The sequence below is a fragment of the Aythya ferina genome (genome assembly GCF_964211825.1).
Source record: "Aythya ferina genome assembly, contig: HAP1_SCAFFOLD_251, whole genome shotgun sequence".
In the NCBI taxonomy this organism is placed as follows: Eukaryota; Metazoa; Chordata; class Aves; order Anseriformes; family Anatidae; genus Aythya; species Aythya ferina.
In genome coordinates, this window is record NW_028181289.1 from 27,224 (window position 1) to 97,877 (window position 70,654).

The 70,654-nt window shown below is 44.6% G+C and overlaps 1 protein-coding gene, 2 long non-coding RNA genes and 2 pseudogenes across 5 annotated transcripts; 3 read left to right on the forward strand and 2 right to left on the reverse strand.

Moving 5' to 3' along the window:
• Window positions 1–6,532: 6,532 nt before the first annotated feature.
• On the reverse strand, window positions 6,533–7,750 carry LOC311429030. The gene is made up of 3 exons (XR_014688018.1): window positions 7,613–7,750; window positions 7,137–7,198; window positions 6,533–6,592 (listed from the first exon to the last, which is right to left on the reverse strand). It is a non-coding gene; the product is annotated as an uncharacterized lncRNA (long non-coding RNA).
• A 661-nt stretch (window positions 7,751–8,411) lies between these two features.
• Window positions 8,412–15,736, reverse strand: LOC311429029 (zinc finger CCCH domain-containing protein 11A-like; annotated as a pseudogene). Its single transcript has 10 exons — window positions 15,683–15,736; window positions 15,361–15,480; window positions 14,460–14,583; window positions 13,827–14,029; window positions 13,066–13,185; window positions 12,188–12,528; window positions 10,616–10,676; window positions 9,605–10,096; window positions 9,303–9,379; window positions 8,412–8,615 (listed from the first exon to the last, which is right to left on the reverse strand). The product of its transcript is annotated as a zinc finger CCCH domain-containing protein 11A-like (transcript).
• Window positions 15,737–24,810: 9,074 nt separating this feature from the next.
• Window positions 24,811–28,217, forward strand: LOC311429032 (ATPase family AAA domain-containing protein 2-like; annotated as a pseudogene). Its single transcript has 5 exons — window positions 24,811–25,196; window positions 25,532–25,892; window positions 26,335–26,494; window positions 27,359–27,449; window positions 27,877–28,217. The product of its transcript is annotated as an ATPase family AAA domain-containing protein 2-like (transcript).
• A 3,264-nt stretch (window positions 28,218–31,481) lies between these two features.
• LOC311429034 lies at window positions 31,482–34,636 on the forward strand. The gene is made up of 3 exons (XR_014688019.1): window positions 31,482–31,645; window positions 33,151–33,355; window positions 34,502–34,636. It is a non-coding gene; the product is annotated as an uncharacterized lncRNA (long non-coding RNA).
• Window positions 34,637–36,335: 1,699 nt separating this feature from the next.
• Window positions 36,336–55,465, forward strand: LOC311429033 (ubiquitin carboxyl-terminal hydrolase 42-like; the record flags this gene model as incomplete). The annotated part of the gene is made up of 19 exons (XM_084540185.1): window positions 36,336–36,444; window positions 37,496–37,542; window positions 38,541–38,694; window positions 44,991–45,082; window positions 46,685–46,922; window positions 47,661–47,861; window positions 48,454–48,564; window positions 48,721–48,823; window positions 49,028–49,095; window positions 49,252–49,322; window positions 49,854–49,936; window positions 50,855–50,966; window positions 51,344–51,484; window positions 51,679–51,779; window positions 52,243–52,384; window positions 53,065–53,346; window positions 54,145–54,233; window positions 54,768–54,825; window positions 55,409–55,465. Exons 5-19 carry the CDS (start codon window positions 46,694–46,696, stop codon window positions 55,463–55,465), a joined length of 1,848 nt encoding a protein of 615 aa, XP_084396311.1. The 5' UTR covers window positions 36,336–36,444; window positions 37,496–37,542; window positions 38,541–38,694; window positions 44,991–45,082; window positions 46,685–46,693.
• Window positions 55,466–70,654: the final 15,189 nt, after the last annotated feature.

Sequence of the window (70,654 nt, forward strand, 5' to 3'; positions counted from 1 at the left end):
TAAGGGTACTTCCTTGTTTGTTTATAAAGCACGAAGCATTTCTCTTGGACAGTCTCTGTTGCTGGCCTCTTTTGTGCCTTCCATTTATAATAAAGATATTAAGATGCTTACCCCTTGCTTGTTTTGTTTGTTTGTTTGTTTGTTTGTTTGTTTGTTTAAAGAACAGTGGAAGTGGAGAGTCGGATGACAAGCAAGAACAAACACTAGAAACTCCTTGTTCTGCCCCTGCTTTTTAATCACCCAGCATCACCCCGGCTGCAAAACAGCCTCTGCTGATTTACCTGCTTGTTAAAGCACCCCACAGGCTGCAAGTGCTGTGTGCTAGGTGTCAAGTTATATTTAACGGTGCACACGTAACCATTCATCTTCCCACAGTCGAAGCACAGAACAGCCTCTTGCTAACAGAACTCATCCCTGCTGCTGCAAGAAACCTCAAGGCCTGCAGGAAAACCTCAAGCTAAGAGTTCCAAAGCAAAAGCAGAAAACGCATCATTTGTACTCTTTCTATTTGAGGGAATTCTAGCTGCTAAACGCTGCCTACATCTGAGGGCACGTTCTGAGGCTGCCGGGAAGGACACTCAACACCCACTGACAGCAGGAGTGCAAAGATGCCAGCCAAGAAGGCAAAGGTTAGAGCTGAACGCTGCCTCAGCTTCCTCCAGCAGCCAGCTTTCACCACGCTCTCTGAGACTCGGAGCCCCGAGTTACCGCAGCCGCCACGTACAGCTGCTCCTTGCTGGCCCAAACTATTTGAAGTCTTCAAACTTCAGGGACCTGTTTTACGACAGCCTCAAGATCAAATTCATCTGTTCCTGAAGGCGCTGATCGTCCTGCTGTTTCTGTAGCTGTCAAAGAACAATCCTGAACCGAGGCACTCGTCTGATCAAACAGTGCTTCGGCACAGATTTGTCTTTAGCTTGACACATCAAGGTGAAGAGGAATCGATTCTTGCAAGCAACCTCTCAAGCAGGGATCTAATAAGGTGACCAAAACGACAGATCTGTTGTGCAGATCTGAGCACGTCACTCTGCAGGGAATCACTTTCAAGCCTAAGATGTTTCACCCATCTCCCTGCCCCAGAGCGACACAAGGAAAGCTCTTAAGCAATTGCTAGCCTCTCCTCAGTGCTCACGAGTCCCAAATCACTAATTTTACAATATATAAACCATGGCAGCTGGCACCTAGTTGGCACACGGTGACACTGCACACGTTGGCAGTGTCGTCAGGAGCTGGAAAGTCAGGGGTGAGGGGGTTAAGGGAAAACCACACATCAGTTTAGCAACTTGGCTCCCGTAGGATACTTCCTACGGCAGGACTTTTAGCAAAGTCCCTCCCTCAGAGGGACCTGCTGGCTAATTAAAACGGGACTTCTGCTGGAGCAGTCAGAAGGCAGCAGGGTATCAGGAGATATCCAGTGGGCATCACCGTCAGTCTGTGGCAGTTTGGGGTCCAGGTATCAGTGGTTACGCGTGGTTTTCTCTGCTTCACTTTCTCCAAAGCTGTGAAAAAATATTTCTTTTACAGCACTGTACAGTCACACTTTACGGATGGAACCAGCTGCATCAACTTCCAGTACGACGGTGTTGGAAAAAGGTGCCTTTGGTGGTCAGGAGCACAACAGCTCTGGTGAGGTGTTATTTAAGTGTGTTCTTACATCTGAGTTTCCTCATAGCAGTATGGAGCTGAGGGGGTCCGGGTTTCCCAGGTAAGATTGATGGTTTTTCTCCTACCAAGCACCAGCTCAGTATACAAAGCTCTGTTAATAACACCCAAGCGTGTAGATGTTAAACTGAAACTGCTTTTAAACCTATTTGTTGTTACGAAAATAGCTTCATACACCATCTTCACAGGGTAAAAATTCACATGGAAGGACAGAAAAACCCAGAAGCGCTTCCTGAGCTTCAGTTTACCAACAGCACCATCGGATTTAGATCCTGGCTGCCAGGCCAGGATGCAGGGTCTGTAAGCATTGCTGAGATGTGCAAGTGCCAAGGCAGGTTTCTGGCCTGCCCTGAATAAAATACCTTTTTTTTTTTTTTAATACAAACAGCGTGCCAGGTACGCTGTAATGCCAATGTGCCAGCTCAATAGAGGATGTCAAACAACAGAGGCGTTTATCCTAATTTCTGGCATGAAAACACTTTTAACAGCATTCTTTTCACGAAGAAACCCCTCTCTATCTTCTCCAATGCTCCAGGACCTGCTGCAGCTGCAGCAGCCGCGCTGGTACAACCCACATCTTTGCCAAATCTTTTCAATAATTGTGCTTTACCTCGGCAATGTTGAGGTCACTCCTCTTCCTCCTCCAGCTGAGCAAGCAGCTCGCTGGCTCTGCCACACCGCAGGTGCGGAAGCGAAAGCTGGGAACACAGGAGTCAAACTCTCAGTGCTCACGAAGCCACCAGGGCAGAGGGCTGACACAGAGGCACCCCGGATCCGCTCTCCCTCCCCGCTGCGAGGCTCGCAGCAGCCCCAACCCGAAGCGCACACAATGCTTCGCATGGTGATGTCACCGCTGATTCTGAGTCCCCAGGTGAGGATCTGCCTCACCACTCTCAACGTTGGTGTTTTTTTGTTTGTTTGTTTGTTTGTTTGTTTGTTTTTCTTTTAAACATTCTCAGCTTATGGGAAACCATCAGGTAAACCACAGATCGCTAGGGAAGAAGGCCCACACGAGGGAAGTCCGTGCTTTTCTTCCAGGCAGTGGCACGTGCTTTAACACGCCGCGTTCGACAAAGCAGCTCTCCCCGTTTTGCTCAGTGGCAACAGGCACGACTGCAACGCACACAGCTGTAGGCAGCACCTGCAGGTCCCAAACCCTTAACCCGTTTTTAGAGAGCACCAATTTTTTAAGTAGTGCTTTTCCCTTAATCCATGACCCCTTCTTTCCTTTATTTCTATCGGGTGGCTCTCCTCCATTTTCCTCCTCAGTGTCTGAGCAGACACTGGGAATCGTTTCCGGAGGAAGGGCACTGCTGAAGCTCCTCCATCTACTCTCCGAGAAAAGAGAGTATGTTAAAGAATACATCTTTCCTTTCTTTTCCCTTTTTAAAATACAATTTCTGAAATCAACGCTGCGGCCTGGCAGCAAATACCTACGGGACTAAAGATGATTCCTCATCCTCACTGTAACGTTGTAGTTTACCTCCCAACGAACCCATCTCCCCAGGAAGCGGCCATTTGAGATGGGAAGGGGCAGAGCAAGAGGAAGCTCTCCTTAGCCTAGCTCTTCCCCCAACACCACCTCGCCACCCAGCACCAAATTCAACTCACCTGCTCCGCCCGATCACTCGAACGGGCGTCCGACGCTGGCACACGCCGCAGCGGTGGTTCTGACGTGCCTTAAATCACCTCTCCGCAGAATATCTCGGGTCTGTACGCTCAAATAACGCAGTATTTGAGAAATAACGCCCAGAGCTCACACTCTGAGTGCAGCCCAACAGCACCGAAGCACCGGTAGGCTAAACATTCCGAACCTGGCAACAAGGCTGACCCAAGCAACAGCACGGAACCCTTCTGCACCTTCAGCGTGGACATCAGCGTAAGGAAACACAGACCTCCTCGATCCAAATTTTAAGCGAGAAACGCAAAAGGTCACCCAACCGGCTTGTTTTCGGCAAGCTAAAGGAGAAATTAAGGCGACAACCGGGTGCATCCAGAGTTAGTCAGATCCTGAAGGCAGTTCCTTGGGGGAACGGAGGAGCAACGCGCCAGATGAAGGCTGCCTTACAGCGCACCCCTTAGAGGCACTGCTACGGAAGGAAGGCAGAAGGTTGGAACTCGAAAGAACTCGCAAGGTGCCCGTTAAGGGGGAAATCTTTCATTTTTTTCTCAGCAGAACCTCCCCACTTCCCCCCCTCCCCCCAAGAAGGCAGCCCGGGGACTCTTTCCTTCCTTAGGGAGAGGGCAGGGACGGGGCAGGGTGGTGGGACAGATGGCCAGAGGGTCGGATGGACGGACAGACAGCCGGACAGAGGGCCCAGCAAGGCCTGACGAAGGGCTCAGGAGCAGGAGGGAAGGGCAGGGCGAGGGGAAGGGCAGAGAAGTACAAATCTTTTTTTCCTTGTGATAACTTTTCTTGACCAAAAAACACGATTGTGAATGAGGCAAAATGAAAGATGAAACATGGGGACGTGCGGATACTCACGATGATGCAGCCTTCTATCCGCATGTTCACCTGCTCATAGAGCCACACCTGGATCCTCGACCTCTGCAGAACGAAGGAGGAGAGTAAGTCGGGCCACAAACACTGAGCACTTTTGTTCTCTCATGTGTTCAGAAATACCTGCTAGCCACAGCCACGACAGCTCCCAAACGCTCCGAGGAGCAACTCTCAGGGGCAGTTTCAATGAGCAATCTGACATTTGAGCGTTATACCATCGGGTGAATACTACACGTTTGGTGAAGAACACGTTTCCAGTCACAAGGGAACACCCCTGCACGCCCGGCTACACGAGGGGGAAACGCCGGGCTCCTTGTGCCCACCAGCACGCTGCACAGCTCTCCATCCCCCACAAACCCGTCCTGGGACACGGCCAGGAGCTGAAAACTCACTGAGGGGAATCCCCAGACCCTCCCCACTCCCCCCACATCCCCCAAATCCCCATCCCTGCCCCCTCCCCGCGGTACTCACGTTCTGCAGGTAGCGGAAGATGAGGTTCTGGGGCGCTGCGTTAAGGGCTCAGCACGGGGACGACAGTTCCGGGCTCGGGACAAGGCCCCAAACCCCACAGCGAGGCCTCAGGGCCCCGCGACAAGGCCTCAAGGCCCGGGCCGAGCCCCCTGAGGTCCGAGCCGCCCCCCACCCACCTCCCCGGCACCCCCCAGCCGCAGGAAGGATACGATGGGCTGCACCATCACCTTCTGCACCTTCTGGTCCTGCTCGCGGTACGCCGTGGCTGCCGCCACCTCGCCGCTCCTGCTCCCAGCACCGCAGGCAGAAGAGGCGAAGGCTGATGGTAGAACAGGGCTTGGGGTGAAGGGAAAGCGAGGGCAGGTGGGTGCAGTCTCTGAGCTCTCCTCCTCCTGATTTTGCTTTTTCTCCCCCATTACTGAGCTGGCAGAAGTCCCCGTGAAGTCCTTTGGCACGATGAAGGCCTGCGTGAGCTCCAGCAGCAGTTTCGTCCGCGGAGGTTTTCCCTGGTGGGGCCGGGGCGTCACAGCACACACACACACACACACACACACACAGACAGAGACGCGTGGTTTTGTCCAAACATTAAGTATTTACAACAAATTCGACAAGCGCTTTTCCTCTGCCAGCAGCAAATGCCTGAGGGCCCCCACAGCTTCACAAATCATAGCGGGAAGAGCCTACCGTGCCGCGAAAAGTTCGGAAAATAATTCAAAATTGATCTGCTAGGGGAAAAAAAACGATGGCTGGTGGCAGGGTACACAATACACCCAAATCTCAGCTTTGTCCTCCGCAGAGTCAGTGCCCACGCCCAAGCAAGATGCTGATGGCACCCGAACATTTGCTGTAGCAGGCAGCAGAGCCAGCAGCTCAGGGGAGCTAGTTTTAAAACCAAGAGGCACTTAAACAACCTTTCATCGACCCCGTAACTGCGGCAGAGTCCCGACTGCTCGCCCCGGAGTCCTCACACCAGCAAAATGCACCAACCAAAGCCTGGGGGAACTTTGGTACAGCACAAGAGAAGGGAGTGGGGGTAGCGGAGCCGCATGGCAGAGCTGCTGCTTTTCACCATTTGATCCTCCCTGATAATTGAAAGGAAGGCTGGGTGGGCTGACCCCCACCCCCACTCCTGGCAGCAAGTTTGGTCCACAACACACTGCAATAACGATTCTGCTCCCTCCCACCCCTACAGCTTCATCATCTGACACGGGTACAGTCAAAACAATGGCATACACGAGTAAAAGTCAAGAGTTGACATAGTAACTCCAGGATTTGGCTATCAACTGTCCGAGAAATCAGAACACCAAAGCTTCACAATGTGCCCAACATCGAGTTGTGCCAAGGGCGGAGGAAGGAAGAAGCTTTACGTTTCAGCCTTCAGAGCATCGCTCCATCAGAAGATCGATTTGTAGCCACCATGGCGTGCCAATGGAGATCTTTCTGTGCCAAAAGAAGTGCTTTGTCCTCTCAATATCGAAGGTAAGAGAACGGATGCACAAGACCTTAACTCTGACCAGCAGGGAAATTTAGGACAACTGAGTGCAGATCCTGCCAATTTCTACCACTTTGGACTGTGCTTTAAGTCTCATTGCAAAGCCTCAGTTAGAAAAAGGATCACCTCAGGGTATCTAACAAGAAGAACAGTTTTAATTTTTTTTTTTTTTTTTAATTCTACCATAGGACTACGCAGTTCAACTGTCAATCATCTCGGAGAGTTCAAGGAGGAGGTCATCCTCATCCTTCCCTGGGTCTAAGTCGATTTCGGCTTCCAGTCTGCCTCCTGAGATTTCCCAAAGTAGCTTCTCAAAATCTTCATCCGCAGATAAGGGCGCGTTCCCTGTGGAACTCAGCCAGCGTGTCCGTGCCTCTTCTAGCTGGGAAGAAGCTGAGGTCGAGGTCTCGAGATCCATCTCCATCTGCTCCTCAAATCTTTCCGGGCTTCCAAGATGCACTTCAGGTCTTGGGAGAGCAAGAAAGAACAATCAGGATATGCCATTTCTTAACGGGAAATCCCTTTCCTGCAAACCGGCTCTTAAAACTGTAGGCAAGCCCTCCTACGCTTCAATCTTACACAGGGATTGTTATCAATCAACCCAGGGCTACATTTAGAGCCCGATGCGTTACCAGGTACATTTTTCAGTCTGGGGGTTTATCTGTGAAGCCAGGGCACCTGGAGTTGAGGTGGCATTCTTGAGGACCAAAAGGCAGAGGACACTACTCATCATCTATCACCTCACGAGGAAGTAGAACTTCACCTCATCCTCGTTCAGGTGTTCAGACAACCCAAGAAGTCACCGGAAAGCTGTGCTGACTTGCAGCATTTCAAGAAAGCCTAATTAAGCAATCCTGCTAGCTGCTAGAAAGTGGTTTCAGGTGACTTATTCCTTTGATGGATTTGGGCTTTAATTATCTCAGAACCCTCATTTTTTCCCACATGTGACAGAACTTATGTTTCCCTGGGGATATACACTGATTAAGAAAAAGAGCAAGTTGGGGTTGTCACCTGTTTGGGGGATTTTCTTCAAGTCTGATGGCTGGGACGTGCTCCGGCACGTCTGAAACACCCTAGAAAGCAGCAAAACAGTATTTATGACACATGGGTAAAAGATTCCTTAATAGCTTTTTCCTCCACACTGCTTCTCCTCTGGCATTGCGGAGCCGTGGCCAAAATACAAAACCAAGGTGCTCCTGAAGAAAGTTCACATTCACCTGGAGGTTATTCATGATCTGGTGTCTTTTAAGAACATGGCATTAATGGACAAAATCCCCCACACCAGAGAAATCACAGCATCAGAGTACCGGTTAAAGAGTGCCATTCATCTCATAAATACAGAAGGGTTCTACAAGCATCCTGGAGACAGCTACTGGATTTCAAAGGAAACAGAAGGCCTGCAGAACGTTTGAGTTTTCCACCTTTTCAAATAGAGGAGGGTAGAAATTTAACAAGGGATCCATCTCTGCATTAGCCCCTGGCCTTACCATGGCTGCTTTTCTGGCTGGAGGTCCCATCATGTCAGCATCAAAGGCAGTCTGTAGTTCCACAGCTGCTATGGCAGAGGGATAACTCCCAGGTGCCTTACGTTTCAGTGCCTTCTTCTTGGGGAAAGTGACTTTCCCACGCGAAAGCTTCGCAGGTGTCATAAAGTTGGCTAGAGTAAAAGCAAGAGAGAACTGATACAGTCTTGCTCTGCCTCAGGAAAAATCCAGGTTCTCTTAATCATTTCCACAGTCCTTCTACACACTTAAATGCATTTGGCCAGCACAATTACACCGCCATTGCCTGGATTCTCAGGAATCTTTTCCACATAGGAAACTCCGTCTACCAACAATCCATACAAAGGAACAAAGAAACCGAAGAGCTACAGTAAATAATAATCCAGGACAAGGGACACTTCAGACACATAGCAATCCTAAGTGCAAGCTAGGTTCACAAATATAGACGGCTTTTATATTTAAAGTCCTGCTCCCGCTAGGAAAGGAAAAAGCAGCAGTTATAGTAGGACAAGAGTGTATGCAACTGTTGTACCAGCTTCCTCTCCCTTGCAGTGATGTCCCACAGTTAAGTTGTTCTACAAAGTCCACATTTGTAGTGTCATTTTCTAGTCTCCCGTTCCTTACCTAACATCTGGCTGGCAGGAAAAGAAACAAACTAAGAAAAAGAAAGTACACCCTTCGCTTCGTAGCACTGCGTGGCAAAATGCACCCAGCCAGAGTTACAGCATGAGAATTGTCATCTTCTGTCTGTATTTCAGAAGACAACCTAAGTAACTCTTAACCTTCAACACTTACTTTTAGCTTCCTGGCCCTGAAATTGAGCTGCCACTTTCCCTGCTGGTTCAGTATTAAAGAAGCCAGCAGTAGATTTGACAGCAGCTTCCTCCTGCCGAAGCTTCTCTTGTTGTTTTCTCTGTTGCCACTTCTCCCACCGTCTCTCTTCAAAGCTCTTCTCTGGACATTTACGAGTTCCACTCTGCTGAGTGGGCTAGAAGGAAAGAAAAGGAGTGCATGAATAGGACAAAAAAAAAAAAAAAATCCGTGGAGATTTCGTTAAGAAAATCTGATCAGCAATCCCTCCAAAATGGTCTTGATGTGGAACAGCATATTAATATTGTTCAGGTTACTGTTGTGTTTTTTTTTCTCCATAAAATTCTGCCTGTAACAAGAGCCATGCTTTACTACGGACACAGTCTCACATATCTGCAATATCCACTATGGCAAGCTTCTTTAAACAGCTAGGGTGTTCTGCTGTACATCTATTTATCACATTCTTTTTAAGCAGCAGAAAGTCATACAAGTTCCCCTATACAGTATCCACTGACAGATTGATTTCCTTGAACACAGAACTCTGGCCTTCTGTATTAAATCCTTCATGTCTGACAGATCAAGTCAGTAAGAACAAAAAGAATTCCCTCCACGTTAACTGTGTAGATTTCAGCTGGTGCTAACAGGGTTTCTTTGTTGCTGTGGTATAAACAGACTGATTCCAAGTTTGAGGATTACAGAGTTGTCTGGAAATGCTGCTGGCGATAGGATTTAGACTGCACTGCAGCTCCTACCAGCTGCTGAAGGGTAAGAACACACTCAAGAGGGTGGCACACGGTGAGTAACAAAACTTGTCAGAATTATCAGAAATTGTACGAATGGATGTGTGTCTTCACAGAGGACTCACCTGTACATCAGGTCCAGAGGAAAGTTTAGGAAAAGGCCGGTTCAATTCCACTGCCTTCTTTTCTTCTTTTTCAGGTGCTTTAAAAAAAGACAAAAAAAAGTGTTGTCAACGGCAGAAATAAAGAAAGCTGGGTACTTGTTTCCTTTGTGCATTTATTTCCTTGTGTCCCATGAGAGAGAGAGAGAGAAAGGCTACAATGTGCAAGCCATTCAGCATTTATCCATGAAGCAGATCCTGAGCAAACTGAACTTGCTCAATATGGGAAGCACCTCACTGGGGCAGGCATTAAAGCATCTTATTACCTGTTAGTTTTGTGCTCCATAAAGATTTCTGCTCTGCTGGGGCAGGTCTGGGTTGTGCTGAGGGAGCTGGCACATCTCCTTCACTCTGCTGCATCCGCAGAGCTTTCTCACGCTTTATTTCTTCCAAGGTTTTAACACGCACTTCTCCTTCCGGCTTGACTTTTCCTGCCGGCTCCTTCGCCTGCCCTTTGCTGGGCCCGGACAGAGCGAGCTGCTTCTTGGACTCACCCTGAATTTTGCTCTTGCTATGGCATTCTCCTGCTTTTTTCTTCTCTTCTACCAAGCGATTATTCTTTTTTTCGGACAAGGCTTCAGAGAAAGTTTGGATGCGACCTGCACGAGCAGCTCTTGCCCCTGCGCTGGAATCTTCAGTTTTACCATGCCCTTCAGCCTCGGCTTTGGCTTGAGTTTCGCGTCTCTGAAGAGCTTTCTCACGACGGATTTCCTCCAGTGTTTTCACATGGATCTCTCCCATCGGCTTGGCAGCCTTCCCTGTCATCATCAAGAAATGAGGAGAAGCACCAACATTTAAAGAGAGTCCAGCAATATTTTAAGTCTCCAAAATTTGTCAGAGCACTAAGGAAAACTCATCTTGAGCGTTCCCAATAATGCATCTTAGAACAATATCCTTAGAACAACATTCTCCTCCTCCTCTGAGCCACTTGTATTTTGAAGACCAGCCCTATCCAGAGAGAACTGCTACACAGAAATGCTGCTTTACTTTATTACTTTTTCAGACTGCATTTCAAATTCCTGCTCCTGGCAGTGGTTCTATTCTAATTGTACGTAACGGTTCACAGAAGCAGCTAAAAACCTCGACAAGGCACAAGTAGAAAATAAACACACACCTAGAGCCAGAGTTCTGATAGTGGCTGTCAGAAGAGCTTCAGCACTCAAGCAAGAGGCGTCAGTTCTTTGTTTTCGTTTAAATTAGTTTGTAGGGATGTATGAAAGCAGTCCAAGTTCGTGGAAAGGAAGGAGGAGAAAGCATATTTAATATCTAGTTGTTACCTCTCTCAGTACTGGTCTGCTTAGGAGGTAATCCCAGCCTGTCCTTCAGAGACTTGGGAACTCGAACTGCAAAACAGAAAAAGAACGAATTAGGGAGGCTGCATAATGTCAACTTCAGGTTCACATTTCAAAACAAGACAGGAAAGGTAACTTTGAATCCCAGTGATTACGACCTCAGCCAACATGCAAAAAGAAACATCACTGGAAAAGGACAAACAGAAAGACTAAATACGAAACCCAGGAATCCAATCCAGATGCCCGTTTAGTACCTGTCTCTCTCTTGGGTGCTTTGTCAGCATTTCCCGGAGCCTCAACCTTCTTCCCCAGCCTTTCAGCAAGGCTGCGCTTCACTGGAAGGCTGCTTACATCATCTTCAGAGAAAACAAGGAATATTGTAAGAACTTTTCTTTGCAGGAAGGTTTGAGAACAGTCAACAATAAGCTTCTCTTTTTCAAGCATATTTTCATAGAATTGCCTTTCAGCTGCTAAATGATTTTTTTTTTTTTTGCCATTTCTGCAGTCAACACAGATCTCCACTGCAATGTATTTTCCTTTCATACATCCCAAATACTCTTTAATGCAGTCATATATAGAAGGCAGCACCTACGTAACAGCTCGTAAAAAGTTCTTACCCGCAGAGGCTTTCCGTTTTCCTTGTCTATCAGCAAGATCTACTCGAACCACAGGTTCCTCCCCTAAAACAAAAGGGAATTTTTTTTTCTATTTCACAGAAACCAGTAGCCAACAGAAATAGTATCCTGTTAGCCCATGTCCAAAAAACCCCAGTCAGACACTGTTTTGACAGCTAAACCACATAAACTCATATTTTAACTATAATTAACATGGAAAAAAAATATTAATAGTCTCAGTGCTTGCTTCAAATTCCAGCTGAGATAGTGGAGAGTGAATCTGAGTCTGCTTGACACCTATACTTTGTGCAGAACAAAGCTGCATAAGCAAGCAGAATATTCTTAGGTGCAAATGCTGAGAAATATTCCTTTCTAAGGTGAATGTCTACGAGTAAAAGTACTTCCACACTTTTTTCCCTTTAAAAGGCATTTGCACAGCTCTAAACAATTTATACACAAACTCCTGTCATACTGTGTCCACACCTGCCACTGTACGCCTCTTTAATGCTTCAGAAATTGCTTCTTATATAGCACTGGCTTCTACAGCTCGCTCTTCTCGTTACTCTTCTGGTTTTCAGTTACCCCCCTATTGGCATACTGACACTTTTTTTTTTCTCTCCTGCCACTGCACTTAACCTGAGCACCAAATCTTTCCAGTACAACCAGGGACTTTAAGCATAAAAGCACGTTTTGAACAGAAGGCAGCACCAGAAGGCTAACATGGGTGAATTGTTTTAAGTATTGCTTAACCCTCCAGTTTAGGAGTAATGAAATCAAAACAAAAGCATTCATTATTACCTTTCTTGGAAGACACTGTCACAGTTCTCACCACTGTCCGGACATTTTCCTCTTCTGGAGCAGGAAAAATCATAGAATCAACGGGACGAAGAGAAGATCTTGAAGAATCTTCTGTTCAGAGCAACCAAAACGTAAGGAAGTTTACCCAACATAAAAAACTATCACAAAGAACAAAAAACTTTAAATGATTTGTTACTGTCAAAAATACAGCAAGCAGAGCATGTAAAGAAGAGAGGTGACTAATTTGCCTCTGGTTGCCCTTTGAACTCCCATTTAGAATACCAGCTGGCTGAGAATCAGGTTGCTTTATGCCCCCAGCTAAAAATGGAAGTCTGTCCCTCAAGCAGCTCCCAGTCACCATCACCTGCCGTGAACAGGATAAGAAAGTAGGGAATATTAACTCACCACCGTGTCTCTTATTTTTTTCCTTCATCTTCTGCCATTTGATTTCCTCAAGTGTTTTTATTCCAAAATTCAGATTGCCCTCTGAAAACAGGAAACAGTTCATGAGACAGGCTTAGAGGCACTCACTGAGGACCACAGGTCCTCAGGCTTCTTAGCGCTCAGGAACTTTCTGAAGTATTTCGAATAAAGCCTGTCAACACTCCTCACAAGTGAAAGAGCCATAGAACCAATGGCATTTTGCCCCTCCTTTCATCCTTCAGGGTTCAAAATGTAGTTTTAATTTTAATCCATTTACACGATATTAGATCCACATTTTAATCCATTTACACGATATTAGATCCCTCTATCGTTAGATATGGCTTATCAACAGTGGTTGCAAGGCTGCACGTGCAGCCATTTAAACTCCATGCTGTGGCCCTGTTTTGTTCTCCAAAAGTAAAGAAAAGGAGTTCACCTTTCTGACCCAATGGGCACATGATGGTATTAATGGCAGAAATGAGATCATGGAAATAACCGACTCCATTCAGCACCCCTACATTTTGTTGTGTTTTTACACCACGCTGCTTTTGACTTAACTGTCAAGTTCTTCTGATTTATCCTACTAAGGTGCTGGCATACCTTGTTTAGTAGTAGTAGAACTGCCTTTCCGAGTGGAAATCACCCGTAATCCATTTTTGCCTTCCGCAGCTGGATGCTGGACGGGAGTTTTAGTTTCTTCTCCTTCCTCAGAAAGTTGGTCTGAAGGGGAAAAATCGATTCAGTTATGCATAGACCAGGTTGGTCATGATTACGTAGCTCATGCAGTGACACTTCAGCCCATGGTTCATATAAAAAACTTTGTTGCTGTTTTGTTTTTTTTGTTTGTTTGTTTGTTTGTTTGTTTGTTTGTTTTTAAACAGCTACACTGACCTGATGAACTCCTAAGTAGAATACACTAGGACAAAACCTCTAGGACTCTAGATTCTCTCTGCAGCTTTAACTACTACACAACACATTGCTCTTCAGACAGAAAAAAGAAATTTCCTTCCTAGTTTCACATAGAACTTTACACAAAAGACCAGCTAAAGCCAGGAGTGGTTCTAAGCTTTCCTCCAACGTTTCAGCTTCTGTCCACTGACTGCCAGACAAAGCCACCAGTGACCTGGCCAGACTGCCTGCCCTATCGCTAGTCAGACCTCAGGTCATCTGTGATTTATACATCCATTTACAGCACAGATTCCTTCCAAGAACCAAAGATTTAACACATTCATTTACAGCACAGATTCCTTCAAGAACCAAAGATTTAACACATTCATTTACAGCACAAATTCCTTCAAGAACCAAAGATTTACACAATCATTTACAGCACAAATTCCTTCCAAGAACCAAAACATGCTCACCATCATCATCTTCATCATCATCTGCAGCATTGATTACAACTGGAGGGTGTGTAGGGCTTGGGACATTTTCAGAGTTTTCCACTTTCGTCACCCCCTTAGCTGTGGAGAGGGATTTGACTGGACAGAAAGTTTGTTTTGCTGCAGTGACATCTGAGCCACTTTCAGATCATCGTCCGCGCACTCAGGCGGACTTGGCAGTGTAGCTAGAGGAAGACGAGGATCATCGGTAATATGGCAGTTTAAAACTTTGACCACAATGCAAAGAGATGGTAGCAAAGGCAGATAACCCGCACAGACAACGAGTTCAGCATCTCCTTTTGCCCATCCCATCACTGCTTACACCGTGAACAATGATTTCCCTTCCAACAACACCACATCTCCCTACCACCCAGCAAAAGAGGAAACAACAGGAAGCAAACTGCAAGGCAAACATCACACTAAGCAAAGAGAAGCTGAGCACGAAAGCAGAAAACAAACACCAGCAGTACACTCGGTGCAGTACACCTATGACTGCAGACCTTTTCCTGCCCTCACAAATGAACAGTTACCTGACGCCCCCTACAGGATTGGCACCCACTAAGTACTACTCAAAATTAATTCTTCAGCGCTTAAAGAAAAAGGACCTAAACTCACTCTTGCTTGGTGGTAAGAATTGTCCATCGATGTAACGTCCCTTTGCATGATGAAAAGCACAGTTGGCTGTCTGACAGCCTCCCGGCTGGTTCTCCCAGTAGCAAGGAATCTCACTGCGCTTTTTCTGAAGACAGAAAGAAAGAAAAGCTCGTGATAACATGCACCTGAGGCTTGCAAAGAGATGCACAGCTCCAGATCGTGACAGCTGTCACAACACAGTGCTGAAACATCATTCCAAAGGTCAGTTTCTCAGTTAAGTGTAGTATTTCTGGGCATATTCACAAAGTTTGCATAAGCTGTAACCACTATGCACATTTAGTTTGGTCATCACTCAGTTTGAGAAGACAGGCACTCTCAGACATCAGTTGAGGGTGGCTTAAACTAATACACCTAGGATTATACTAGGATTATTCAGAGGGAAAAAGAACATCTGAAATTGCCTAGGCTAACCCTGTCTAGAACTACTTCTTGGACACTTAGTTCTGCTGCACCTTTAACTTTCCCCACTTCCTACCCCAGGCAGCTACAACAGCGTTATCTGAAGGACTGTGGGTCAGAAGACACCTGATAGTTCATTATCAAGCCTGCTCCCATGAGGATAGAACAGCCTGTTTATTACCCCCCTGCTCCAGCAGGTTTTAGCAGTCTATTTAACAGCTATTCTGCATCTCTTGAGAAAACTGTCAGCATCTAATAAAAAAAAATAAAAATATCTTGCTAAGACATACCTAAGGCATTGATTTTATTTCCCTCTGCTTCCTCCCACCCCCCCTCTTGGTAACAGAAACCAGTATGATTTTGAAGCAAACGAATCTATCCTGCAAAAGCACAATCAGTACACCTACGGCACTGAAAAATGCTTTTGTTGATTTATTTTGAGAACACATCGTTAGGCACTCACGTCAATTTCCATGTGTCTGAATCGGCAGACATTCCTGAAACAACGACCCTCCTGCCACAGCTTGCAGACCGTCTCATTGCCCAGAGCAGCTTCGCAGTGGCGGTACGCACATTTGTCTCCCTGGAACCAAAAGGAAACCAACAAGGAAAATAGAGTACAGCCTCAAAAATGGCCATGCTGCTGCCTCATGTTGCTACAACTGAATTCACAATCTATCTGGTTCTCAAGTTAACCAAAGACCAGTGTGCTTCCTCCTCCTAATCTACTCCTTCCTGAAAAAAAAAGGGGAAAAAAAAGCAAGGCAAAGGAAAACCAGCCATACCTTGGTACAGGTAGAATAGAAATAGAAGTAGCAGTCGTCTCCTTGTTTAGACATGCCGACGAGTTCTGCTAACAAGCTCGGGTTCTCTCCACTGGGACTTCCTCTGCTCTTGGAGAGAGCTGTCTTCACCCTTGCTTGGGCTGAAAGTCTTCTACTGGCTTGTGATCGGTGAAATCTTCTTTTTAAAAGTAACCCGAAAGAAAGTAACAAGTGAAAAATAATGAGGAACGAACATTTTTCCAGCTTTCTTCAGTTAATCAAATCAAGTTATCAGTCTCTCGAAGAGAGCAAAGCCTTGAAATCAGCTGTTACATGAACTAACTAAATATTAAAGTTCTGTAAAGCTGCCAGGAGCTTTGTCAGCAAGCGTTCTCTTCCACATCCTCAATAATATGACTTGGAGCACATCTGGAAGCCTGAAAACGGAGTCACTCCTTAAAAAAACACCTGATGATACATGCGAGTCAATAATCAACTATGGCTACAAATAACTTCTCTAGAACACAGTTAGGACGCATTAAACAGCACGTTCCAGGCCCTGTGGGTCTTCGATTTCACCTACCTGGACAACCTCAGCAAAGTTATCGATCTTCAAAGGCTTCCAGTTAACTGCTCCTGTAGGCCGAACCAAGACTGAATCCGTGAATTAATAATAAAGGGGTAGGAAGAATTTTCCTCCTCACTTTGCCAAGGGAACCTCTCATCCACAATTCAAACATAGGATGTGCTTTTAAACAGCTTATAACTAAGAGAGGAAGCAAGTCCATTTGAATGCTCTCTCAGACTGGATGCAGCCAGGGTTAGTTAGCTCTTCAAAAAAATAAAAACCAAAAAGCAAAACAAAACAAAAACAAAAAAAAAACAGCGCATTTAGAGATGAACTCGTGATTCAAAGTGGCTGCAAAAATGAGGCTCCATCTTCCACAGCCGGGCAATTTAACTTTTTTTTTTTTTTTTTTTTTTAATTTAAAATTCAGCATGTTTCCAATCTCTGGTCTTCAAGATTTCTTCACCTATTAAGAAAACACAAAAACCTTTCCCCGTCTTTATTACCTGTACAGCAAAAAACATACCAGTGCATCTAAATCCACAGATGTGCATACGCATACACACATCTGTGTTTATACACACACGAGGAGGGAGTGAGAGAAAGTTAGCGAGAGCGACAGTGAAAATCAGAATTTTTGCCTTTTCGACACAGAGAGCGCGTAAAAATTCTCTCATTTTGAGGGAACTAGAAAAAAATGGAGGCTCTACAAAAGATTTTGATGAGTATGCCTTCGAGGCCGATGCTTTGTAACATGAGGGATCTGGGGGCCAGCACACAAATATGCATACGGATGTACATGCATACAGGATAAACATATCTATACACACAAGCGTGCACAGTAGATGTTGTATGATCTCCATATCGAGAACAACTCGTAGCCCTGATCAGACACGTAGAGTTGCAATCAATTAACAGCAGCAAGACAGCAGATCAAGGGTACAGCAAGCTTTGAGAGGCAGGGGAATGCTCACTTTGCCAGTGGCACGGCTGCATGATACCAAGGATTTTGAATTACTTTGATTTTTTGGAAGCAATTTGGTTTTTCTTTCTGCGCTGTAGCTGTGGTGGTTTTACCGTGCTGGGCAGCTAAACCCCACAACCGCTCTCTCACTCCCCCTCCTTTAGATGAGGAGGGGGAGAAGTAAAGCAAAGAACAACTCACGGGTTGAGATAAGGATAATTTAATTAAAGGGAAAAAATTATAATAATTAAATAAAGACTACCATGAACTAAACAATTTAACTAAGGGGAAATAAAAAGGGAAAGGGGAAAAGGGAGGGGAAAAGGAAAAATGAAAAGAAGGGAGGAAAACAAACAAACAAAATAAATGAAGGCTATATGGAAGTGCAGAGGAAATTACTCTCTACTTCCCACAAATGAGCCATCATTGACCACGTCCTTGAAGCAAGGCCTCAACGCACGCAGCCGGTGTTCGAGAGGAGGACCGACGTTTTCCCAACGAGAGCCCACCCCTCCCCTCTTCTTCCTGTTTCCACCTTTTATTGCTGAGTGGGACATCACATGGTATGGAATATCCCTTTGATTGGTTTAGGTCAGCTGCCCTAGTGATGTTTCTCTCCTCACCTTTTTGCCCACCCCCTAGGAGGGTTAGAGAAAGGCCCAATGCTGTGCCACTGCTGCTCAGCAGTAGACACAACACTGGTGTGATAACACTGCTGTTCCAGCTACAAGAACAGAGTACGGCACTGTATGGGCTGCTGCAGGGAAAGTTAACATTCCAGCCAGACCCAGTACAGTAGCAAATACCACAAGTTTGCCATCACGTGCTGTTCCCTAATCCATATATCCATCATCATCCATTGCTGCAGGATCATGAAAGGTTAGAGAAGACGACTTAGGTCCAATTTAACAGCCAATGAGTTTTCGATGAGCAGAGCTGCAACAGATTTTATTTCGCCACAAGCATTTTTTTTTCTTTTTTTCTGATATGAAGTCAGAAATTTTGATTTATTTTTTTTTAAAGACACTAAATGTCACAAAACCTGCAACCAGACCAGATAAAGTTCAATTCAGAGTGATTCTGAATCCTTTCATTAAAACGCTGCACATTTCTGTGCAAATTATTTCTGACTCTTCTGGACAAAAGTGGATGAAATAGTTCTTACAAATTAATAATAAAAGGTTGGAAGCTTTTACTCACACAAACACTAGTGAATTTTCCAGGAAATATTGTTTTGGCAGGGAATTTTCCCAAATCTAAAATAAAGAGAGGAAAAGTTGGGTTCTCATATTAGTTACTGCTTTTGACTGCTGGACAAAGGGAATAAAAACAGTAGTTAAGTGCAAGGTTTCCTTCTCTTCTTTAGTATGGATAGGAATCGTCACTTCGGACCTTTAGCACCTTCAGAAACACACCCAGTGCCATGCAGGTTCCTCTGCAGCTACTTCTAACAATTACTGGTGCTCCTTAGCATGGAAGTTTGACTCAAAACACTCTCCAGATTTAGCTCTTTTGACTGCCCAAGGAGCTCATCATTTTGCTTGTTGCCTTCCATTTTCCTGAACAGACCGGGAACGCTGTTCAGAATCTGAATGGATCTGGTCTAAGGAATGGGAAGAAAGCAAAACCAGCGATACCTTGCAGTATTCCAAATTCCAAAAAAGCAGTCTCATTTTAAAAAGGACCTCAAAAGCTTTTTTTTTTTTTTAAACTGACATCTGCTAACAGAGCAATCCAAGCACTAAACCAACTGAAGTTGCCCCTGAAAGCCTGAATAAAAATGAGTAACTCTGGTGCACTCAGCAGGTCTGTAATAGAAGTTGGTAAGGGTTTTAGATTTCTTTTTTTTGCTCCAGGGTGCTGGTAAAATTTTTGCATTAAGAGATTTTGAACCTTTTGTACCAAAGAATTAGAGATGCGCTACAGTGCCAGTAGCTGGGGGTCTGGAAATACACACCAACAAGTGTCATAAGCTTTGCCTTTGCTGAAGGAAGATGAATAGTACAAAGAAAATCTGTCTAGTTTGTTTTACAGGCTTGTCTTTCTCAGTACGGAACAAACTGACCTCCCTGGTCGAACTTTGCAGTGCCTATTCTGCCTTTGTCCTGCAGAGAAGAGCAAGAAAGGAACAAATCTATTTTTGCACCCCAAAAACGCATTAGAGGAGGATTATCACACCCACCTAAGGGTACTTCCTTGTTTGTTTATAAAGCACAAAGCATTTCTCTTGGACAGTCTCTCTTGCTGGCCTCTTTTGTGCCTTCCATTTATAATAAAGATATTAAGATGCTTACCCCTTGCTTGTTTTGTTTGTTTGTTTGTTTGTTTGTTTGTTTAAAGAACAGTGGAAGTGGAGAGTCGGATGACAAGCAAGAACAAACACTAGAAACTCCTTGTTCTGCCCCTGCTTTTTAATCACCCAGCATCACCCCGGCTGCAAAACAGCCTCTGCTGATTTACCTGCTTGTTAAAGCACCCCACAGGCTGCAAGTGCGGTGTGCTAGGTGTCAAGTTATATTTAACGGTGCACACGTAACCATTCATCTTCCCACAGTCGAAGCACAGAACAGCCTCTTGCTAACAGAACTCATCCCTGCTGCTGCAAGAAACCTCAAGGCCTGCAGGAAAACCTCAAGCTAAGAGTTCCAAAGCAAAAGCAGAAAACGCATCATTTGTACTCTTTCTATTTGAGGGAATTCTAGCTGCTAAACGCTGCCTACATCTGAGGGCACGTTCTGAGGCTGCCGGGAAGGACACTCAACACCCACTGACAGCAGGAGTGCAAAGATGCCAGCCAAGAAGGCAAAGGTTAGAGCTGAACGCTGCCTCAGCTTCCTCCAGCAGCCAGCTTTCACCACGCTCTCTGAGACTCGGAGCCCCGAGTTACCGCAGCCGCCACGTACAGCTGCTCCTTGCTGGCCCAAACTATTTGAAGAGTCTTCAAACTTCAGGGACCTGTTTTACGACAGCCTCAAGATCAAATTCATCTGTTCCTGAAGGCGCTGATCGTCCTGCTGTTTCTGTAGCTGTCAAAGAACAATCCTGAACCAAGGCACTCGTCTGATCAAACAGTGCTTCGGCACAGATTTGTCTTTAGCTTGACACATCAAGGTGAAGAGGAATCGATTCTTGCAAGCAACCTCTCAAGCAGGGATCTAATAAGGTGACCAAAACGACAGATCTGTTGTGCAGATCTGAGCACGTCACTCTGCAGGGAATCACTTTCAAGCCTAAGATGTTTCACCCATCTCCCTGCCCCAGAGCGACACAAGGAAAGCTCTTAAGCAATTGCTAGCCTCTCCTCAGTGCTCACGAGTCCCAAATCACTAATTTTACAATATATAAACCATGGCAGCTGGCACCTAGTTGGCACACGGTGACACTGCACACGTTGGCAGTGTTGTCAGGAGCTGGAAAGTCAGGGGTGAGGGGGTTAAGGGAAAACCACACATCAGTTTAGCAACTTGGCTCCCGTAGGATACTTCCTACGGCAGGAGTTTTAGCAAAGTCCCTCCCTCAGAGGGACCTGCTGGCTAATTAAAACGGGACTTCTGCTGGAGCAGTCAGAAGGCAGCAGGGTATCAGGAGATATCCAGTGGGCATCACCGTCAGTCTGTGGCAGTTTGGGGTCCAGGTATCAGTGGTTACGCGTGGTTTTCTCTGCTTCACTTTCTCCAAAGCTGTGAAAAAATAGTTCTTTTACAGCACTGTACAGTCACACGTTACGGATGGAACCAGCTGCATCAACTTCCAGTACGACGGTGTTGGAAAAAGGTGCCTTTGGTGGTCAGGAGCACAGCAGCTCTGGTGAGGTGTTATTTAAGTGTGTTCTTACATCTGAGTTTCCTCATAGCAGTATGGAGCTGAGGGGGTCCAGGTTTCCCAGGTAAGATTGATGGTTTTTCTCCTACCAAGCACCAGCTCAGTATACAAAGCTCTGTTGATAACACCCAAGCGTGTAGATGTTAAACTGAAACTGCTTTTAAACCTATTTGTTGTTACGAAAATAGCTTCATACACCATCTTCACAGGGTAAAAATTCACATGGAAGGACAAAAAAACCCAGAAGCGCTTCCTGAGCTTCAGTTTACCAACAGCACCATCGGATTTAGATCCTGGCCTGGCAGCCAGGATGCAGGGTCTGTAAGCATTGCTGAGATGTGCAAGTGCCAAGGCAGGTTTCTGGCCTGCCCTGAATAAAATACCTTTTTTTTTTAATACAAACAGCGTGCCAGGTACGCTGTAATGCCAATGTGCCAGCTCAATAGAGGATGTCAAACAACAGAGGCGTTTATCCTAATTTCTGGCATGAAAACACTTTTAACAGCATTCTTTTCATGAAGAAACCCCTCTCTATCTTCTCCAATGCTCCAGGATCTGCTGCAGCTGCAGCAGCCGCGCTGGTACAACCCACATCTTTGCCAAATCTTTTCAGTAACTGTGCTTTACCTCGGCAATGTTGAGGTCACTCCTCTTCCTCCTCCAGCTGAGCAAGCAGCTCGCTGGCTCTGCCACACCGCAGGTGCGGAAGCGAAAGCTGGGAACACAGGAGTCAAACTCTCAGTGCTCACGAAGCCACCAGGGCAGAGGGATGACACAGAGGCACCCCGGATCCGCTCTCCCTCCCCGCTGCGAGGCTCGCAGCAGCCCCAACCCGAAGCGCACACAATGCTTCGCATGGTGATGTCACCGCTGATTCTGAGTCCACACGTGAGGATCTGCTTCACCACTCTCAACGTTGGTGTTGGTTTTTGATTTATTTTTTTTTTTTTCTTTTAAACATTCTCAGCTTATGGGAAACCATCAGGTAAACCACAGATCGCTAGGGAAGAAGGCCCACATGAGGGAAGTCCGTGCTTTTCTTCCAGGCAGTGGCACGTGCTTTAACACGCCGCGTTCGACAAAGCAGCTCTCCCCGTTTTGCTCAGTGGCAACAGGCACGACTGCAACGCACACAGCTGTAGGCAGCACCTGCAGGTCCCAAACCCTTAACCCGTTTTTAGAGAGCACCAATTTTTTAAGTAGTGCTTTTCCCTTAATCCATGACCCCTTCTTTCCTTTATTTCTATCGGGTGGCTCTCCTCCATTTTCCTCCTCAGTGTCTGAGCAGACACTGGGAATCGTTTCCGGAGGAAGGGCACTGCTGAAGCTCCTCCATCTACTCTCCGAGAAAAGAGAGTATGTTAAAGAATACATCTTTCCTTTCTTTTCCCTTTTTTAAATACAATTTCTGAAATCAACGCTGCGGCCTGGCAGCAAATACCTACGGGACTAAAGATGATTCCTCATCCTCACTGTAACGTTGTAGTTAACCTCCCAACGAACCCATCTCCCCAGGAAGCGGCCATTTGAGATGGGAAGGGGCAGAGCAAGAGGAAGCTCTCCTTAGCCTAGCTCTTCCCCCAACACCACCTCGCCACCCAGCACCAAATTCAACTCACCTGCTCCGCCCGATCACTCGAACGGGCGTCCGACGCTGGCACACGCCGCAGCGGTGGTTCTGACGTGCCTTAAATCACCTCTCCGCAGAATATCTCGGGTCTGTACGCTCAAATAACGCAGTATTTGAGAAATAACGCCCAGAGCTCACACTCTGAGTGCAGCCCAACAGCACCGAAGCACCGGTAGGCTAAACATTCCGAACCTGGCAACAAGGCTGACCCAAGCAACAGCACGGAACCCTTCTGCACCTTCAGCGTGGACATCAGCGTAAGGAAACACAGACCTCCTCGATCCAAATTTTAAGCGAGAAACGCAAAAGGTCACCCAACCGGCTTGTTTTCAGCAAGCTAAAGGAGAAATTAAGGCGACAACCGGGTGCATCCAGAGTTAGTCAGATCCTGAAGGCAGTTCCTTGGGGGAACAGAGGAGCAACGCGCCAGATGAGGGCTGCCTTACAGCGCACCCCTTAGAGGCACTGCTACGGAAGGAAGGCAGAAGGTTGGAACTCGAAAGAACTCGCAAGGTGCCCGTTAAGGGGGAAATCTTTCATTTTTTTCTCAGCAGAACCTCCCCTCTGCCCCCCACCCCCCCCATGAAGGCAGCCCGGGGACTCTTTGCTTCCTTAGGGAGAGGGCAGGGACGGGGCAGGGTGGTGGGACAGATGGCCAGAGGGTCAGATGGACGGACAGACAGACAGCCGGACAGAGGGCCCAGCAAGGCCTGACGAAGGGCTCAGGAGCGGGAGGGAAGGGCAGGGCGAGGGGAAGGGCGGCCCCGGGCCTGACAGGAGACCTTGGGCCTAACCCCGGGCAGCAGCTCCGCGTCTCACAGGGCCCAGAAGGGGCTGATACAGGGGGAGGGAACACCCCAGCCCCCAGCCCTGCCTCCAGGCCCTGCGGCCTTCACCTCCCCCCCTCCCCTAAGGGCACCCCGACCCACAGGGCCTGCGACACGGCCTGCTCCCCCTCAGGGCAGCAGAGGGGAGCCCGGCCGGGCAGGAGGCCTTTCCCCTGCCCCCCGCTGGTCTATGAAGGGCTCTAGTTACCGGCGAGCAGGGATTTTTACTGATCCTGGCCGGACAACAAAGACTACTTATTAGAGAAGTACAATTCTTTTTTTCCTTGTGATAACTTTTCTTGACCAAAAAACACGATTGTGAATGAGGGAAATGAAAGATGTAACATGGGGACGTGCGGATACTCACGATGATGCAGCCTTCTATCCGCATGTTCGCTGCGCTGCTGGGATAGCAGCTGCGGGAGCCTGGCAGCAGAGGGCAGTGAAGCCAAGCAGCTGGGATCCGTCTCTGGGGAAGGGGGCACTGAGAAAGCGCTTGCAAACGGGGCACAAGCCCTCAGCCTCTGGAGGCGGCGCCTGTCAGGCGTGAAGGAACGGGATCCCTTCACGGAAGATGCTGTGGGCTTGCTGAGGCTCGAAGAACAGACGGTGCTGGCTGCTACCAGCGTGCTGCAGCAGCGGCAAGACAGAGCCGTGGTGGTTTTCCTCAGCTGGGCAGCTGAGCTCCAGCACAAGCGCTCTCTCCCTGCCCCTCCTCCAACGCCAAGGGGAGAAAAGAGGCTGGCAAGGGCTCAAGGGCTGCCAGAAGGACAGGGAGATCACTCCACAAGGAGCGTCACGGGCAAAGCAGGCTCAGCACAGCCTGTTCCAGTCCAGCCCGGGGCCTGCTCCTGAGGGGGCTCTCCACAGGCCGCGGCCTCCTCCAGGCCACAGCCACCTGCTCCACCGGGGGCTCCTCCAGCCACAGGGGGGCTGCAGCGTGGAGATCTGCTCCACGGGGGACCCATGGGCTGCAGGGGGACAGCCTGCTCCACCAGGGGCCTCTCCCTGCACAGGCCGCAGGGGAACTGCTGCTGTGAGCCTGGAGCACCTCCTGCCTCCTGCTGCACGGACCTTGGGGGCTGCACAGAGCTTTCTCACTCCTCCCTGAGCCAGACGCTGCTGGGCAGCAGCTTTTGTTCCCTTTCTTAGATGCAAGATCTTCTTAAATTCAGTCCAGCCAAGTAGGAAAAGTAAATGTGGACAGCTGTATCTTGGCAAAGAAGATAGTAGGGAGCAAGGAGGTTCAGCAGTCAAGATGGAAGGTGATGCCATGAGGCTTACAGGCTAGTAATGTTCTAGTGAAACCCAGCCTTCCTAAAGAAACCTGCCTGACTACTTGATGTGAATAACAGACTCTGTTCAGCTCTTTCCTAACATAGAAACGGTGCTGACTGCTTCTTCAGAGTAACAGAAGTTCGTGATACTACTGAAATAGTTGTGGTTCAGATGTAGATCTGATTTCTCCTAAGCACACTGAATTCACAACTGTTGATCCTCCAGAGGAGGCTTTGCAATTGAACACCTGGAGAATAGGTAAATTTCCCGCTGTTGTTCTCCTCTCCTCTTGTTTTGTTTTGTTTTGTTTTGTTCCTAGTAGCATAGGCTTAAGACTCTGAAGAAACAAGCTGCTTTTTTTCATTTCCAGCACTGGCTGTTTCTCCTGAGCCCCGCCTTCTATTTTTGCAGTCATAGGATATGTGGATGTAAATTCGTGGAGAGAGGTAGAAAACTCTTTCAACTGGTGTTTTTTCGGCTATGTGGGGAGAACAAATAGAGTGGCTTTGAATATTCTGGCTCTTATTCAGAGCAGCATGTGGAGGGAGACAGATGCGTTTGCTTTTTTAGTGCAATGGCTTCAGAAGCAAGAGGGGAAAAAGCACTTTCTCTGGGAGCTGAAGAAGGTGTCCTAATCACAGGAGAGGTTTCTAAATGGCATATCTTTGCGAGGGTTCCTGTAGTTCAGAGGTTTTTGTTTGTTTGTTCGACGTTGGAAGGTTTTACTCTTAATATTCATGTCCTTCAGCAGAAGTGAGAAATGTGATTTTATTTTGTGCAGTGTCGTGGACCCTCCGAAATCTCCTGGGAATGTTGAATACCTCGCCCAGTACCAATGTGATGACCGTGGAGACAAGGAGAAAGCAAGAAGATCAAAAGAACGTGACCTCATTTCAAAAGAAACCGTTTTGTCCGGCAAAGAGTCTTGTGAGCCTGGTGAGAAATTGCGGCATACTTCCTGTCTCGAGTCTGACACTGAATGTAGCTCTAAAAACCTTTCCTCCTCAGCTGTTACAGAGAGATGCCAAGATACAAAGGACAAGACTAAAACCACTGAGAAAGAGCATTACGAATGCAAGAGGGAACATGCTCCTAGTGAAGAGAAGGAGAGTCAAAAAGCAGGTCCTTCCAGCAAGAGAAGGGTAAAGTTGAATACAAAGAATACAAACTTGAGCTCCTGATTGGCTTCATGCTGAACTCTGTGCTGTTCTTGTCCTAATCTTGGTCTCTCCATAGATAATATGGTTTAAATCCAAATAGAATCGTGCGATGAGGAAGATCTCACTGCAACAAATTCAACATCTAAAATCAAAGTTGACATTTTCCGTGATTTTCTTCCTGAGCAGAAGTGTGCAGTACTCCTTTTATATTAACGTAGAGATTATTTCAAACAGTCTTGAAGTGCTTGATGACTTAACAGTCTGCAGATTGATTATCAAATCAAAAAAACCCCGACTTGGTAGACTATTTTTTTCCCAGTTTTGAATGACCACTAGGAAGAAGGTTATTCCGGCATCAAGAAAGTCATGTGGAATGTAACAAAATTTACTGAACCAGTAAGTAAAAATTATATTTTTCTATTAGTTCCATTGTTGCAACTCTTCAGACGCTTATGGATGGCATAGATAACAGAGGGGAGATCGTGGTAATCGGAGCTACCAACAGACTGGATTCTATAGATCCTGCTTTACGAAGACCAGGACGCTTTGGCAGACACTTCCTCTTCAACTTGCCAAATTAAGAGGTGAGAACTTAAATTCAACGTTAGTGCTACCATGGCAAAGTCCAACTTTATAGGAAAAAAAAAATAATTGACAACTTGAACAAAAGAGTGACACGTGGAGACACTGCGTTGTTCCATGGAGGGCAAATCTAGTACTGGATATATATGGTCAGGATGATACCACCAAGTAGTTAGTTCTATAATCAAACCTTTCATTCCCAAAGTTGTACCTGTTTGCTTAATTATTTAGTCCACTTGGGCGCTTTCATCATGAAGTTGTGTTTTTGGTCTCAATCCTTCACTTATGAGTGAACAGGGGACGTGTTTGCATTTGATTGTGCCCCGGATCAGTGGTAGTAGTTTGAGTCATAATTCTTTTCTTCTTTATAGTAATTGTAGCAATTGGAAGCATTGTGCCAGAAGTGCTTTCTGTGAATTTACTGACTGGAAAGCAAATGTGATGAAGTAATGAGACTGTCCCAATGAAAGCTTGCTAAGTTTTAGAGAAGTTTTTTGGACAGCAAAGAAATGTTTCTGGATAAATTTTTCATTACAGTATTTTCCTCTGGGTCCTTAGGTCTCGTAGTTTGGAAACTTGTTATTGAAGCTATAAATGCCTTTTCTTTCATTGTAGGTTCCTATAAAAAGTTCAGTATAACAAATAAGAAATATTCAATTTCCTGGTTGAAAATGCAGAGTGTATATTAAATAACTGTAAAATACTTGAAAGTTGAGCAAGTAAGAAAAGTGTATTAATAGATGAGGGGTTTTGAGGGAGGACTGTTTTTTTTTTGTCTGTTTGTTTGCCTTTTGGTTTGTTTGTTTCTTGTTGGTATTTTTAAGGAAAACTTGGGACAAGCTAAAATGCAATGATTTTGCTTCCAGGCTAGAAAAGAAATTTTCAAGATTCATACTTGTGACTGGACCCCTCAGCCACCGGACATGTTGCATGATGAACTAGCTGAGAAATGCATTGGTAAGACTGAAACAGAAACGGATTCTTGCTTGTGACCAAGTTGTAAAGAACCTTAGCTTGTACCAGGCAGTACCCATGCTCTTGTGCCTTGCTGCACAACTAGTCAACGAGGCAGCTGGCACACCTTCATAGCAATCTGAGTGAGATGCTTTCATCTATTTACTCTTTGTTATCGTTCCTCTTGTTGTCTGAGAACATTAAATGGTTCTGGGGCATCTTCCTCGAGAGTATAGTTTTTGATGAGGAGTCTGCTTCAGCTGCATAAGCGCAGGATATCAGGCAGTGAGCAACATGAAACTTCCCTGCAGAGCGGTAGCACTTTGAATTCCCTGTTAAGCTGTTTGGTTTTGGCATTACAAATTCTTTAAATGTTGCATGTTGTAAACCTGGGCCTTGACCGATGTAACGTTTGATTTTTGTTTGTTAGGATACTGTGGTGCAGATATCAAATCTTTATGTACTGAAGCTGCGCTGTGCTCTCTACGCCGATGCTATCCTCAGATTTATGCAAGTAGGGAGAAGTTGCTACTAGACGTTAATTCTATTAAAATAAAAGCAAAGGACTTTTTCATGGCTATGAAGAAGGTTGTTCCAGCTTCAAACCGGATCAAGGCTTCACCCGTATAAGCACTATCACCCATTTTCAAGCCACTTTTTAAAAGATCAGTAGAGAATATTTTACAAGTTGTGCAGATCTTCCCGCATGCACAGCTTGCGCTAAAGAAGGACCAACAGCAAGGTATAACCACAGCATCCACTTCTTTATAATTCTGCTAAAGCAAAAACTTGCGGTTTGTGCAATCAACTTAAACCTTTCAGACATAATGGTGGTAGAATTTTATTATTTCCATGTGCATGTCTTTTTTTTGGGCAAGTCTGGAATACAACGCATAGGTTTTATTGTGGATTTGAAACTGAAATGCCAAATGGAAGCTCTGAATGACTCAATACACAGTAAAGGATGATGCGTTCTCTACTGAAGCATCCTGCTTCTGACGGCAGCTAAGATAATTAGCATTTGTAGAGGTTGACTTGAGGTTTGAAGTATAAGGCACCTATTTTTCTTTAAAAAATCAAAACTCAGATCTTTGGAGGGGAAGCATTTCTAGGTCAATGTTTCTAATTCCTTTCTGAAGAATGTCAGGACCAGGATACAAGTATAACTGGTCTAAGCTAAATATTGTTTTAGCTATCATCATTTTTAACCAGTCTCCTAATTTAAATGTTTGTGGATCGTACTATACACGTGAGATCAATTAGCATTGATATTTACTAGATGAATGGAATTCTGTGGCCATCACATCCTTTATCCCCGTGCTTTCATTGTGGGAACCTCCTCCAGAAAGAAATGGTCTTGTTTGTTTTTGTTTTATTTTAGCTATTTAGCAACTGCAGAAATTGTTCGTAATCTTCTTTATTCTAAGGGGGAGAAAAAAATCACCAAGAGTAGTGTACCTTACACGTACACATCAGTGGGACTTAGTACAGCTTTGTAGGGCCTTGTGCCATCTCCTTAGATCTGTGGTGGGCTGAACTCTAGGAAATAGCTTTCAGTGTGTGCTCTCAAATGAAGAAAGGGTTTTGGCACTGATTTAGAAGCTGTATTAATGGAAGAGAAAGAGACCAAGGCTATTCAGGAAAGTTAACAAACCTCTTTTGCCTTTCAGAGCATTTCAATCCTATTTTACAAGATGATATGTTTGACAGTGATGACGTTGCATCCTTGGTTTCTGGAGATGAATTAAAAGATGGAATGCCTAACGGACCAGAGAAAAAATGCCTCTGTTTCAGCAGGTAAAGAAAGATAGATCCCTGTTACGTTTAAATTCTCAGGTCTGCTGAGTCTTTGTAAACAGTTCCAGCTGTTAAAAGTGCGAGGGGTGGTAGACGAAGGGGCAACATCAAGTTTGTGTGTTGAAGGGGTGCTTGGTATTCACAAGAAGAAAGGGTGGAGGGACTAAAGTTGTAATGAAGTTGCTCTGAATGACCAAATTGAAAAGCCCAGGCTTCTCTTCGTAAGCCAAAGTGATCCGTAGACTACCAGAACACGTTGACTTAATCCATGGCATTCTTTGAAAGACTCAAGACCACATAAATGTGCTGTCTGTCCTTTTAGCTAAAAATACCCCAGCTTTATGGGTTTGTGTTGCCACCTTTTGCCCTTCTGTTTTCCAGGATTGTTAAACCAGTAGTGAATTATGTAGCAGAAAGAAAACCGAGAAAGGGCTTGTTAAAACACCTTGAGAAAAAATTGAATGGTGTCTTTATTTGTTAAGCCACCAAGTTGTGTTAATCTTGTGATATTTTAGTATGGAAGTCATGCAAGCCCACAGTTGGAAAGTTAGATCATGTTGTCACAGCTGGATCAGTTATTTTTCTCAGTTTCTATTGCTGTGCTGTCCAGAAGATTTTCTGTGCTTTAGAGCAAGGCTAAGTCTCTAGCATCTTTGATTTAAGCCAGCAAAGGTACAGCCTGATTGTAGTGGGGAAACAAATGCTCCTCACCAATTTATTTTTAAATAAAAATAAATTTATAATAAAGTAAATAATAAATATATAATAAATAATAAATTTATAATAAAGTAAAGCAAGATTGCAGGGATATTAATTTGCAGTCTTGGTTTAGTAAAGAATAGGAAACACAAGGGAAGAAGGTGAAACAATTGGAATGACTGAATAACTTAACTGGAAATCTTACATGTATTTAATGTACCGCTGCCATTTGGATTATTTGGGGAGGGAAGAGAAAGTCTATAGGAAAATTACTTGGAACATCTGTGTGTCTATTCAGCACCTCATTTATAAACTTGTTTTCTTAACTCCTGTTCTAGGAGTGCTTTCTGTGAACCAACATCATGCCAGCCCCGTCTGCTAATAGTAGGAAAAGAAGGGTACAGCCAGGTTTCTTACGTGGCACCCGCGGTGTTGCATGCTTTGGAGAAGTTTCCCGTTCACACCCTGGACCTTTCTGTTCTGCTTACAAACGTTGCATCGCCAGAAGAAATCTGCGGACAGGTACCTTTTTTCTTTTTCTTCTCATCGGATTCACTGACTGTATGTAAAGGATCAATGGAGTTGCAAGTAAGGTGAACAAAATTCATTGGTAATGGAGGTGGCCTTGTTTTAATGTGCTGGGATGTTTGCTTCTGTCTGAAAATCCCCTTTTGTTTTAGACAGCACCACAAACAATCTGGATGTTGTACATGTCGACATTTTCCATACCCAGTTTTACAGTGAGGCTGTTGCTAGCAGCTCAGGAAGCTGGGCGGTGTTGCTAATGAACATCTCTTTGTGGAAAGAAATGCTGCTCATGTCACTGGGATCCAGAAAGTAGTTCTCATTGCCTCCTAAGACTGTGTGCTCCCAGTAGATGGCTCTGTATCAGACTGCATGTCGGCTACTTTTTGTAGCCTTCTTCTAAATTATATTAGTAAGGCAACCAAGGTTTGGGGCTTCTGTTTATTTTGTTTTCGCACGGACGTACACAACTTGTGCTGTTGCAGTATGTGCAATAAAAGCATTAACATTCAGAAAACACTTCATTTGCACGGTGATGTGGTTTTAACTAGAAAAAATGAACAGATTTGGTGTTTTTACTTTTAGGCAGGAAATCCATTTTCTTGTTTGGCATCACTACCTTAAAATATTTTTACTTTTCGTGGAAACATTTGAGAGCCATACAAGTAAGGACAGACATGTTACACGACTGAATACTGATGTGTCCCTTAAGAGGGACATTTCCTTTCTTTGTTATGCGATGATTGTGGCTGTGGCCATATAGCTACGGTGTCTAGCCACTGCCTGAATATATCCTTCCCATCTTCTGACTAGAGTTCTCCGAGTACTGATAATCTGAAAGGGTGCACAGAGAAATTCCTTATGTGAAAGGATGCTTGCCACTCTGTTCACGCAGTTTCATTTCATGGGGCAGTCAGATGGCTATGTAGCTATGTATTAAGAGGTTCTTGTACGTGTTTTAGTTTTCTTACGCAAGCTTTCCTTTTCACTAGCTGATCCGAAATGCTCAGAAGACAGCACCAAGCACAATTTATGTCCCAGATATCCATTTATGGTGGGACAACGCTGGACCTGCCTTGAAACTTACTTTTCTAACTCTACTACGTAACATTCCAGCATTTTCGCCAGTTTTGCTGCTTGCTACGTCTGATGTACGTCACTCAGATCTCCCAGAAGAGGTATTTGTCAATACTTTTCTTACTATTTCTTCAGTGTCTTGTAATTTATATATGCTTTCAGCATCAAAATGCTGTGCTTTCTTAAATGCATGCTGTTATTACTCAGGCACCCTAACAAATCACTTAAAATTTGCTTAGAGAAAAAGAATACTGTGAAAGCATCTGCTTCAGGTTTTTTCTGAGTCAAGCAAGTGACTTTCACCCCCTTCTCACACATGCAAATAATAAATTAATACAATAATTCTGGTGGCTACAAAGTGGTTCAGTCAAGAATATGAAGTGCTTGAAATGACAAGAGGATGTTCTTACTGAAGAGATTTCTTCTGACAGTCTGCCATTCCATGCTATGTTGGGTAAACTGCTAATAATGCGATTTAGTAGAGAATTGAAACACTTTGATTAAAAAAAATAAATAAATAAATCAGTTTCTTTCTTCATATAGGCCAAAGCTTTCCAAGCTGGAAAGCTGAGTTCCAATTTCTGCTAAAGTAACTTTGGAATCGAATTCTAGTTGTATTCCTAAATAAACTGTAGTAAAAGTACGTGCAGAACTTCATTGACTTCTGAGAGTTTACATTAAGGGAAGGTGCCCAAAACAGGACCACGCTGTTGTCATTCTGATGATTTGGTCTCAGTCATTGGGGGAAGAGAACGGGTCTTACCTAGACGTGTTTATTATCAACTGCTTTGAAAGTGCTTGAGTTCCCACAGAAGTTTTTGTACAGGCTGTAAATTCCTTCTAAAATAAGTAGTGAAATTCCTTACCTACCTTTTAATACTAGAACTTGAAAATGGAGGAAGACGTAGAGGTACTAGCTACTTCAGACACCTTTTGGGAGAGAAATAAAAACTCAGCAAAAAGCCCTCACTTGTCTGCTGAAGCCTTTCTCTTCCCTCGATAGCCATAAAGGTTCTAAGTAAAGGCTGCAGCAAGGCAAGTAAATACAAAGGAGGCGCTGTTGGATGTGGTGAAAGCCATTACTTTATCAGTGTAGCGTACAATCCCTTCAGCGAGCATTAATTCTATAGGTGATTCTTAAAGGTGATATTTGAATTTGCTGTGCCAGCCTTTGAAAATGTAGCCTTTTAAGGCCAGGAAGATAACTTTTTTCAGTTTGTGTTCTTCAGGTTATTATTAATTTGAAAAGGTACTCGTCTTTTTGGAATAGAAGATGAGTTTTTTGTGGCCTTAAATCTGAAATGTCTCTCGTCCTTCTGCTTTAGATCCAAAAATTATTTAATAAGGAATTTGGAGAAGTGTGCAATATTGAGTTGCCTGGTAGGGCAGAGAGAGCATCTTTTTTTGAGGACCTAATTCTAAATGAAGTGGCTAAGCCTCCTGTAAAGAAAAGAGGTGAGGAGGATATGAGAATTACATCTAAAACTTTCCTATCGAAGTTACTAGCTCGTTGGGCTTTGCTTTGGTGGTCATTTTCTGTCAGTAATTTGTCATATGCTTGTATTTGAGTACTGTAAATTGGCTAATTTTTCCTGATTAATTGAAGTTGATTGGACATTGGAAGTCGTGCCTGTAGCACCACCAGCTGAGCCTCAGAAGCCACAAGAATGATCCCCACAAAAGTAGGGATGTTGGAGGAGGAAGAGGAGGATACCTTGCGTGACCTTAGAATTTTCTTGAGGGACGTTACTCACAGACTTGCCACTGACAGACGTTTCAGGGAATTTGCAAAGCCCGTTGACCCACAGAAGGTAAAGTAGTGCTGATCTGTGTGTGTCTGTAACTTCTCAGTGTTCGTATTTCTCAGCGTTTTGGGTGAGGTTCAACTTTGTTTTTAGGGCTGCACTGTAAGGATTTTGCAAGAAGCAGAGGCAGTGCTTTTACTTCTGCTGACTCTCAAATGTCTCTTATGGGATTATTCGCTGAAAGCCCTGGTTTCATTCTAAAAAGCCAGTCCAAATGCCAACACAGTTTGCTCGTGAAAAGGCTTTGATATGTAGGCGTGTCACAGCACTGAAAAGCACAGAGATCTTTCCTTATAATTACAAACAGTATTTACAGGACTACTTTAATGAAGTCTGAAGCCCTTTATTGGACTGTCAGTTCCTGTGGGAACAGGAATAAGAGCAGCAGTTTGTAAAAATAAGTTTTGAGATCCTGTTCTCTGTTTCATCTGGAACTCCTCAATAGGAATCAACCATAAGTGCAGTGTGTTTTCTTTTTCCTCCAATTGGCTGCTTAGATGCCTTTTTCTCCTTAATTTATGAGATAAGCCTAAACTAGGGGCGTATATTTCAAAGACAGATGTAACTTGAATATACCTGCGGATCAGCAAAGTCCTCTTCTTGTGGGCATTCACTGGCTTTTCTTCCCCTTTTCTCCTAGGTTCTTGAGCTGTGAAAAATCTAGACAGATACATATGTCCTCATCTGAACTGGTCATTAGTCTCCTCTTCTGGTCTGAGGGAAGAAATGAGCACCTCAGGGCCCAGTTATCTCATTCTAAAGTAGATGCCTGCAATAGGTGCTTCACAGGTGCAATTCATGCACCTTTTCCTCAATGTCGACAACGAAGAGAATGCCGGATGGCTTGCTCAGCTTTCACTGTTGTGATTTTCTGAAGCAAAGTGAAATGAATCTCCCACCCTCAGTGTTTCTTCTCTACCATGCATGTGCTTCTGACCTCCCTACTTCTTGTTGTCCTCTCGTGGCCGCTCTAATGAAAAATGAAAGAGCCCTTCCATTTTTGAGAAGCAAACTGGTTAATTTCAGCAACTTCTGATGCATCGCAAATGTTCAGGGTTTTTAGGAAGTCGTTTATTTAAAGTTTTCAGAATAATTTTGGTAGACAGTGTGCAAGGTTATGAAAACCTCTGAATGCTTGTATTTGATCTGCAGGTACCTGACTATGCCACAAGGATTAAAGAGCCGATGGATCTTTCAACAGTTCTGACTCAAATTGACTCGTGCCAGTACCTCGCTGCAGGAGACTAGCTGAAGGACATCGATCTAATCTGTAACAATGCCTTAGAGTACTACCCGGATCAAAGATCTACAGGTGAGGATGTGCTTTTTAGCCCTAGTTTAAAAAATCTGTCAAATGTATAGATGGAGAAATGCTGTGTGCGGACAATAGACTTCGGATGGATTAGATGATTTTGGACGTCCAGACTGTAAATATTTTATCATTTTGCTACTTGGGCATGGAATTGTGATATAAGTGTTCCCAAGGAACTAGTGCTTTTGTTTTAATTAACTTCGATGTTGTTATGCTGAAAATATTCACTGAGAGAACCTTTCGGAACCAACCTATGAAGAAAGCAATTTTTTTCTGTGATCAAAACAGTTTCATTGGTTGGTAGACAACATTCAGTTAAAGTCTGTAAAATTTCAGATCGTCACAGCGCCTATGTTTTGCAAGACACTGCATATTCAATGGTGAGGAACGAAACGGATACAGAGTTTGGACGACTTTGTGAACAAATTAAAGAATCTCGTGAGAAAAGAGGTACGTGGTTTAACGCTAAGGATTTGAAGACTTGTCTCTGCATTTGTAACTGAAAATGCACGACGAAGATCTTTGGTATCTATTCTTTCTTGCAAGGTCGCACCTCTGCAGCGTGTGCTCCATGCGACAGCTCCAAGTCACCACAGCAGAACCCTGCTACTGAAGACGAGAAACCAGATGAAGAGAGTAATGAAAATGAGGAGATGCCAGCGGCACCTGTAGATGCCAGTACACCCATTTCTAATGGCAAGTTGCATTTTATTCAGCTGCTCTTGTCGTTAATACCTTCTCTGTTCTTGAGGCGCAACAGGTGTCTCTGATGCCTGGCTCTTTATGGCAGAGGTAGTTTGTTTTCAAATTGACTTCCAAATGGGAGAGAGAAATCCAGAGGTCATTCATTCAATATAGCGATGAATTAAAGTTCAAAGAAAGTTGGTTCATTTGATGTACTCTTACTGGAACTTCATTTTGTAAACAGAACGACCCCCCACTCAAGAATATCACAGCTTCCCTCCCATACTAAAAATGATAGTACTCACCCTTGTAGGAGCAGCAATGTGAAGAAGGTCAAGGGCAGTAAGAAGGGTTCAAAGCTTTGATATAACAAGCCTTACACTTTTTTTGACAGAGCTCCTAATAAGCGTCTTTAGCAAGGTCTGGAGATGGGAGAAAAACTCAAACTAGATTTTAATTCTAGGATGTATAATGTCAAGCTTGACTGTTCCTCTGAACAGTCAATTGAATTTAATTTTTTTAATTTAAATTAATTAGTTTAGTTTTTTTAATTTAAATTCAATTGAATTTAAAGTTTTGAATTTAAATTCCAATTGAATTTATTGAAAAAAATTCCAATTGAATTTAAAGTTTTTGTTGTTGTTTTTCACGAAACACTAAGTTTATGTGAAAGGTTTTGCTGCAATATCTTTTTGCCAAGGATATTAAGCTTAAGTTATCCACAAGAAAATGGTGGGGAGAGGGAAGCTTTAGTTTTGAAAGCTTTTTTTTTTTTTTTTTTTTTTTTTTTTTTCTCTCCAGGTTTTTCTTGAGCACAGCAGCGTTTCAGTGTCTGCCTGCCATTAGTTGCCCCACTACCAAGTCAGGAGGGTCAATTAAACTTGCGTGAGGCAGAATTTCTTTATCTGAATCTACGTGGTTCACATAAATATATTCTTGTTTCCTTCTTTCCCTAGGATTATTCTTCTCCCAGTATTGAATGTTTCAACGGACACCGTTTAAGATCAATGAGCAAAAGCATCCTGCGGTGTTCAGTCTCCAGCTTTGAAGAAAGTATGGCGATACTGAGGGGAAATGTCAAGAGGAGATGCTTTTCAAGGTACTGTATTTCTATATGTTCAATCTCTGTTCGATTTGTAGATTGAAAAGCAAGAGAGAAAGCATGTGCAGTGAGTTGTGGCCTGATAAACCTCCGGCTAAAATCAGCAGAGGCCTATGAGCATGCTGATGGTGTACCAGTACCTTAAAACTAGAGTCCCTCTTCTCAGTGAAAGTCTCCCGCTTTTCTAAAAAAAACTGTTTTTTTTTTCCCAACCCCTTTGAGGTGTTCTTGTGGTTTAACCCGGCCGGCAGCTAAACACCACACAGCCCTTCTGCAACCCTCCCACCTCCCTCTCTGGAATGGGGGAGAGAAATGGGAAAGTGAAGCCCACGAGTTGAGATAAAGACAGTTTATTAAGACAGGAAAATAATAATGATGATGATGATGATAGTACTGCTACTAGTAATGTGTACAAAACAAGTGATGTACAATGCAGTTGCTCACTACCCGCTGACCAGTGCCCAGCGTAACCCCTAGCAGCCCGGCTGCCCCGCCCTATCCATGGTGCAGCGTGTTGCCATAAGGCATAGAATTCTTTGGCCAGTTGGGGTCAGCCATCCTGAGTCTGTCCCCTCGCAGCTGTTGCTGTGCGCCGATTCTGATCGCCAGTAGGACAGTGAGACACCGAAAGGTCCTTGGCTTGTTGTAAGTACTGCTCTGCAGCAATTGAAACATCGGGGTGGTATCAGCACTCTTCTAAACATCCTTTCACACATTCTAAGCCAAAACATAGCAACCTACCCACTACTAGGAGGAGAACTAACTCTGTCCTAATTGAAACCAGGACATGTATCTTTTCCACTTGGGTGCTTTTGCTCATAATTTTGAGAATTCAACATGAGCAAGCTAGGAAATGTGGGTACATACAGAACCGCGTGTATATGGCACGCAACAGACTTGGGATCTGGATCCTGCGTGAGGCCTACAGGCTTCTCTTTGTATACCATAGAGCACTGGCTTGTAAACATGGTGAAATTTCCCATCCTTGATGGGTCTAATACAACAAGTCTTTTCTCCCTTCTCTGCCCTGTCCTCTTTCTTAATGTAGGCAGTTGAGAAAGCCAAAATTGGAACGAAAAAAAGAATATAACACAGGTAAGTGGCTGTAAGTCCCCGGGATACCTATTTACGCTGGTTACTGAAGAGGATGGCACTTGGTCACTCCATCGCTTTCATTTGGCCCCAAAGCCTTCTGTAGTCATCTGAATTCACTCCTCAGTGACTTTTCTGTGAAGAGAGGTAGGTGCAAATAGGAGATTTTATGAATTCCTTGGGGAGGGAGCAGTGTAAATTGCAGCTTGGTAGGCACAAAGCAAACTGTTCTAATTGTGCAAAGTAAATCGATACTTGATAAGTTCAAACTTAGTTTTATAGCTGGCAACCACAAAAGTAAACCTTAGCTGTGATCCTACCAGCACAGTGGTGTAGCTCTTCCCTTCCCCTTGTCCTCTTGTCTCTTTTAATGACAGTGCAAGCAACAAACCTGTGCCAAAGGGTGCTGTATGGTAAACAATGGGCAGGCTTTTTTCTAAAAAGCACGAGTTTGAGTTATGTGGTGTTTGGGTGTTTCTCTTGAAACGATTCTTACCTCCTTGAGCTGTTAGATCATAATGCAGGAAATGGAAGTGCTGCATGCATAAACAGAGTAATCAAACATACACCTCTTAGGAAGAGGCTTGCAATGTCATAGTGTTTGTTTTGAGCACTGTTAGATACAGTTTGACATGAATGGAGTGAAAACACCTTAGAGAAAGGTGTTGATTGTTCTCACTTTTCCAAGACAGAAATAAGTGGAGTAGATTTCCCTCCTGCATGGAACAAAAGTTGCACGTTTGTTTTTGTCTGGCTAGCTTTCAGTCTCTTTAAAAATTTCCCTACAGGTCCCAGTTTTAAGTAGACAGTTTAAACGTGCAGAGCGATAAAGAAGTGGAATGCAGTGGTTGTGACAACAACTTCTGATCTGAAATGTAAAGAAAACTCAATCCACTTCAGGGTGCCTTTTTTGTTTGTCTGTTTCCATTTTACAAGAGCAACGGTGAAATAAGGAGAATCCCATCTTCACTGTTTCAAAATCCTTTGTTTCTGCGTATCAGTCACCAGAACACTGAGGAGTAGAGCTGGTGCAAAAACTGTGAGACGAGTCCACGGAGAAAACAGGGACTTGGAGCTGCGCCGCAGCTGTAGAGTCGGACACAGTCGGTACTCGACTACTAACTCGTCCATTCTATTTGACAAACTTATGACAAAGTAAGTCATCTTTTCTTGCAGACCTCTTAGAATGATCTTTCTTAGCAAGCCTTTGCACTATGGCATGATGTTGGCCTCGACTTGCTCTTTATTTTGACAGCAAAGAGTTATGGCTGCTCCTGGCATTTCCTTCATGTTTACAGGGAGACACCGTTACCTGGCTAGATAAACAGATTTTCTTGAAGGTGCTATTTCAGCATATAAGAATTGATTTAAAAAACAACAACAACAACAAAAGTGCTTCATGGCTTACTAGTTTTGTAATCTCACATTTCTCCAGGAATACTTGATTTGCTGCATTTCACCATTACACTCGTCAGCGCCACTGATTCTGGTTTATCACTATTTGCATTGCAAATATCCTTGTCCAAAGCTTAAACTGATGTATGCACTGCTTGAAAACAAAACCTGAAGTTGCAGAGCAGAAGACTCAAGTCATTATGTTAGCAGCTGTGTAACCATACTGCTTTCCAAGCATAAGATGTCCAGCTTATTTTGTTTCTATGAAGAGTTTAAATGGCTCCCGTTAAGCAAAGATGTCCCCACACTGATACTTACTATTAAGCAAGGATTCCACCTCCTTTGGCTGAGGTCTGCTCCCTTACTCATATTCGAACATTCATCCAAGTAGCCTGCAATTCCACCCTCTCGGGGGAAAGTCCATAGAATAGAAAAGGTTCCTCCAGTCTCTTCCTCAGCCTTTTTTTTTGAAGCATGCAATAAAGCAAAACATTCACAGGCTGCCCTTCCATGCAAAACAAGGCAAATTAGTAAGACAGGAGCCACAAAACTGATTGTCCTTTAAAGTTAAAATGAGATTTGAAATAGATCGAGTTAGCAAGTGTTGTAAGTCTGTAGCTAAGTCTGGTTTTGCCAATGCAGCACAATTCCCTATCACGTAGCCAGAGCTGCTTCTGTAGCTCCAAGAAGCAAAACTGCTTTGAAAAAATACTGTGTCATCAAAGCATTCGTTGGCTCAGTAGGCACGGCTCAGGTTCAACAAGTTTGTGAAAAAATGAGTACTAACAGAAGCAGCAGGGTCCAAAGAAACACTTAAGGGGCTTTACCTTGAGTGTTATGCACACTGTCAATAGAAAAGCACTGTAACAGAATCTGCCACGGCAGTCTGCATGTTACTGAAAGACCATCGGAGTAGGACTGCAGCAAGATCGTTCCGAAGTTACAAAAAAAACATATGGGGGTGGGAGTTTAGTTGCGTTAGATAACACAATCTTAGATAAAGATTTTGGTCTTAACGTAAAAGTAAGGATGTCTACTGATCTCTTCAACTCCAACAACTGAAGCCCAAGTCTGAAAAATCGCCTTTAAGAATGCAAAGAAAATATTTAACTCTTCTGTATGTTCATACTTTGCTATCAAGCAAAGGAATGAATGCTGATGCCTTAACTATGTAGGGCTGTAGCTTACAGAGAGACTACACCTTCCTGTTTTTTTCCCTTTAAAAACGTTAAATGCACGTGAAATTATTTCGGAGTGTTTTCACATGCAAAGCCTAATGCAGTGCATGCAAGCCCTGTCATCTTCTTCCTCTAGTAGTGTCGCATTAAGGGGTGTAGCCGATTGACCGTCACGGGTCCCGTCAGATTCAGGGTGCTGAACTATCACGGTCACGGACTCACCAACAATGCAGTACGGCCTCGCTCTAGTCGCGTTCAAGGAGAACTCTCACAGCTAGGAAGAATGCAATTAAGTGCAATTTCTTACGGCGACAGGTACACAGGTTCTTTGGATTGTCAGTGATAAATTCACTGTCTGCAAAAGCAAGCTAGCATGCATGAAATGCACAGGCACACAGCCTAGGTATTAAGACATTAAAAAGCATCAAAACTCTACAGATTTCTAAGATTCCACAGAGACGCCTGGTATAAGCAAGCGTTCAGATCTTACCCCACGGCGTCCCAATGGAGTGGGGGTGGGGGAGTGAGAGGCTCAGCCTGTCGAGTGATGTCAGAAGGAATCCTTCCTGATAGTATCTTCCCTAACATCCCCTTTCTCTTAAAGCAATTGATATTATTTTCTATCTTTAAGGTGGAGCTTGAGTGACTCTAGTCATGCATATCTTGGTTGTGCTTGGTAGAAATGATCTCACTTGCGTTTAAAGGTACAGGCTCTGAGAAATTCCAAGGGCGTGCTCAGTGAGGGGTGGTTGCACCTTGGAGGCGGGTAGCTTTTGGGATGGAGGTGTGCTTATGATGCCTAGTCGCTTAAGGCGATTACTCCACAAGTAGTAACTTAGTGTTGATTTAACTACAGCATATCTAAAACATAAGAAGGATGTTAGTATGGAAGAAGCCGATGAAACCAGTCCTTAAATCTTACTACTTATTGTGCGTGAGCAGACTGGCGTGAGTTTTAGCTATACTGGCAAATATCAAACCACACCTGTGTCGTCCCAGAGCTGGGAAAAAAAAAAAAAAACAAAAACAAGGAAATGTTGAAGCAAATAGGGAGGCCTGTAGCTTGTGCAGTCTTTTAGCTGAGAAAATAAAGGAGAGAGACAGGTAGCCTTGAGCTAGCAGAAGCAAGGAAGAGAAGGGCTAAAAGGGAAAAAACAGGAAGGAGAACACGAGCTCCAGACTGACCTATAGTAACCTTTTTCTCATTAAGGGTCATTAGCACATTAAAAATCACACCTGTCAAAATGCTAATCTATGCTAATGTGGGATTCGTTGTGTGTCCCCCCTCTCCTGTTCCCCCTCCCCCCCGGTATTCCTCTGTAATGCACAAGCTCAGTGGAGATAAGTTAGATGAGCTGTAATAACCAATCCAAAGGAGCCAAAGAGAGAGTTTTCACAAGTTTCCTGTGTATAAATGACGGCGATTTGAGTCAGAGGTGTGCTTGCTTTGCGAAAGATGGCCAAGTACCTGACTCTGCAGAGTTCTATAAGTAATTATATAATTAAAAGACCTTCATGTGCATTCCGACTCTGGGTGCTTATTGGCGTGGTGCACTCTGCATGAACCTGCGGACAACATCTGTACTCAGTGTCATGCCTACAGACAACCCTTTACTGTTGGGACCTGCATATTTTTCTGTGCATTCAACACAACCCCTTTGGCACAACTAGTTAACCACGTAGCTGCCAGTCCACCACTCAGTTGCACTTGTGAAGAGGAAAAGCTATTTCCATCTACTGTAGGAGCACATCCTCTAAATGCAAGCTTCACTCACCTGGTCATTTACTGCAGGACAAGATTTGAAAACTGTTGTTGAGTTCTGGGTTTCCTGCTTACAGGAAAAATTAAGTGCTAGATCACCCTCTACTCCGCTTTGTCTGCTGCATTTAATGGAGATTAAACTGATTTCGTTTGCTCCTCCGTTTATGGACAATGAGCTGAAGGAACAGGTACAGCACATTAGCCTGGAATGCCTTCCCTCCCAACCAAAGTAAACTGGAGCTGTAACTAACACAAGCAAAAGCAAGGCTTCTGTGTTTTCAGCTGAATAAAGTTCCAACAAAATCATCCTCTGGGATTTGAAGCTTACTTCACATGACATGCCAACGACTCTTTTCCCTCTATTGTAAAGCGGATCCCTGCTGTTAGTTGCTCTAGAAGCAAAGGAATCGTCGGTTTGGTTACCAAATAGCCGCTTCTGCAAATGAGAAGTGTTGTGTTCTCTCTTCCCTTTGAATGACTCCACACTTCTCATCAGCTACTGGATTGCTGACCTAGAATCAGAGAACATCCCAAGGTGGAAAGGACTCCCAATAATCACCAAGTCCAACTCGTGGCTCCACACAGGACCACCCCAAAGTGAGACCCGATGTCTGAGAGCATTGTTCAACACTTGTTGACCTCCGTCAGGCTCGGTGCCATGAGCAGTGCCCTGGGCAGCTGTCTCAGTAGCCAGCCACCCCCTCAGCGCAGCACCTGAGGCGCACGGGGCTCGGCGGGGCAGCCCGGGAGGGGAGGACGGCAGGGCGAAGTGGCAGCTCCCTCAGAGCCGTCTCCCCGCCGCCTCGGCCGCATGTCGTGGCTTTTTCGTGTCGGGGCTTTTTCATGTCGTGCCCTCAGGCTCTCACCGTGGGTGAGATGCTGCTCCCCAGCGCGGACCCCTTGCGCGCGGGGCCTGTCCGCGGTGGCGGCGGGAGGGAAACCCCAACCCCAAAGCCCTCCCGGCAGGGAGAGCTCGGGGTGAGGGCCGATCCGGCACCGACAGTAAACACACGCCGGAGGAAACGCTCTGGTTTTAGCCATGAGCAGCGCGGCCAGGTTCAAAAGGCGTCACGCTGGAGCTCCGAGTTCGGCGGCGTTCCGAGGCCGTTGTGGCGGTTGTGGAGACGGCCCCGGCTGAGGTGGCTGCTGCTGTCGCTGCTGTCCCCTCTGTCCCTGCTGTTGCCGCTGTTGCCGCTGTTCCCGGACCTTGGAGACCCCCAGCGGCTCCCTGTGCCAGGCCCTGTGGCCCCGGGGAGCTGCCCGCCGCCTCGTCGGCCAGCCCGGCAGCAATCCTGCCAGCACAGAATAGCCCACTGCATTTCAGGGTAAAGTGACGATTAATTTCTATTTCCTGGCCTGGGTGCTGCTTTCTTCTTTAAGGAAGCTTCAAGGTTAAAGGTTCAACTCAGTTATGTCAGGGTTCAACTCCGTTTCGTGAAGGGGCTCTTGTACGAAAGCTTAAGCTGGGATTGACTCTCTGCTAAGCGGAGGCCAAACGTGGACCTACTGAGAAACAGGTCCTAAGTGATAACATTTTCTAAAGAGACTGCTAAACACATCTGAAGAGTGCTGCTGCAGAACTCTGAATGGGGGGATAGCAACTGTCTTAACTGATCTGGAATCTTGAATTTACTTTTCAATGGACAAGAGGTGTGTCTCTCAAGGCAAACAAAGAGAGGAGTAACACCCTCTCTTGTCACTCATGTCAACATAAATTTATGCTCAGAGCGTAGGTGTAGGAACAGCATCGGTATGCATATGGAACATCGGGAGAGGAAGCTCTATCGGTATTTACAGTTTTTCTACTACCTTGTCAGAGAGACGTCATCTCCAAATGAGAAATGGATGTATTTTGAAACAGTGGTGGTGGATCGGATTTCTTCTTTGTAGTGTTAATATTTGCTCTTGAATCGTACTTAATACCTGGTAACACCTCAATCAGTTGTCAAAAATAAACTTAAAAATGTGTAAGGCTTATCTCATTGGTCAGTATAAAGATCAAGGTCTTCCCTTCCCTTCCCTTCCCTTCCCTTCCCTTCCCTTCCCTTCCCTTCCCTTCCCTTCCCTTCCCTTCCCTTCCCTTCCCTTCCTTCCCTTCCCTTCCCTTCCTTCCCTTCCCTTCCCTTCCCTTCCCTTCCCTTCCTTCCCTTCCCTTCCCTTCCCTTCTCCCTTCCCTTCCTTCCCTTCCCTTCCCTTCCCTTCCCTTCCCTTCCCTTCCTCCCTTCCCTTCCCTTCCTTCCCTTCCCTTCCTTCCCTTTTTTCTCCTTTCCTTTCCTTTCCTTTCCTTTCCTTTCCTTTCCTTTCCTTTCCTTTCCTTTCCTTTCCTTTCCTTTCCTTTCCTTTCCTTTCTTTCCTTTCCTTTCCTTTCCTTTCCTTTCCTTTCCTTTCCTTTCCTTTCCTTTCCTTTCCTTTCCTTTCCTTTTCCTTTCCTTTCCTTTCCTTTCCTTTCCTTTCCTTTCCTTTCCTTTCCTTTCCTTTCCTTTCCTTTCCTTTCCTTCCTTTCCTTTCCTTTCCTTTCCTTTCCTTTCCTTTCCTTTCCTTTCCTTTCCTTTCCTTTCCTTTCCTTTCCTTTCCTTTCCTTTCCTTTCCTTTCCTTTCCTCTCCTCTCCTCTCCTCTCCTCTCCTCTCCTCTCCTCTCCTCTCCTCTCCTCTCCTCTCCTCTCCTCTGCCTCTCCTCTCCTCTCCTCTCCTCTCCTCTCCTCTCCTCTCCTCTCCTCTCCTCTCCTCTCCTCTCCTCTCCTCTCCTCTCCTCTCCTCTCCTCTCCTCTCCTCTCCTCTCCTCTCCTCTCCTCTCCTCTCCTCTCCTCTCCTCTCCTCTCTCCTTTCCTTTCCTTTCCTTTCCTTTCCTTTCCTTTCCTTTCCTTTCCTTTCCTTTCCTTTCCTTTCCTTTCCTTTCCTTTCCTTTCCTTTCCTTTCCTTTCCTTTCCTTTCCTTTCCTTTCCTTTCCTTTCCTTTCCTTTCCTTTCCTTTCCTTTCCTTTCCTTTCCTTTCCTTTCCTTTCCCCCCAGTATTGTTTTTCTGTTCTCCTTCTCACTGCAGTCTTGATTTTGTTTCTCGTCCCTTAAGTATGTTTCCAATGTGTTGCTGAAACATTTTCCCTTTCAATCCTACAAAAGGAGCTGTCACTGGTGAAGATCAGAGCTTATCCCTGAGCCCAGGCGCTGTCACCTTAGTCTTCCAATCGGACAAGGACGACTTCATTTCTCATGTAAATGCATTTGTCAGGTTTGCGTATTGTTTTTTCAGGAATGGAAAGTGTGTATAGAATGGATTTAAAATCAATTTTAAATGTAAAACGTCAAGGCAAAAAAAGTTCTAATTACAACCTCTGCACACAATTTGCCAGCTGTGGGACTAGGAGTTTTCTTATTTACTGTGTTTTGTTTAACGTGTCTGAAGTTTAATGGATAGCAATCAAGGCGTGCTAGAAATCTGAAAGCACTTTATGCTTTGTTCTCTCCGTCGTTTTGGTATAACAAACTAGCTTATGTTTTAAACGCTCCATGAGGTTAGTGGTTTCCCTAAAGGTAACAAGTCCCTGTGTGCTACAGTAAGACAGTAACAAAACATGAAGTATAGAAGTTCATCCTGTCATTATTCAGCTTCTGCCTATGGACACACAGCTATGCTTATTTAAAGCGGTATCACCTTGAAACCTAATCAGCATTTTAAAAAGGACTTTGTAGCAGTTATTGGCTTTTGTCCTGGAGGGCTGAGGTTTGTTTTGTTTTGTTTTACATTCAGCATTTCCGTTTCTAGCTTACATTCCCCTGTTGTTTTGCATGAGGAAAACGTGCAGCTTTACAAAGTAGAACGGAAAGAGCTGCTTTTTAGTCTAACTTTTCAGTTTGTTGTAGGAGGTTTAAATGTGGTAGGAGTAAAACAGCAGAAGTACTGCTGCCAAAGTTATATTGAAACTCGTCTTTCTTGGAGAAGCAGAAGAAGCCCAGGGAGAAATAAATTTGCAAACATGCTCTTCATGCTCTCCTTTCCCAAGATTTCTCTGAGATATAGACCATCCTCTGTGGGTTTTGAGGTATATGGTTCCCAGGAGTGAAAAGGAGGGCCAAACATCTCTCCTCTTGGATCTCAACATGCTAGGGCTTTAGTGTACTGCCACTTACGGCTCCGCTTTTTCACCTGGAAAAAGCGACCACATGATGTAGACTGAGGAGCCCTCAGAAATTAACTTGCTATCACCAAGTGACGCCCATGAAAGGTGTATTTAAAAGCTAGGCTCATTATAGAATCACAACAAACCCCTCATGACTGGTGCAGTAGACAGTGAGGTAGAGGGCGAGCCCTGGAAAGACAGAAGAAAAGTAGCAGTGAGTTCTGGGTACCTTTGTGCAGACGAAACAGAAAAACGCAGGCAGTGAAGTAATAGTGTTCCGTTGCTCATGTCAGCAATAGATAATTGCAACAATTATCTATTAGATCATAGGTACTAATTAACAGATAATTGCGCAACTCCGGAAATCAATAAATAACTGATTCCCCTCAGAGAATGTCTTCTACATTTTTATATTAAAAAGACTCCAGAGTTGTAATGGATTAAAATCCTACGGAAGGGAAAGAAATGGCATCAGCCACTAGTTCTGCAGAAGCGAAAAGTAATACTGATAGAGTTTAGATGGAAATTTTCACTTTGTGTGTTTAGTTTGGGGATTCTTTTTAAATCATTCATACCAGCGATTTAGTTCTTAAGGCTGTTTCTTTGAGATTAAGTGACAGGACTTCTGCTACTCTTTTCTTCTTGGAATGCTTCTTGATATTCTTACGTCAACCAGAACTTCTGTCTCTGTCGCAGATGTGAACAATGACCGTAGCTAAGAAGCCCAAATCTTCAAAGCCTAAAAAGCCCTCTTCAAGGCGGTCTGGCAAATCCAAGAAACCAAGTCCTAAAATACTGATGTCACGCACCGCCAACTGGGGCCGGATAGTGCCTGCAGAAGATTCAAGCCAAGTCTCTGTGGCCCAAGGACGTGGAGGTGGTATTTACTGTAGATCATCTGAAAAATCTAAGGCTTTTGCCCCAAGAGATCTAAGTAAGTGTGCGTTTTATCCTGCCTCCATTTTCTTCAAAGCAAAAGTAGAAAATGCAGTTCTTACTTGTTGCACTGATAGAGAAGGGGACTACTGTGAACAAAGACTTGAAAAGCGAATCCCCTAAGGCAACTGAAGTGACTGATGTTACAGAAATTAATTTTGATATATTTACAGTCAACAGAGAAATATGGGGAGTTTTTTGTAATGCACAGATTCCTCCATGTCTTTTCTGTTTTGCAAAGAAAAGTGTTTGATGGTTGCTATTCACAGCTTCCATTCTTCACAGGTTTTTTGAATGATAACATTGCTCAGGAAAAAATCTGGTATCTGTAGGGGTACCGTCATTCCTAGTTCCTAGTTTTTACGTGTTTACCGTATAATTTCAAGTCTAAGTTTGTGGTTTAAGTTATAATAAGGAAAAAAACAGTAGTTGAGTTAATCAGGTTAAAGATTATAGATGGAGAGGAACTTGGCATTAGGTGCTACAAACAGAATGGCAGTTAGCCTTGCCTTAGAAAAATTAAAATGGTTGACTAAAGTTGTTTGTTTTTTTTTCCCCAAAACATTGTGTTGACCAGCCAATTTGAATTTGGTGGTATTAAAGCTGTCTGCAATAAGTTTTTCTGGTTTGGATTGTAGCTAGCTCCTCTAGGTGCTCCTGCAGAATAGTATTTTTTTAAATACCTTTCTTCGAAACAAACAAACAAGATCTCTTTTTAAATTTAACTTTCTTGCAGTCGTTAATGATGGAATTGCTCCACCACAGAGCATTCTTTTTCCACCTGAGAAGATTTGTATGGATTGGCGAGAAACACAAAGTGTTGGAGTTGGCCTGTACAATCTTGGCAACACATGTTTTCTTAATGCTACTCTACAGTGTTTGACCTACACACCCCCACTTGCCAATTACATGCTTTCTCTTGAGCACAGCCAGTCATGTGAGTACTTTCTAACAGTATTTTGAATCTGTTGGATAGCTCTGAAGGTGAAAGAACAGCAGTGATTCTGTGAGATAAGCTTATTTGCCTGATTTTACCTGTAGCAGCTGGCTTTGAGCACCGTATTAGCAGTGGGCTCCGAATAGCATATGGAGTGCAATTAATGCACCATGTTTTATTTATTTAGTTATTTGTTTGTTTGTTTGTTTGTTTGTTTATTAAAGGATCATTTATTGCTTCATGGGAATAATGAAGTGCATTGGACAGTAATGCATTTAGTAGTAATTTTGGAGAGTAATACATTTTGCAGCCTGTGGAGTTCACATTCCTGTCAGCCTTTACAACTGCGACTTTGCAGTAGTCTTTTAGATTTCTCATCACAAAATGCATTTGAATACAGGCTTAGTGGATATTTTTCTTCTGTAAAGTTGTGTGAAATGAAATGTTACAAGACTGTTGGGACATTGGCATCTTGGGAGAATAGAATGTAGCAAGGAGAGTGGATATTGTATCTGTAGTTTAAATTGTACTTAGATGTTTGTAGTTATGGATATTTCGCTGGACTGGGATGCTTTGTTCTTTCACTCTTCAGGTCGTGAACAAGAGTTTTGCATGATGTGCACGATGGAGACTCACATTAACCAGGCCCTGCGTTGCACTGTTGATGCCATCAAGCCTACGCATGTTATCAGTAATCTCAGTCGTAAGTGGCTTCAGATGTGTTTCTTTTCGATAGCTTGTAATCTTCAAATAATTATTTGATGTGTATAAGTGGTTTTAACACTCAAATGAAGAGAGATTTTAGAAATACAAGATTGATTTCATTTTTAAATGGGGTCAATACTATCATCTTATTTAGGAATAGGACAACATTTCCATTTTGGCAGTCAAGAAGACGCACACGAGTTCTTGCGCTATACTGTTGATGCTATGCAGGAAGCGTGCTTGAACGGAAGCACCGAGTAAGCATAAACAAGTTCACTTTCATACATTCTCTAGCACCTTCTAGTCCTTTATTTACTCTCAGAAATGATCTCTAGCACTTTTTAGTGCCTTATTTACTATCAGCAACGAAAGTCTACATCATCCTTGGTTTTCATCAAACTCTTTGAAGAGTTAACTCTGTGCCTTAAATCTTCTGAGGTCTGATTATAATTTATTTCCAGATTGGACAGATCTTCTCAAGCTACCATCATCATTCATCAAATATTTGGAGGATTTCTAAGATCGAGAGGTACTTGAAAAAATATTCCTGTCCTTAGAACTGATCTGTGTCTTTTGTCGGTAGTAAAGCAGTCTGTAGTTTGTCTAAAGTAGTATCTGTCAACAACTTGAATTTGGACAGTTAGTCTCCTTCACATAATGTTAAGCATTTATATTTTGCTTCCAGTGAAGTGCTTGAATTGCAAAGCAGTTTCGGATACGTATGAGGCATTTCTTGATATCACTTTGGATATAAAGGTAAGATGTTTTCTAAATATAATTCATGATGTTTAAGTACATGCATAACTTTCTAAATTAAACTTGTTTAACTTAAAAAACCAAACCACATATAATGTTAAAACATAAGAGCTTGGTGGTGCTAAGGAAGTGGATTGGACTTTGTCCTTCCGTGGAACCCATGTAAATAGTCTCCACATTTGCATTGGGTTTAAGGGGAAGGAATTCTCTTTCTGCAAAAATGATAATGCTGTCATACTTCTTTGTTGTTCTACCTCAATATACATCTAATTGTTAGACTGATGAATTTGTCCCCAGTATTGATGACAAAGCACACTATAGATGCTGTCTAGGCTACTGGAAAAGTATTTGTTCCAAAGTCAAATGCCTTCCAGGTGAGGTCAATGCTGAGCATGCTCTTTCTGCCTCCTTCTTCACAGTGCTCCTAGTAGATCGCTTGAGTATGTTAGTAAGATTCTCTTATAAACTACTAGTATGTCTCTGGAATTTTGAATTACGGTGACTTTACGCTCTTCTTTCTCGCTGCTCTAGGCGGTTTCGTCTGTTAGCAGAGCTCTGGAACTCTTTGTGAAACCTGAAGAGCTGGATGGAGAGAATTGCTATAAATGTAGCGAGTAAGATTTTGACGGATTAGGTCTTAATCCTAGATGTCAGTTTTCTATGTTGCATGACTCTGTTGGACTACCTCTAAACTTTGGATCTACTTACAAGTTTTGTGGAAGTTTATAAAAGACTTGGATTTTTGTTTCTTTGGAGGGGGGAAGTCTTGTTCATATGCATTCCCTATGGGTTTGCAATTCTCTGGCTTGTATTTTGCCATCAGAATTCAAAAAGAGCTACTTTTGTTCTTTCTATTTATTAGCTCTCGACAGTACTTTTCTTGATGTAAACTACCCAGTTTCCGTTGTTCTCTGGGCTAGTGGCTAATTTTCACTGCTTATGCCGTAGGTCCTACCTTGGAGCGGGCAATGTGTCAAACTGAACTATTTTGTTTCAAAGGATGGCAGATGGTTTCAGTGTCTTTCCAGACAAGCTCAGTACATGAAGACTTCCTACTGTTAAATGTCTCCCTCCTGTAGAATGACCATGTGCTTCTGTTGTATTTTTGATGTTGATAGTCGACCTATGTCGGAGATTATTTGCAATTTCTAGTCCTGGGGACCAAGTCTCTCTCGTTCCGCTTTCAGTATTTGTATTTCCCTTGAAAGCTGAAAGAATGTTTCCAGGATTGGAGTTCAAATAGCCACTTTTGTAGACCAAGAAATGGTACCTTGCCATCCAACCTGGTAATACCCTTTCGTGAGAGATTCCTGTTCCCACTATGCTCTGAGTTGTTGGGAAAATTGACCTTCTTCTCTGTATTAACAAACCTGACACGCAGTGCATGGGTTTATGAAAAGAAAAAAGACCAACCTATTATGCAAGTAAATATCATTCAAATAGCATAGGCATGCGTGAGACATTAAAAGGAGTTTGTTTTGGGGGCGAAAAAAGAAGATGCCTTCAAACACTTATCTCTGCTTGTTTTTAAGGTGTAAAAAGATGGTTCCTGCGTCCAAGAGATTTACCATACACCGTTCTTCCCAGGTTCTCACAATATCACTGAAAAGATTTGCAGATTTCACAGGTGGAAAGATCAACAAGGTATATTTACCACTGTAATGCAACTATATCATTGTGTAATGGGACATCCCCCAAAGCTGAAAGTTGTTAATATTTTCAGACAATAATTGTAGACTAACGACTATGGCTTATTCTTTCTCTTAATATCAATAAAGTTCCCGCTTGACAAGAAGCATATGCTTTCCTCTGAGAAGGCTGATTCATCAGGAAACAGTTCTCTGCAACTTCTAGTCTTAACCATTGTTTATGGGAAGACTTATTTGTAGTGAATCAAGAAATATATTCTAGAAATATATTCTAGAAATAAATTCTAGTCTGTGTTTTTTGGAAGTGTTTTTCTCTGGCTAGTCCACGAAGTACTCTGGGATAATTTTTCTGTCTTCTTGGTGTCTCTTTAGGAGGTGAAATATCCGGAGTATTTGGACCTGAGAGCCTACATGTCGCAGTCAATGGGAGAACCACTGCTCTATGCCTTATATGCGGTGCTGGTACATCACGGTGTCAGCTGTCACTCAGGACACTATATATGCTATGTAAAGGTAGAAGTCAACAGCATTTCTAACAGGGTAAAGGTTGTGCTGGCAAACCAATTAAAGCATGACTAGCAGCTACTGTTTCTAGGGAAAAAGATTTCATTATATTTTTATTTGACGTGTGTGTATTTTGTTCCTATCCGTGATTTCATTTGGAAAACGTGCAATTCACCTAAAGAAATCGTTGTCTTTATTTGCAGGCTGGTAATGGACTTTGGTATCAGATGAATGATGCTAAAGTAGTGCGTACTGACATTAAAAGAGTTCTTGGTCAGCAAGCTTACATACTTTTTTATATCAGGTAATAACAAATCTTAAAATGTGTTCAGAAGAGATTTACTTTCCCGTTATTGATATTTTTCTGTTTTGCAAGTGTTTTTCTTGCTATCCGGGGAGAAGATTATTATTTGTCTAATTCAGTTCTGTCTAACCTGAAATTCTCTGTGTCGTTTATTATCTTTTGTTGCTTGGCCTTAAACTGCAGCACTTGTGTAAATTGCTATCTATGTGTTATCTGTAGCTGGCTAATTTAGAGAAGGAGAGAAATGAAGGTCATCTGTGGTGTAAGAATGAATTATTGCTGTGCAAGTGATAGTCTTAGTAGGAAGACTGTTCTCTACTTTTCAGTTTGTAGTCTTGGCGAAGCCTTCTGTAGAGAAGGCTTCCATATCGTATGAGCTGTTCCTCTAAAATTATAGGATGGGATTTAATCCAAGAGTAGGCTGAAAGAAAAACTAAACTACGATCACTGCTCTTTTCTGAAGGCGCTATGATTTGACACTTGGAGAACGTGCGTTTTACTTGCCAGCACCATCTTATCCCTGTTCATTCCCTCCTGGTCAGCAGGGGGCTAATAGTAAGCAGGCTGGATTTATGGGACCACGACTTCTTCCTCATATGATTAAGGTAATTCAGGGAAGCGGGAGGGCAGATAACGGCACCAAACTGCTAGTGGGTTTGGGGTTTGGTGTGGGGTTTTTTGTTTGGTTTTCGGCATCTTAGTTTTGTTTTCCTTCCCACGCTGCAGCTTTCTTCACAGCCCTCATGCTACAGCCAGAGTCATTCAAACAGTGGTTACTGCTAAATTGTGCAGCCATGCGACTCCATTACTTTATACCTCCAAGACAGCTTTCTAAAGCACAGAGAGCTACGCTCTTTGACAATTTAAGCAGAGTGTACTAATCCTCAAATCATTTAAAAGAGGACTTGTTTTTCCTATTCTCGTCACTTTAGCTAAGACAGGGAAAACTAATTGTCTTATTCCTGAGCACCAGAACAATTATTTCAGGCTTTTCAGGGTATGTTTAAAGGGAAAAATAAATATATTTGGGAATAGCAGCAGGTAATGTTAAGTTGCTTGGCTGGTTTTCAAAGATGATGTTAATTTGATACCAATCTGCAGTAAACCAAAAGCAGGAATTGAATACGCTTATTGGACTTGCATTTATCCTTAAAGGGCAGTGTGTTTTTCTTTTTAGGTGTTAAGACCATTTGTAGAAACACTCAGTAGGAGAGTTTTGTGCTTCAAAATGTTACATGCAGTGTTTGCGTTAATCCATCTTGCAATTTCTTCTTTTTAAATACAGAATTCAAGCCGTTTAAATGGAAATGGATCCATAAAAGAGGACGCAAAGACCACTGGTGTCACCCTAAAAAGGCCATCTTCAGCACCACCAATGGCCTGTGTTCAAAACCAGGCAATTACCAGGCCTTCAATGACTGATACGTCAAGAAAACAGAAGATCACCATCAGTATTCACAATAAATTGCCTGCTCGTCAGACTGTGTCACAGCCTGACTGTCTTAGCAGTGCTGTGGAGGATGAAGATCTCTACCAGGCTGTTCCTTCATCCACAATTACAAATTCGGTAATGCAAATGAAGCAAATGCAAACAAACAAAAAAGTTTCTGATGAAATTTTTGTGGAGCCAACAGTGAATGAAAATCCTAAACTCAGCTCTGATAACACAGTCCCTTATGGTGCAGAATCTTCAGGAAAATCTGAGGAGGAGTCAAAGGGCTTATCTCAAAGGAATTGCAATGCAATGTCCTCTAATGGAATTTTGGTTGGAAAGGTAGTCCGTACATTGCAGCATTCCAACTCTTCCTGTCAGAATGCTGACAAAGGAAGATCCCAGCATGAGCTGCGAAAAACAGATTCACTAAATGGTGCTATTAGGTTAGTTACTGAATCTAAAGAAAACGGACTGAAACTTGATGATTCCACTTGCCGAGTTGAACCTGTTAAACCTTCTGAGATATTCTTTTCTAAAACAAATGGATCGCTTGAAACATAGATTTGCTCCATCGAGAATTTCTCACCTACGATGTATCCGGAAGTGTTTATTGTGTTCCTAATTCAGGTGAAATACTGAGAAAACACAGCACAAATGTGATCATAAGACTTTGTCGTATTATCCCATTAGAATTTGCAGACCTGAGCTTACATTAGAACTTGTCAACTTAAGCTCAGCTGAGATAAAAATTCCTAATTTCATAAAGTAGATTTTGGGGGGTGAGTTGGGGTTATCTTTGAAGTGTAGATAATGCATACAACTCACAGCGGTCTTGCTTACTATTTAATGGAGACATTCTGACAAGACTAGTCCTCAGTACTACTACAAATAGTATTTTTTTGTCTGCTGACTTGTGCGTTTTAATTGCAGATGCCTGGAGCTATGCCTTCAGTCAATCGAGAAGTCATCACGGAGTCCCTCACAGCCAGCCAGCTGAACAGCTTGTCAGAGGAAATGAGGTAAAATGAGCACAGTCTTATTAAGACAAGACTTTATGGAAGTTCATTACAGTTTTATCTGTCTACTAATAGTACTTAATGGAAGGATTTAAATTAGTACAATTCCATACTGTGTGTCCAGTGTCACGAACAGAACTAATGATCGGCACTGAGCATATCACTCTGATGCAGGTTGGTGCCTCAAGGAGAACTTGTGTTCCTTTATAGAATGTTTTTCCGTTTTTCTCCACTGTCTGGAGAAACATTGGCTGTTCCCCACTCGCCCTTATGCCTTTTTTCTCAGAGCAGCAGGTGGAAGGAGACAGATGCGTTTGCTTTTTTAGTGCAATGGCTTCAGAAGCAAGAGGGGAAAAAACACTTTCTCTGGGAGCTGGAGAAGGTGTCCTAATCACAGGAGAGGTTTCTAAATGGCATATCTTTGCGAGCGGTCCTGTTGTCTGGAGGTTTTTGTTTGTTTGTTTGCCTTTGGAAGGTTTTACTCTTAATATTCACGTCCTTCAGCAGAAGTGAGAAATGGGTTTTTATTTTATGCAGTGTTGCGGAACCTCTGAAATCTCCTGGGAATGATGAATACCTTGCCCAGTACCAATGTGTATTCTAATCAGTACAAGATTTAATATACATACAATTAGCATCCAAAGGGTAGCTATGCCCTGATATGCTTCAAGTTCTTTTAAGCTTAACTTTCGGATCTCCAGAAGTAGACTCAACCTTCCAGGTTCCTGTTACGGGTCCCTTTAGTCGTGATGCATGTGTCCACCCCTTTTCCACCGTTCTTCTAGCCGTCTCTTTCGTAGTTCAGTAAAGTCCACCTGTATTCTCTCAAATGGTCGATATGCAATTCGTCTTCCTCCAGCAGGTGCTTGCCTAATCACCTTCTTATTCACCTTTTGACATGTTAAGCATCCTTGGACGGTTTGTTTGGCTATCTCATATATTCCTACAGACCCATAAAATTTTAGAAATTGATCACTCAATGCTTTTGTTCCCCAGTGGGTTTGTAGGTGTAGCTGTAAAAGTAGACACCTAGTTTGTTCCTTTGGCAGTATTTCTCTTCCATCAGGCAGAATCCATTTTCCTTCTTTCAGTTCTGCTCCTATGGTCTTTATAATTTTTATTTCTGCTTCTGTATACTTTTTCTCTTGTGTCCCTTTTCCGTTATCCGTTTCTTGTAGGGTGAGGACTACATCATGCTTCCTAAGAGCTGCTTCCCTAGCTTCTCTATCCACTAGGTTATTCCCTCTTATGTGGAAGGCAGTTCCCTTTTGATGTCCTCTGACATGTACCACAGCAATCTCCCTAGGTCCTCTCAGTGCCTGCAATATTTGAGTAACTAAAGTTTGGTGAATCAGCCCTTTTCCCTGTGTGCCTATGAGTCCCCTTTCTTCCCAAATTTTCCCAAATGGGTGGACTATTCCATAAGCATATTTAGAGTCTGTATAAATAGTGCCACTTTTTCCTTTCAATAGTTCTAGGGCTCGTAATAATGCATAAAGTTCACGTGCTTGAGCGGACCAGGCAGCGCTGAGTGGTCCTGACTCTATTAGGACCATATCCCCATTTACAATGGCATACCCTGATCTTCTTTTTCCATCTACTACTTTGGATGATCCATCAATAAATAATTTTTCCCCTGTTTCTAATTCTGTCTCCTCGAGATCGGGTCGGATTTTGGTTTGCAATTCAATCACTTCCACGCAGTTATGTTGTAGTTCTGTTAGGGGTTCCCCATATCGAAATTGTGCAGGGCTCTGTGCAGCAGTTATTTTTCATTCTAAATCAGGGGAGTCGATCAGGATGGCCTCATCCTTCAGCATCCTACTATCAGTTAACCATTTTTCAGCCTTCTGCTGGAGTACTCCCCTAACATTATGTGGAGTATATATCTTCAGAGGTGCCCTACAAGTGACTTTTCTAGCTTCCTCAATCAGTAAGGCAGTAGCCACAAATAGCCTGGAAGCACACTGGCCACCCCCTCCTCACAGGGTCTAATAGTCTGGAACAATATTCGCCATTTGCCGAGGCGATCGGCTCCGGGGCAGACGCGTTCTGCAGCGGAGCGGGGGATCGGGCCAGGCAGGGCTAATTTTGTCCGGCATCGAGCCTACTTGAGGGAGCCGCCAGGACCCGGCAGCCCTCGTGAGGGAGGCTGACGAGGCGAAGGCGGAGCCAGCAGCGTCAGCGGTGGGCTATTTAAATCGGGACCCACCGCCATTTCACTGCCATTTGCCGAGGCGATCGGCTCCGGGGCAGACGCGTTCTGCAGCGGAGCGGGGGATCGGGCCAGGCAGGGCTAATTTTGTCCGGCATCGAGCCTACTTGAGGGAGCCGCCAGGACCCGGCAGCCCTCGTGAGGGAGGCTGACGAGGTGAAGGCGGAGCCAGCAGCGCCCCCTCCCCAGCCGTTCAAAAGCAGCCCCTAGGGAGCGCGAGCGACCAGGAGCGTGGCGAACAGGGCGGGCAAACAGGGCGTGGCGCGTCAGAAGGGAGTGGCGCGGCAGTTAGCGCGGCAGTTCGCGCAGGCAGGAAGCGCAGGAAGGGCAGAGCGCTCCCCCTACACACAAACAACACCTCGTTAACAACAGCCGTAACTAGGCGATAATGGTCGCCACCAGGCACGGCGCGCTCTCCAGAAAGTCGGTACACACTCAGACCGACTACCCGTTAAAAAATGTCGCAGTTCAGGTCACCGGGTGCATGGAGTGTCTGAGCCTGTTGCTGCCATCGGCGGGAGGCAGAGAAACTGCGTGCGTGAGGTGCGAGCAGGTGGATGACCTGGTCCGCATGGTGGCGGAGCTCAAGGAGGAGGTGGAGAGGTTGAGGGCCATCAGGGAGTGTGAGCGGGAGATAGACTTCTGGAGTAACTCCCTGCAGGGCCTCAAGGGGAGGTGCCGAGGTGAGACTCCCCAAATGGGGGCGGACCCCCTGCCCTGTCCCCGTCGGGCAGAGGGAGGGGATCTGGGAGCTGAGGAGGAATGGAAACAGGTCCCTGCTCGACATCGCAGGCGATGCTCTCCCCTTCCGGCCCCACCTTCCCAGGTGCCCTTACACAACAGGTTTGAGGCCCTAGAGATTGAGAGGCCGGTGTGTGAGGAAGAGGTAGCAAATGTTCCCAGGAGGATGCCTGGGGCGAGGAGGTCGACTCCGCGCCTCAGGACTGCCTCCACCAAAAAAGACAGGAGGGTTATTGTTGTTGGTGACTCGATTCTTAGGGGAACAGAGGGCCCTATTTGTCGGCCGGACCCTACCCGTAGGGAAGTCTGCTGTCTCCCTGGGGCCAGGGTCAGGGACGTTGCCAGGAAGCTTCCTAACCTGGTACGCCCCTCTGACTATTACCCCCTTTTGATAGTCCAGGCAGGCAGTGATAACATCGAAGAGAGAAGCCTCAAGGCTATCAAAAGGGACTTTAGGGGAATGGGTCGGTTAGTGGATGGAGCGGGAGTGCAGGTGGTGTTTTCGTCCATCCCTATGGTGGCAGGGAGGAGTTCAGAGAGGACACGGAAAGCCCACCTGTTAAACACGTGGCTCCGGGGCTGGTGCCAACGCAGAAATCTTGGGTTTTTTGATCATGGGGCACTTTACTCAGCACCTGGCCTGATGGCCGCAGACGGGTCCCTATCTTTTAGGGGAAAAAGGATCCTGGGCCAGGAACTGGCAGGGCTCATTGAGAGGGCTTTAAACTAGGTAGGAAGGGGGATGGGGCTGAGGCTAGGATTGTTGGGGCTGTGCCAGGGGGAACAATGGCAAGGCCGGAGGATAAGGCAATGGCCCAGCTGAAGTGCATCTACACCAATGCACGCAGCATGGGTAACAAACAGGAGGAGCTGGAAGCCATCGTGCGGCAGGCAGGCTACGACTTGGTTGCCATCACGGAGACGTGGTGGGACCACTCTCATGACTGGAGTGCTGCAATGCCTGGCTATAAGCTCTATAGAAGGGACAGGCAGCATAGAAGGGGTGGTGGTGTGGCTCTCTATATTAGAGAGTCTTTCGAGGTTGTAGAACTCGAGGTTGGGAATGACAAGGTCGAGTCCCTTTGGGTTAGGATCGGCAGGGACAACAAGGCTAGTGTCCTGGTCGGGGTCTGCTATAGACCGCCGAACCAGGATGAGGAGACGGATGAGGAATTCTACAGGCAGCTGACAGAGGTTGCAAAATCATCAGCTCTTGTACTCGTGGGGGACTTCAACTTCCCTGACATATCCTGGAAGCACAACACAGCCCTGAGAAAGCAGTCTAGGAGGTTTCTGGAGAGCGTGGAAGATAGCTTCCTGACGCAGCTGGTTAGTGAGCCTACCAGGGGAGGTGCCCCGCTAGACCTTCTCTTCACAAACAGAGAAGGACTGGTGGAGGACGTGATCGTCGGGAGCTGTCTCGGGCAGAGTGACCACGCAATGGTGGAGTTCACTATTCTTGGCGAGGCCAGGAAGGGGACCAGTAAAACCGCTGTATTGGACTTTCGGAGGGCTGACTTTGAACTGCTCAGGGCACTGGTTGGTGGAGTCCCTTGGGAGGCGGTTCTGAAGGGCAGAGGGGTCCAGGAAGGCTGGGCGCTCTTCAAGAGGGAAGTCTTAATGGCGCAGGAACGGTCTGTTCCCACGTGCCCAAAGACGAGCTGGCGGGGAAGAAGACCGGCCTGGCTCAACAGAGAATTGTGGCTTGATCTTAGGAGGAAAAAGAGGGTTTATAAGCTTTGGAAAAGTGGGCAGGCCACTAAGGAGGACTTTAAAGAAGTAGCGAGGCTGTGCAGGGACAAAATTAGGAAGGCCAAAGCTCATCTGGAGCTCAATCTGGCTACTGCCGTTAAAGATAACAAAAAACGTTTCTATAAATACATCAACACAAAAAGGAGGACTAAGGAGAATCTCCATCCTTTACTGGATGCGGGGGGAAACTTAGTTACAAGAGATGAGGAAAAGGCGGAGGTGCTCAATGCCTTCTTTGCCTCAGTCTTTAGCGGCAATACCGGATGTTCTCTGGATACTCAGTACCCTGAGCTGGTGGAAGGGGATGGGGAGCAGGATATGGCCCTCATTATCCATGAAGAACTGGTTGGTGACCTGCTACGGCACTTAGATGTGCACAAGTCGATGGGGCCGGATGGGATCCACCCAAGGGTACTGAGGGAACTGGCAGAGGAGCTGGCCAAGCCACTGTCCATCATTTATCAACAGTCCTGGCTATCGGGGGAGGTCCCAATCGACTGGCGGCTAGCAAACGTGACGCCCATCTACAAGAAGGGCCGGAGGGCAGACCCAGGAAACTACAGGCCTGTCAGTTTGACCTCAGTGCCAGGAAAGCTCATGGAGCAGATCCTCCTGAGAGTCATCATGCAGCACTTGAAGGGGAAGCAGGCGATCAGGCCCAGTCAGCATGGCTTTATGAAAGGCAGGTCATGCCTGACGAACCTGATCTCCTTCTATGACAGAGTGACGCGCTGGGTGGATGAGGGAAAGGCTGTGGATGTGGTCTACCTTGACTTCAGCAAGGCTTTTGACACCGTCTCCCACAGCATTCTCCTCAAGAAACTGGCTGCTCTTGGCTTGGACTGGCGCACGCTTCGTTGGGTTAGAAACTGGCTGGATAGCCGGGCCCAAAGAGTCGTGGTGAATGGAGCCAAGTCCAGTTGGAGGCCAGTCACTAGTGGCGTCCCCCAGGGCTCGGTGCTGGGGCCGGTCCTCTTTAATATCTTCATCGATGATCTGGACGAGGGCATCGAGTGCACCCTCAGTAAGTTCGCAGATGACACCAAGTTAGGTGCGTGTGTCGATCTGCTTGAGGGTAGGAAAGCTCTGCAGGAGGATCTGGATAGGCTGCACCGATGGGCTGAGGTCAACTGCATGAAGTTTAACAAGGCCAAGTGCCGGGTCCTCCACCTGGGGCACAATAACCCCAAGCAGAGCTACAGGCTGGGAGAGGAATGGTTGGAGAGCTGCCAGGCAGAGAAGGACCTGGGAGTGATGGTGGACAGTCGGCTGAATATGAGCCAGCAGTGTGCTCAGGTGGCCAAGAAGGCCAACGGCATCCTGGCTTGTATTAGGAACAGCGTGACCAGCAGGGCTAGGGAGGTGATCGTCCCCCTGTACTCAGCTCTGGTGAGGCCGCACCTCGAGTACTGTGTTCAGTTTTGGGCCCCTCGCTACAAGAAGGACATCGAGGTGCTTGAGCGGGTGCAGAGAAGGGCGACGAAGCTGGTGAGGGGCCTGGAGAACAAGTCCTACGAGGAGCGGCTGAGGGAGCTGGGCTTGTTCAGCCTGGAGAAGAGGAGGCTCAGGGGCGACCTTATCGCTCTTTTTAGGTACCTCAAGGGAGGCTGTAGCGAGGTGGGGGTTGGCCTGTTCTCCCACGTGCCTGGTGACAGGACGAGGGGGAATGGGTTTAAGTTGAGCCAGGGGAGTTTTAGGCTAGATGTTAGGAAGAACTTCTTCACTGAAAGGGTTGTGAGGCACTGGAACAGGCTGCCCAGGGAAGTGGTGGAGTCACCATCCCTGGAAGTCTTCAAAAGACGTTTAGATGTAGAGCTTAGGGATATGGTTTAGTGGAGGGCTGTTAGCGTTAGGTTGGAGGTTGGACTCGATGACCTTGAGGTCTCTTCCAACCTAGAAAATTCTGTGATTCTGTGATTCTGTGAATATCCCACAGGTTTCTTGATTCCTGCCTATTCTTGACTTAGCTGTAATTGCAACTAACATATGCAGTTTGGTTAGAAACATTTACAAATAAATAAAAGGGTCTTTGTAAATCTGGGAAGCTCAGCACTGGAGCTTCTATTAACGTTTTCTTGATCAACCTCAACTTTTCCTCATCTTCCTCGTTCCACTTAATTTTTTCTCCAGTCAATTTTTCATATAAAAACTTTGCCTTTTCACTAAACCCTTCAATCCAGGGTCTACAATATCCCAAGAGCCCGAGCAGTTGCCTCACTTCCTTCTTCGTTTTGGGTGATGATAGGGCTAAAATCCCAGATACCCTGTCAGCATCCGATTTTTTCTTTCCTTGGCTAAGCCCATGTCCTAAGTACCTTACTTCTTTTTCCACGAATTGTAATTTAGATTTTGAGACCTTCAACCCTTTTTCCCTAAGAAATTAAGTAATTCGATAGTGGTTCTCCGTGTCTCTTTTTCAGTCTCCCCAGCTATTAATAGGTCATCCACATATTGCAACAATTTCACTTCCCCCTTTACCTCAAAAAGTTGTAATAATTTTTCTGAGGTTTGGCCAAATAACTTTGGGGATTCAGTAAATCCCTGAGGAAGTACAGTCCATCTAAGCTGTTGTCGCCTTCCTGTTTCGGGGTCTTCCCATTCAAAGGCGAAGTAATTCCAAGACCCTTCACTTAATGGGCAGGCCCAGAAAGCATCCTTCAAATCTATTACACTATACCATTTATGCAGAGGTGTTAGGTGGTTTAATAAAGTATATGGGTTAGCCGCCACTGGAAATTTGGTTATGGTTCGCTGATTCACAGCCCTAAGATCCTGAACCAACCTGTATGATCCATCAGCCTTTTTTACTGGCAAAATGGGGGTATTATGTGGGGACATACATGGTTCCAGCATCCCCTTTTGGAGCAACCTGTCTATAACTGGTGTTATAAATGGCTAAATCCCCAAATAGGATTATAATCAATTTTTACAATTTATTAAAGGAATAGAAGTAAGCAAACAGTGCTGGGTGTGCCAGGAGTCTCCGCTCCACCTAGATGCACACCCGTTACATCAAGATGATGATTTTTTTTTGCTCCTAGACTAATACATATTCATTACTACTTCTAAAAAAAGCAGGGTTATTATAATTAGTTCCAGAATCTGAACCCCCCTACTGGAGCATGCGTATCAGTCTCTGGTGGTCCTTCTGGGGGTCTCTGGGGGTCTGCCATACTGAAGGCTCATAGTCTTCCTCTCAGGCTTTTTTTCTTGTCCTTCTTCTTTGTACTTCTTGGGTGCATGTCAAAAGCTTGCACAGCGTTCCCTGCAAGCTTTGTCTTTTAGCCGTCCCTCAGCTTTTCCCTTCTCCTTCATCTCCTGGTCAGATATCAGGGGCTCGCATAGTGTCCCATGCAAAAGTCATAATAGTTAGCAGTTGTTCTGAAACCCCCAGATATCAGAGACTTCAAGGAAAAAACTTACGAATACATTTTCCTTCAAGCTCTCTATTGACAAGAATTGTTCAAACATTCCTCACACTGGTTTGAGTCCTCTTTTCCCCTCCAATGGGATAGGATATTACCTAATCCTTATTGGCTGTTGTGGATCCACTATTTCTACTACCAAGGGTTCCATATCTAATTTTTCTGAATCTCCCTCTTGGTACCATACCTGTGGGTCTATTTCTCCCTCATCTTCTTGGGTTAGGGTATATAGCTGAATTTTAAATTCTCCCCCCTGGCTCTTGATTTCCAACCCTAATCTTATTATTAAGTCCCTTCCTAATAGATTGTGCTCAGCCTCAGGCACCAGCAATAGGTCATTGAGACATAGTTTCTTTTCTGATTCTATTTCTATATTTTCCAATATAGGAACCTTAAAGGGCTCACCTTTTGCTCCTACTACCATGGTATTCCCCTTTCCTTCCTTAACCCCTTTTGGTAATTTTCTCATAGGTGATTTCTCTGCTCCAGTATCTACCAAAAAATAACACCTCTTCCCTCTGGGGACCTATTAATAATTTTATCAAGGGCTCATTCGATGTTCGGGTCCCCAAAAGATATAGCCCCTGACACCCCTAGTCTTCCTTCAACATTTCTTCATCCTGTTTCTTTTTTCTACAGTTCCTATGAAGATGCCCCTTTTTGCCACAATAGTAACAGATAAGGATTCTATCTTGTCCATTCCATTTATCCATGGGTTCTCTTTCACCCTGTTTTTCTCCTGATCCTTTCCTGCTTTCCTGTCCACTTGGTTTTTGACTTTCCCTTATTGCTGCCACAAAAACTTGCTTTTGCCTTCTGTTTTTCCCCATCTCTCCTCACATAGACCTTTTGTGCTTCCCTCAATAATTCTTCTAATCCTTTTTCATGCCAATCGTCAAGTTTCTCCAATTTCTTTCGGATGTCTTCCCAGGATTTTGCTACCAACTGGGTTCTCAACAGTGCCCCTCCTGCAGGGGAATCAGGATCTATCCCCAAGTACATCTGAAGGCTTTTTCTCAGCCTGTCTAACCCTTCAGTTGGAGATTCGTCTCTGCACTGACACTCGTTAAAAGCTTTATTTATATTTTGTCCCCTTGGAACCAATTCCTTTATCTCTTGTATCATTATGGTCCTAAGATCCCTCATATTTTGCCTCCCCTGAGCAGCCTGATGATCCCACTTAGGGCTGGTATTTGGCCATTTCACATCCCCTGGAGGACCTCCCTGATTTTGTCTTTCCCACAGTCTCATTCCTGCTTGCCTGATCATTCCTCTTTCTTCTATAGTGAAGAGGATTCCTAATATGGACTGCATTTCTTCCCAGGTATACGTGTTTGGACCTAGGAACTGGTCCAATCTTTCGGCAACTCCTAAAGGGTCATCTAAAAGGTTTCCCGTTTCCTTCTTAAAATTTCTTACATCTGACGTGTTCAAAGGAACCACTACAAACCCTATTTCCCCCTGGTGCCCCCCAAGGGGTACCTTCCTCAAAGGTGATTCAAAGATTGAAGCCGAAATTCCTTGAAGTGGTATGTTCTTTATTGCAGCGCTGGATGCATGGGGGATCTCTCCACCTATCATGCATACCCAAAGCGGAAAGCAGTCTTGAATTTATACAATCAATCTATTAATGTTCTACAAGCGCCTATACATATTCATCACCTATCCCCACCTTCCCTCGTTTCTCATGCTAATTAGCTTTTTGGCACCTTGCACCTGTGTATAGCCTCCCAAGAATTGCAGGCAGGGGTCTTTGGGATGTGGGCAGTGGTCTTTGGGAGGAAGAGCCCGAGTCCTCCTCACAGTGTACTTTTCACCATTGGTCAGGATTCTGCTGAGTTGGCATGTTTCTGAATTGCAAGAGCTGGCTTTTGCTGATTCTTCTGTTTGTTGTATCTTAATCATGAATTCCAATGTTCTGTTTTGAGATTTATAGTCCTTACATCTGTTTCTCTGTCTGTCTGCCGCTTCCTTATCGGGGGATTGTCCTTGCCTCCCCAATGTCTATTGCCCTTGCCTCCCCAATGTCTCCTTAATCAATCCCCCCTTTTCTTTTCCCATGCAAATTCTTTTGCATCAGATTTATTATTCACAGTAACACAACAAAGCAGGCATCTAAACAACATGTACACAAATATTCCTAACACCACTAGTGCAATTAGAGCAATGAAAACTTGTTTCAACCATTGGAAATTGGGCAACCAGGAGGTTAACTTATTCCATATTTCACTAAAATTCCATGAAAGATCATCTTTACTGATTTCATGTATGATCTTTGTTTGCTTCCCTATTTCTTCCAGGTCAGCAGAGATTCTTCCGCTCTGATCTACATACAGACAACAACTTGTGTTTATTACTGTACAGACTCCCCCTTGAACGGCCAATAACAAGTCTAGGGCCATCCGATTTTGTAATGCTACCTGTGATAAGCTAGATATCTCTTCTTGTTGAGCCTTTATAGCATCCGGAGTTTTGTTTTCTAACTTCTCTATAATTGCAGAAATATTAACTATTGCCTTTTCCAATTCACTCACTCCTAACCATGGGATAAACCATCGAACAAAACTATGAAAAGCGGTGGGTCTCTCTATCAACGGATTGTTAATTTGTCATCTGATTCTCCTGATATGATCACTCAAGTAACCATCATATTGGGGACTGCTGCTCCAAGAGTGCAAGTTCCCTTCCAATTCTCAGGCAAGACCTTATGGGCTGTATCATTGCATAGCCAATACCACCCTTTTCCTTCTGGAACCAGCCAGCTGGTTGAATTTGCCCAACCGCTAGTCATACTAATATCAATTGTTCGATCACAAGATGTCTGATTTCCCACATAAGTAGTATTCGTATTTATACAATCCTGTTTTCCCATGCCCTTAGGCAGGTTACACCTTTGTACACATGCATAGTAAGAGTCCAACGGCAGGAAGCTACTCACTTCTAGTTCCAAAACTTCTTCATATTTTCGACCCCAAGATGTGTTTTCCCACAAATTAGTCCAAGATAAATCTGCAGGCAAGGGAATCCCGATTAACGATACACTCTTATTCCCATGCTCTGGCAGATTGGTGCATACCCAACATCTCGTCTTATTAATTACTTGAGATATTGTTTGTATCAGGGACAGGTGTAAGTTCTCATCCCAAGTTGCCCACCCCAAATCCGAGAACATCACCCCCGCAATCATTAGGATCTGGAAAACCGCAGTTTTGCTGGTCCAATTGGAGTGGTGGTCCATATCCTCGCCGGGGCCTTCTTCACCCTTGAATAGTGGATCCAAGCTGCTTGCTCCTTAATCTTAATGGCAGCGTGTGTTGTCAGTAATACCTGGTATGGTCCCCTCCACTTCCCTTCCATTTTTCCTCTAGGGGTTGTCCTGAAAAAGTCTTTATATAATCCCCGAGCTTAAAGGGGTGGATTGGTTGATCCAACCCTCTAGCCCTGGTCCCTAAAACAAATTTATGTACTTTCTTTAATTGTTTCTGAAGTTCAGATATATAAGCATATAAATATTCTGATCGTAACTGCGTTAGGTCCTCTCCACTAAATAGAAATTGATACGGCCTTCCATATAAGATTTCAAAGGGACTCATATTCCCTTTTATTTTAGGTTTCACTCTGATTCTAAGTAATGCTAAAGGGAGGGATTGAGGCCATGACAAATTAGCCGATTTTAGCTATTTGTTGTTTAATTAAACGGTTCATTTTTTTCTACCTGTCCACTTGCCTGCGGTCTATAAGGAGTATGCAGCTGCCAATCTATCTTTAGAATCTTACTTATCTGTTGTACCACTTGTGCACAAAAATGTGAACCTCTATCAGAAGACATTGCTACTGGAATCCCAGAGCGTGGTATTACTTCATTTAACAAGACTTTAACCACTTCTCTTGCTTTGTTTGTTCGACAGGGAAAGGCTTCAGGCCATCCTGAAAACGTGTCAGTCAGAACCAGTAAATCACGATACCCCCCCTTTTCTAGGGAGTTCTGAAAAATCAATTTGCCACTGTTGCCCCAGATAATTTCCTTTATCGATTATTCCAAATTTTATTCTATTCTTGGTATTGGGGTTATTGTGTAAGCAAATGCTCCATTGTTGAGTTACTTGTTTTATCATATCGTCCCACTAATGTCTGACTCAGGCTCTTATGCAATATGTCAGCCCCCGGTGTGTTTTATTGTGTTCTGTAAGAACTATGGGCCATGTCAAATTAGAGGGTATTATTACGCAGTTATCTTTTAAATATACCCATCCATCTGGTTTCATTTTACCTTTCAAATCTTCAATTAATTTTAAGTCTTCTTTTGTATAATTTGGCTTTTGGTTCATGTATATAGTTTGGATTTTACCATCTGGTATCAAAGACCATACCTTCACTTCAGTTATTTCAGCTGCCCGCTTAGCCTCCTGATCTGCCAATCGATTTCCAATTTCAAAATCGGCATTCCCCTTTTGGTGTCCCCGACAATGCATGATAGCTACCTTTTCTGGTTGTTTTATAGCCCCTAACAATTTTAAAATTTCTTCAGCATGTTTTATCTGTTTTCCCTGAGCGGTCAGCAATCCACGTTCTTTCCAAATCGCTCCATGAGCATGTACCATGCTGAATGCATATTTAGAATCTGTCCAAATACTGATTTTCCTTCCTGCTGCTAGTTCCAGCGCTTGCGTAAGAGCAATTGTCTCTGCTTTCTGGATGGATGTCCCAGGGGGTAATGGTTTGGACGCGATTACCTGTTGAGTGGTTGTAACAGCGTACCCTGCCTTACGTTGTCCTTGTTTCACAAAGCTGCTTCCATCAGTATACCAAGATTCGTCAGCATCTTCTAAAGGTTCTTCCTTAAGATCGGGTCGACTAGAATACACAGTCTCCATTGTTTCTATACAATCATGGGTTATGGGTTCATCCAGAGTTCCACTAAGGAAAGAAGCTGGATTTACGATGTTAGTGAGCACAATTTCCACATCATCTTGTTCTACTAATATTGCTTGATATTTTAAAACCTCTGAGGTGAAAGCCAATGGTTTCCTTTTTGTTCCAAAAGTGCTGAGGCCATATGGGAGACTAACACTGTCATTTTCTGTCCCATTGTAAACTTCCGAGCTTCTTGTATATTGATAACAACAGCTGCAACAGCCCAAAGGCATCCAGGTTATCCTTTACTTACTCCATCTAATTGTTAAGTAAGCTACTGCTCGTTTATAGGGACACAATCTTTGTGCTAGTACTCCCAAAGCTATCCCTTGTCTCTCATGAGAGAACAATCAAAAGGGTTTTGAGAGATCCGGTAATCCCAAAGCCGGAGCTTGCATCAATTCTCGTTTAAGTTGTTTAAAGGCTTTTCGTGCTTCTCCAGTCCAGACTAACTTTGACTGGTTAATCTTTATCAATTCATATAGAGGCTTTACCATTAGCCCATAATTATAAATCCAAAGGCGACACCAACCTGTCATTCCTAAAAAGGTTCGTAGCTCCTTTACAGTTTGAGGTTCTGGAGTCCGGCAAATGACTTCCTTACATTCAGGTCCTAGTTCTCGTGGTCCTCCCGAAATTTCAAATCCCAAATAGGTCACTGTCCTGGTTTCAGTTAGAACAGAATTAATTTTCTTCCTGGTAGCTGGTGGAATGCTGTGTTTTGGCTTAGGATGAGAAGAGTGCTGATAACACCCCGATGTTTTAATTGTTGCAGAGCAGTGCTTATACCAAGCCAAGGACATAGCCTTTTGCTCTGTCCTGCCAACAGGCAGGCTGGGGGTGCAGTAAGAGCTGGGAAGGGACAGACCCAGGACAGGTGACCCAAACTAGCCAAAGGGGTATTCCATACCATCTGACGTCATGCTAAACAATACATAGGGGTGGCTAGCCGGGGGGGAGGGGGCCGGACTGCTCGGGGTTAGGCTGGGCATCGGTCAGCGGGTGGTGAGCAATTGCATTGTGCATCACTTGTTTGTACATATTAGTAGTAGTAGTACTATTATCATCATTGTATTATTATTATTATTATTATTGTTATTATTATTTTCCTGTCTTATTAAGCTGTCTTTATCTCAACTCACGGGCTTCACTTTCCATTTCTCTCCCCCGTCCCAGAGAGGGAGGGGGGAGGGTGAGCGAACGGCTACATGGTGTTTAGCTGCCGGCCGGGTTAAACCACGACAGGTCTGCATCTAGAGATGTCTTTTATATTTATCATGCTGTTGTGGAGATGGGTCCTCTGGCTTTGGTCATGTTTTTTCATGTTCTGCAATTCTCTCCCAAGAAGAAGCCCTTGTTGGGCAGAGAGGTAGAGGTGTGCTCCAGAAACACAGTGATGGCAAGGAGTCCTCCACTTCATTCTTCCAATTTTTTCCAGCTGGAAGCATTCATAGTTGTCAACTGAATTGGTTTAGAGGAGTAGGAAACACAGCATTGCTGGATTTCTGCTTTCTCCTAGATCTTAGCAGACCACATGATGATAGTTGTTCTTGTTTTATGTTCTTATGGTACATTATGTTATTATACATTTTTTCTCTGTTATGTTATTTTATGTTCTTATGTTATGTTCTTATGTTCACAACAGAACTCATTTCCAATACTGCCTCAGAGACACCTGGGCCAAAGAGCAGGGCCTTGAGCGGGTAGCTCACCTTGAGCGAGCTCATTTCCTTCCCAGTAGCTGAAATGTGCCGTTTTGGGGGCATTTGGGGGCTACAGCGTGCTGCTGAGAGGGATGTTGGAGCTCCTGCAGGGCAGTGCTTCCACTAAGGCAAGGCCTTTTCTGCATCTTCTACTGCCCTTCAAGCAAGGATGCTTGGGGCACACAAGAAGCTGGCAGGGGGCACAGCTGCAGGGATTGCAGGGATTCCTAAAGTCATAGCCAAATACAAGAAAGACAGGAGGACGTGGTGCTTCCGAGAGAAAGGAGCTCTCTTTTGGGTCAAAATCCATCCATTTTTCAGGGCAGAAAGAGATGCTGTGCATTTGTCTCATCCCCCTGAGACAGCCACTGGGTGACGATGGTGCCAAGTGTCTTGAAAGAGACCTTGCTTTCTCAGGCCCAGGTGTCCAGCTGCACACCAAGGCTGTCCCTGGCTTCCAGGCGCAGTTGCCAGGCCCAAGGCCGAGCTCCCCTGCGAACCCCCAGCCCAGCAGACCTTGCTCCTGGCATTGTGGAGCAGCCATTTCACGGCAGCCTTTTCTCCTGGCAGTCTGCTTAGAGCCGAGAGCTCTGCCACCGGGACGCCTGAGAGCACAGGAAACACACACACAAAGAAAACAACAACAAGAACAAAAAAACACCATTGGGTGACTTCTTGTGAACGCAGCGATCATTTAATCCCTTTGTTTTCCCAGGTGGTGTGGATGATACTGGCTGCACTGTTGGAGTTTGGATTTGGAGAGGAACACGTGAGCACAATCGTATGTTGCATCAGAAGTAGTCAGCATTGTGGAGAAGGTGGGCGTCATTGCCGGCGTCCTAGTGAATGCTGATACTCTTTTTGCAGCTGATGATGAACCTGGCACTTGACTAAGATGACAATCAGTGCCTGTGCGTTTCTTGAGGTGGAGGGACTTTACCATCCAGCAACCTGAGAGCTAAGTTGGGTGGCACCTGGTATTTGCATATCTGGGGTGGCTAATGGGAGCTGGGAGTCAGAGCAGCGTGGAGCCAGCTGGCTGAATAGACTTGGTGCCACGGTGAGGGTGGTTCAGGCTGGGTCATGTTCAGGCTGCTTGTGGCTGGGTCACCAGCCTAATAGAAGCAGCGGGATTATTTTGTAGCTTGAGTGCGTGTGCCAGGCATGACAGTTTCCTTCTGTTCGTCTGTCCTGTAGTGTTGCTTCTGCAATGTCTGTTCTGTGCTTCTCAGGTCTTGATATCCTCCTAGCTTTTTACACTGGACTGACTAGACATGCGACTTGATAGCGGTGCTGAAGGGCCTCAATGCTTGTTTTGTCATCATGACTCTGATCTGAGCACTTCTTGTCTTGCAGTCACTGCTTGAAGTACAGATCTCTTTCAGGTCTTGTGCATCGTATTCAGTTTGAGATCACATCTGTTTCCATCCTCACTCTTGAAGAAGTCAACTGGGCTGCATCAGGAGCTCTTGCTTGGGAATTGATTTCCTAAGCGTCTTCCTATGGAGTTTTCACTCCCCATCCTTCTGGTCTCTTGTCTTGAAGGCAGGCTTTTTATGCATCCATCTTCACAGTTCTGGCAGTTGCTTCCAGTCACATGTCGTGACATTTGAGTCTCTCCTTGGGTCTGCTGTAGAGCACCTGTTCTGACTTGCTGTTGCCACAGGGCTTCCC